The sequence below is a fragment of the Benincasa hispida genome, chromosome 4 (genome assembly GCF_009727055.1).
Source record: "Benincasa hispida cultivar B227 chromosome 4, ASM972705v1, whole genome shotgun sequence".
NCBI lineage: Eukaryota > Viridiplantae > Streptophyta > Magnoliopsida > Cucurbitales > Cucurbitaceae > Benincasa > Benincasa hispida.
Window position 1 is genome coordinate 6,124,632 of NC_052352.1, and position 72,089 is coordinate 6,196,720.

General features: G+C 33.4%; 3 protein-coding genes and 3 non-coding genes across 9 annotated transcripts; 5 read left to right on the forward strand and 1 right to left on the reverse strand.

The window, feature by feature from the left end:
- The first annotated feature begins 23,548 nt into the window (after positions 1-23,548).
- LOC120075800 (uncharacterized protein At1g01500) lies at positions 23,549-26,648 on the forward strand. 2 transcript variants are annotated; one of them, XM_039029475.1, is made up of 3 exons: positions 23,549-24,356; positions 24,823-25,636; positions 26,152-26,648. In XM_039029475.1, the coding sequence occupies exons 2-3, from the start codon at positions 24,932-24,934 to the stop codon at positions 26,392-26,394; spliced, it is 948 nt and encodes a 315-aa protein (XP_038885403.1). In that variant the 5' UTR covers positions 23,549-24,356; positions 24,823-24,931; the 3' UTR covers positions 26,395-26,648. The 2 variants fall into 2 exon arrangements, with proteins under 2 accessions (XP_038885403.1, XP_038885402.1); XM_039029474.1 differs by having other exon boundaries at positions 23,549-24,308.
- A 670-nt stretch (positions 26,649-27,318) lies between these two features.
- On the forward strand, positions 27,319-27,390 carry TRNAE-UUC. Its single transcript has one exon. It is a non-coding gene; the product is annotated as a tRNA-Glu (tRNA).
- Positions 27,391-27,481: 91 nt separating this feature from the next.
- TRNAE-UUC lies at positions 27,482-27,553 on the forward strand. The gene has a single exon. It is a non-coding gene; the product is annotated as a tRNA-Glu (tRNA).
- Positions 27,554-27,667: 114 nt separating this feature from the next.
- On the forward strand, positions 27,668-27,739 carry TRNAE-UUC. The gene has a single exon. It is a non-coding gene; the product is annotated as a tRNA-Glu (tRNA).
- A 3,902-nt stretch (positions 27,740-31,641) lies between these two features.
- Positions 31,642-39,328, forward strand: LOC120075552 (glucose-6-phosphate isomerase, cytosolic). Of its 3 annotated transcripts, none has more exons than XM_039029041.1 (24): positions 31,642-31,781; positions 32,162-32,226; positions 32,301-32,377; positions 32,531-32,612; positions 32,691-32,738; positions 32,991-33,146; positions 33,220-33,316; positions 33,508-33,550; positions 33,792-33,859; positions 33,959-34,043; positions 34,830-34,878; positions 36,118-36,190; positions 36,289-36,349; positions 36,958-37,024; positions 37,243-37,299; positions 37,408-37,461; positions 37,539-37,667; positions 37,823-37,886; positions 37,971-38,044; positions 38,204-38,257; positions 38,332-38,400; positions 38,496-38,585; positions 38,769-38,876; positions 39,013-39,328. In XM_039029041.1, exons 2-24 carry the CDS (start codon positions 32,182-32,184, stop codon positions 39,061-39,063), a joined length of 1,701 nt encoding a protein of 566 aa, XP_038884969.1. In that variant the 5' UTR covers positions 31,642-31,781; positions 32,162-32,181; the 3' UTR covers positions 39,064-39,328. The 3 variants fall into 3 exon arrangements, with proteins under 3 accessions (XP_038884969.1, XP_038884971.1, XP_038884970.1); XM_039029043.1 differs by having other exon boundaries at positions 31,770-31,842; XM_039029042.1 differs by lacking the exon at positions 31,642-31,781 and adding an exon at positions 31,984-32,072.
- Positions 39,297-40,377, reverse strand: LOC120075554 (deoxyuridine 5'-triphosphate nucleotidohydrolase). Its single transcript, XM_039029044.1, has 3 exons — positions 40,025-40,377; positions 39,840-39,931; positions 39,297-39,746 (listed from the first exon to the last, which is right to left on the reverse strand). Exons 1-3 carry the CDS (start codon positions 40,360-40,362, stop codon positions 39,502-39,504), a joined length of 675 nt encoding a protein of 224 aa, XP_038884972.1. The 5' UTR covers positions 40,363-40,377; the 3' UTR covers positions 39,297-39,501.
- Positions 40,378-72,089: the final 31,712 nt, after the last annotated feature.

Consider the following 72,089-nt stretch of genomic DNA (forward strand, 5'->3'; position numbering starts at 1 on the left):
TTTCATAAGATGAAATATTAAAACTATAGGTTATAAATATAGTATGGTAAGTTGATTATCATTTATATTTATAATAATATTAATTATTGGATAATTATCTCTTTTTCTCTAATAACCATTTGAGTGGGAGGTTACTGGTGGTTTCATGGTAACCGTGAGATAAAAGAAAAAATATTTTCCTAATTTTAGTAGTTGTTGATTTGAGATTTCCAATCTTGAAAAGTTCTCACGAAAAGGTTGTCAAATAAATATGATTTACTAAATGACAGCTTGGAGAGACTAGACGATCGTGGAGTGTTTCTATATGATAGACACTCAGCTTACCGATGAGTTAAACGATCGCATAACTTTAGCTAGACGATCGCATAGCTTTTGTTAAACGATTGGGCATCGTCCTATACGATAGGCTTTGACATCTTCCACTTGCTCAATTGTTTACATGATTGTTCTTCCTTTGTTTTCATCCTCTAACCAAGTGCATATAGAACCCACACTATGGATTCTCATACCGAGAATATCGAGGTAACCTTTTTGGTTGTGTCATACTCAACTCGACACTAGTCGAGGTTTTGTGGAGGTCGTTCGTGGTGTTTGGAGTGTTCATGACCTTGGTGATCGCTTTGTTCGAGTTCGCTGTGATAAGTGCAGTGTAGCGGTCGTGCTGTACGAGCGTTCGAGTGTTGTAGTGTTGTTGATTGTCTAAGCATTCGTGATCAAGGGTCTTGAAGATAAGTCTTCAAAGGTATAGTTAATTTTTTTCCCTTGATTTGTAGAAAAGCATGTTGTAATTTCGGTTTATGCATAACCGTATGTTTCCATTTCTTGACTGTAATTGCATTGTTCATATACGAATGAAATTTGGAACGATCCTTCCACTGCTCATGAAAATCCTCATATCCGATTTTCTTCAGTTTCTCCTTTCTGCAACACCATTCTGTTGTGGTGTTTCAGGTGCTGTGAGTTGGGATTGAATTCCATGATCTACCAAATAGTTATGGAATTGTAAATCCATATACATTCAGCTAGACATAGTTCGATCTATGATGAGTTTTGCTTAATTACCTCAATCCTTTTGGGGGTATGCAGTATAGACTACGGTATATATTCTGAACATGGTTCCCTCAAAAAGTGTTTCGAAAACACCGTATGAGTTATGGAAAGGACGTAAAGGTAGTTTACATTACTTTTAGATCTGGGGATGTCTGGCACACGTGGTTTACATAACCCTAAGAAATTGGAACGACATTCGAAGTTATGCCTCTTCGTTGGATACCCAAAAGAAACAAAAGGAGGATTATTTTATGATCTCCAAGAAGATAAAGTATTTGTTTCGACAAACACTACATTCTTGGAAAAAGATCATATTAAAAGTCATTAACCTCGCAGTAAACTAATATGAAATAAATGACCAAAGATACTATAGATAAATCAACAAAAGTTGTTGATAAAGCTGGTTCATCAATAATGGTTGTTGCTCCATCACATTCTTCTCAGGAGTTAAGAATGTCTCGACATAGTGGGAGGATTGTTCATCAATGTGAACGCTACATGGGTTTAACCCAAGACATTATACTTGATGATGGTCTAAAGGATCCATTGACCTTTAAACAGACAATGGAAGATGTTGATAGAGAACAATGGATAAAAGCCATGGACGTAAAAATGGAGTCTATATACTTCAATTTTTTCTGGGTTCTTGTAGATCAACCACATGAGGTTAAACCTATAGGTTATAAATTGATCTACAAGAGGAAAAGAGACCAAACTGGCAAGGTGCAAACCTATAAAGCCAGACTCGTGGCAAAATGTTTTACTTAAAGGGAGGAGGTTGACTATGAAGAAATCTTCTCTCCTATTGCCATGATAAAATTAATAAGAATACTCTTATCCATTACCACATATTATGACTATGAGGTATGGAAAATGGATGTCAAGACAACTTTTTTGAATGAGCATCTTGATGAAAGTATTTTTATGTCTCAACCAGAAGGGTTCATTAAACAGGATCAAGAACAAAAAGTTTGTAAACATAAAAGATCCATTTATGGGTTGAAGCAAGCTTCTAAATCCTAGAACATAATATTTGACACTGCGATCAAATCATATGACTTTGAAAAAAACATTGATGAACCTTGTGTATACAAGAAGATAGTCAACAAAACTGTAGCATTCTTGGTCCTTTATGTTGATAGTGTCTTGCTCATTGGGAATGAGACAAGTTACCTTGATGACGTAAATAGATGGTTAGCATCAAAATTCCAAATGAAATATTTGGAAGATGCTCAATACGTTTTTGGGATTCAGAATTTTCGAAATCGAAAGAACAGAACCTCAACACTATCTCAAACATCTTATATTGACAAAATGTTGTCAAGATATAACGTGCAAAATTCAAAAAAGGGTATGTTACCTTTTAGACATGGAATTCATCTGTCAAAGGAACAGTGTCCCAAAACACCTTAAAAAGTTGAGGAAATGAAAAGAATTCCATATGCATCGGCAGTTGGGAGTCTGATGTATGCTCTATTGTGTACACATCTTACATATGCTATGCAGTTAGAATCGCCAGCAGGTTCCAATCTAACTCAGGCACAGTCATTGAACAGCTGTAAAAAACATCCTCAAGTATCTCAGGAGAACGAGGAACTATACGCTTGTGTATGGTGAAGGTTCTCTTAACGAAGATTTCCATGAGCGCGTTTGGTCGCTCCAATTTCACCATGACTGAAATACATCAATACATTCAAACGCATAGTTATGCAAACAAACAGTAATTAATGGCATGCTTTGAACAAGAAATAACAAGGGAGAGAGTTCCCGTACTAGTTGAAAACGCTCTTTAAAATATGAAACTCAATGCAGCGGAAGACCTCTACTGAACAACCAACGACCAGCTGATGCATCGACAACAGTAGCACGAACAACCGCAAACACACGAACGCAGCGGGGACAACACCACTAGAAAAGAGCCCCAGATATTCTCGGAGTGAGAACCCAAAGCGTGGTCTTTGGTGAGTTTGGTAGAGGTAGGAGGAAGAACTGATCATGTAGACGATAAGCAAGTGGGAGAGAATATGAAGCTATCGCATAGCAAGATGCTTATCACTTAGAAGAATCTACACGATCGTGTAGATTTTATTAAACGATCATTTAGAAAACAATAGGCAATCGTTTAGCAAACACAACACACTATACGATCGTTTAGAACTTAGTGTGCGATCATTTAGGCGTTAGGTAGGCGATCATTTAGGCGCGAGGTATGCGATCGTTTAGGCACTGCGCGACTATCTTATAGGCTCTCGAGTTTAAGCGATCGATTACGTTTTCACACCAACGCTAACCTTCCGATCTTTTTTTTTGAACGATTTAAAATGAAACAAATTTCATTTTTATTCATCAGTTACAATAACCGACGCTATTTCCCACCAATGCATGTCCGAGATAGATTTTAGGTTAATTATCATATAATTAACCAATTAAATAATCAATAAATATAATCATATTATATTTTTACCCTATAGTTTGATATCACATATCTACTATAGTAATTGCTCCTCCACTTGATATAAATCATATTTATATCTAATTTCCTCCAAAATAATGTATCTCATACATTTAGCCAATTATATCATATATAATTAATCGGTCCAATTATATCATATATAATTGAACTTCCTCTTGTTAGTTTGAACATTTCAAATTAACCCAAATACTGATTCTCGACTTTATCCAAGCTACCCAGGGGACCCTAATGGACCTGTGGCTCAAAGCTCCAACAGTTCATAAATAATTGACTAAACTCTTTAGCCACGAGATCCACCATTCGTTAACTGTCAGGCATTCCACTAAAGACCAACAGCCGAACTCTTCTTACCACAAATATATTTCTGTGTCCATCGGATATAACCAATCATGAGTACGATGACCCTTCACATATGCTCGTAAGTACAACTGGGCTAAATTACCGTTTTTCCCCTATAGTTACATCTCACTCCTTAAGTACCACTGGTTCCTCTAATGAACAATACAAAATAGTCCAACTATGTGTGAACACCTCTCGGGCCAAGAGAATGTGTGTGGTGCTACATCGTTCAAGCCCCGGAATTAGCCCTTAAAGGAGCTATCTATCTACTTACCCCTGCCTCGGGGAAGGAGTGAATTCCATCTTGTGTAGCTGAGTTCCCAGCTCCCAAATCAGACGAATCCTCAAAATGGTAGGTTTGAATCGGCGACCTGGCCACTCGCACCCATACAAATCAAAGGCTGTCTCTTATACACATCTAGATGTGTATAAGAGACAGGACCATCTGTGACAAGTCACAACACTTATGGTCATTCCACAAAGCGGGCCGTATTCATAGTGTTACAAGGGTAAGATTTCCCTCCTATATCCATATACTACAGACCATTTTGGTTATCACTCAAGACATGATCCACTTGTATGTCACCACATACATGCTTGAGTTACATACAAATAACCAGGGATTTTAAGTTTATTGGTTTGTGGTAAAGAAAATAAAACATGCAACTCAGCAAAATACAAGATGTGAAGTAAAATATCATATATTATACAACACAAGCGTTCGTACAAACTGTTTACAAACTACAGGACACGAGATTTAGGGCATCAACCCTAACATATGGATTTAAGGATTTGATCCTTATAGGATACACTGATTATGATTTTTCATAATGACGTAGATTTCAAGAAATCTACCTCATTATTAGTTTTCACTCTTAACGGAGGAGTTATAAGATGGAGAAGCATAAAACAAAGTTGTATAGTTGACTCCGTGATGGAAGTGGAATATGTAGCTGCATGCGAAGCAGCTAAAAAAGCAGTGTGGTTGCGTAAGTTCCTGACAGATTTGGAAGTCGTTCCAAATATACACTTGCCCATTACTCTGTATTCTGACAATAGCGTGCAGATGCTAATTCTAAGGAATCTTGAGGTCACAAATGGTGGAAAACATATCGAAAGAAAGTACAATCTCATCAGAGAGATAGTACACCGAGGAGACGTGATAGTCACGCAGATAGCCTTAGAAGACAACCTTGCTGATCCGTTTACGAAGGCCCTCTCGGCTAAAGTGTTCGAAGGCCACCTGGTTAGACTAGGACTACGAGCAACATAATCTAGGGCAAGTGGGAGAATGTCAAAGGGTATTTTGGATGCCCAAGTTTAATGTATTTTTCTCTCTTTATTTCTCAGCATTGTGAACAAATGTTAGTCCAAGTGGGAGATTGTTGGGAATGGCCTAAACTCACGGTTCGTAAATGTTGTTAACATATTCATCAATAAAAATGTTGTTGAGTTTTTTATTCAATAAATTACTATTGATATTGCATCCTTCTATGAAAATCCAAAAAATGAATCCATGGCTATAACATGAATACTTTAACTTTAACTGGTGACACAAAAAAAAACGAATCAAGTTATAGTATATAGCCAAAATGGTCTACAAGTATACAAATGAGATTTGGTACCTCATCCTGGTGACACTATAGGATGCGACCCATTTTGTGTACTGATACAAATGATGTGATCCAAAAATCATTCATGTAGAGACATGTGAGTGGATACATCCTGTTCAATGAGTTTGCATAAAACCGTACCTCGAAATAGTCACTTTTCTTTATAACAATCTTTTATTGTTAAAACTGACTATCTCAAACTCAATGACCTAAGGTAACTCGATCTTATTCCTGAGCTAACTATGAACTCCTGTTTATTCGAGATTATCCTTTGATCTGCATAGGTGAGAGTAGTCCAATAGCACTGCTCAATAAGCCTCCCATTTTGGGGATAAGACCGGATAGGTAGCTGGGGACATAACTTTGCAATATGAAATTCACTCCTACCCGATTTAGAGTTAGCAGATGGGATGTTCTCCTAAGCGCCGATGCCTTATCTTGACCAACGAGGTCCTACCCTCTCATGGAAAATAGGGTTATGATTTATAAGTTAGACTATAACTCAATTGTTCAATAGAGGATCAGTAGAAGCTTAAGAAGCAAGATTTAAAGGGTAAAATGATAATCTTTGACCCAGCTGTAAATACGAACGACCTGTGAAGGATTAACTTACCGATTATGGTTAAAATGGACAGAAATATATCTATAGTGAGAAGAGTGCAACTATCGAGCTATAGTGTAATGTCTTGGTAGTTAACGAATAGTGATTAATTCGGTTTAAAGAGTTCGACCAATTAATTACAAGTCATTGGAGCTCATTATCTGTAGGTTCATAAGGTCCCTCTACTAGCTCGTAATTTGGGTTAGTAAATTGAGTAATCTTGATCAGATTTGAAATTAGGGTTTAGAATTTGAAATGTTTAAGTTCAATCAGGATTTCTACTTATTGTATTCGATACAATTAAAATGTTTAATTTCATCAAAATTAAACGAAATTGGAGAAATGATTAATGTTTAAAATATGATTTAAATATTAATTATATAATATTAATTTTATTATGATGGAATTATTTTTTAGTAATTTACTATTAGATATTAAATTAACAAAATTAATTAAAAGATTTAATTAATTAGTTTTATCTAAAAATTAATTGATTGAATTAATTTTTATAAAACTAATAAATCAGTTTAAATAAGTTTAATTTAGAAAATGATTTTGAAAATCATCTTTGAAAATTCATTTTGAAAATCAAAATCAAAGTGGAGATTTCCAAAAGTTGGAAATCTCCACTTTGAAATAAACCACCTTATTCACTCAATTCTATTTCTCCTTGAAGAAGGAGTTGGCCTTCATGCAAGCTATAAATTTGCATGATAAAAGCTCTATAAATTGAAGTGTTGAGCTGAATATTTGATTCGTGCTTATAAGAACTTCTTGAAGAACTCTGCAGAAACCTCCAACCCTTTTCATATCTTATATACATCCAGCTCAATTTAATGTTTCTACCACACAATCCTTGCAAGATAATAGTAGATAAGACCTTCATGGTGGTCTACTTGAATATTGAAGCTCTTTCACGTGGAACTCAGTTGAACTTGAAGAGGATTCTTCAAAGGTATTGTGTTCAGCAAACTTTCTTCTATAAAAAGTTACTTTGAAGCATGTTTTAAGCTCAAATTAAGTATAATCAGAGTGCTTATTGATTCTGTTTTTCTCTGTTGCACATTAATTTACTCTAATAATTTTATCTTTCAAAAATGAGAATAAATATTCAAAATTATCTTTAATTTTATTTGCAAAGATTCAAGATATTAAAGATTATTTATTAAAGTGAATTTGTTTTAATAAGATTAACAATGCACTTAGATTTGTTAATCTATTAATTATCTCTTCATTAAAAGATCAATGAATTAAAAATAAAAATTGACTAAGAGAACTCTGTCTAAGGATAATTCTAGCTAAGCTGAGGTATTTAAACTGACCGTAAGGGAACACCTCTACCTGAGAACTAACCTAAGAGTTGAATTAGTCAATTTTTGTTTGTTGTGCTAAAATTGAAATTTACTTGATTTCTTAATATTTAAATTATTCTCATATGGATAAATTCGTGAGTTTTTGAACTTTATATGTCGTGATATATATCTATATCTATGTCTATATATATTTGACTTAATTCCTTTATAGTAAAGTTTGAAAGTTATGCATAATAGCTAATTGCTCTTCCTAACGCTAATTTCGATTTAACACACCTAAAGTTGCTTAAATTAATTAGTGCTCATTATTTTTGTCTTATGCCTATAGTTGCACATATTTTAAATTAATAAATACTTATAAACTAATAAGTATATATTAACATATTATGCTCTTGCATTAGCAGTTTGAGAAAGAAAGTTTGAAACATTGCAATGAATGTTTATCTAGTATCTTTTGAGATTGAATAAAATATACGAGTAGATGTTTCTATGAAAAATAATGAATTTTGACCAAATAATATAATATCAAAAATGAATGTTCCAATATTTAATCATTGAGGTCTAAATCATGTTAATAAAAAAATAATTAATTATTCTATTAAAACCACACATATATAATGTTTTGAAGGAAAATTTTATTTTTTAAATGTGATGCAAAAGAGACAATAATCTTGTACCTGTCATACAATAAGAATTGAAATCCTTATTAATGAAAAAGAAACAATGTGTGGGAACAAAAGTTGAGAATTTATTTGAATCTCTGGAATAGATCATAACTTATTTTTTAACCCCTAAATATGATATTATATTACAAATTTCTTAGAATCTTCTGGATAGATTATTATTGTTTTTTAAAACTTGTATACGAGATATTTGGATTTCTTTTGAATCCCAGGAAGAGAATAAGAATAAATAACATTTATGTTTTGCATATAATATATCTATGCATATTATACTTAAAAGTAGACAATATGTTTTAAAGAATTCAAATGCTTGAAGTGAAAAATCAAATATGATATTAAGTCTTGTAGACTTGATTAAAGATTTTGAAAAAGAAAACAATATTTTGCCAGAGGAGCAAAATTGACAATTGATATACTTTATTCTCTTATAAATCAAAGAGAAGTTTAGTAAATTTGGAAGGTATATGTACTAATAGATATCATCTACAAATAGTGATAATAAGAATAATATATGGTATTTATATACTATATTTATTGTCTTCTATGGGAAGTGCATATAGAAAAGTTGTGTTTTTCTTCTAAATTGTATTCACACATATTTATGTAGTTAAAATATATGCAACAATGAACCTGAAGTTCATTGATCCAAAAATATTTTTCTTTTACAGGATGAGTCATTTTGGGTCAATAGTAAAAATAATTATTGAAAATATACATTGACAATCCATTGAAGAACTAGAAGGTTCTTCCACCTAATAAATTGCCATAGTGTCGTGTTCTCAAGAGATTAATTATCAAACTCTCACTAGTTAAAACTGAAATTGAACATTTCCTACTTTTGGAACAGATTGATGGTTTTATGTTTTTTTTTTTTTTTTTTTTGCGCATCCAGTTGATGGTCACATATATACTTATTATTTTGTTTTGATAATGCTAGTGAGTTCGCATCCCAAACATTTGATAATNGCGCATCCAGTTGATGGTCACATATATACTTATTATTTTGTTTTGATAATGCTAGTGAGTTCGCATCCCAAACATTTGATAATTGATTGAGATAAGTGTTGAACATCCTATAGCTTATGTTCAAATAGCAAAACTTGTAGATCTATATATGAGATCATGTTATTATGTATGCTTGACCAACGACTGATGAGCTTATGACCAGAAGCCAAATATATTTCATATGCAAGATATGCAGTAAATGTTTAAATTGTTCCACAACAACAATTAAGATGATTGAGCAATTAGAATCTATTTTGAAATTGATTTTACATCAATTAATTACTTGAACCCCTAATGGGTGGATTATTTACCATACAATTTAATTGTTATTAATGAGACAAATTTTTCAACATTAGGGAGAAGAGTTAAGGAAAAGTTTGAAAAATAAATTGAATAAAATACATAAGTATTGTCTCATTTTGATCATCATACAGATCACTTTGAACCAGAAGTTCAAAAGATATTCATTTGTAAAATATTGTAAATTAATGCTAGATGTCTTTATAAAACATTTACAGTTGCAAGAAAGTGACTAAGTTATATATAATGGTTGCAAATATATCATCTAAAATTGATATTCCAATGCAATAAGTTGTTAATATTAATGAGTCTGTAACATATCTGTTGTGTGATAGACACTTGGGTTTCAAAGATAAAGATCCTCGAAAAAGGTACTCAATGATCAAAATGACTCAGTTAAGAATATGGATATTCTAGCAGAAATCTTAAATACGAGCATTCATAAGAATCTTGAAGTAAATGAGGATAATAAAGAGATCTTGATAAATTATATGTCATGACAAGAAAAAGATGGAACCATACTTAAATAATTGACAACATTTTTGCATACAATGTTGCTCATGATATTATTTATGAAAATGAGTATTATATTCTCAGGTATATTGAGAGAGAAAATGTCGCGGCGTAGAAATGATTGACTTATGTAGAAAGAAACAATCAAATAGAAATAAACTTATTTTTCAAATCGTGAGAACTAATAGTTCAAACATTAAAGAATGTCAAACATGTGGGATACAAGTGAATATTTGTAAGAAAAACAAATAGAATGAGATCACATTATATAACGCGAGACAAGTTCCACAATAATTCTCGCAAAGAAATGGTATTGATTATAATGAGACATATTCTCCTAGGGAGGATACAATACCATAAGATATCAAGTGTGTTTGGTTGTCTATGAAAAGCTTAACATATATTTTATGGATGAAGTCATTATACATTTATTTGAATCTCTTCAATAACTATATCCCTAAAGGATTAGAGGTACCAAATTCATATCATTCAAATATTAAAAAAATGTATATAAAACATTCCTGAAGAATGTGATATAATTATTTTGTTAAATATTTGTTGTTATGAGTGTATAAAAATAACCTTTATTTGTCCATATGCATTTATTAAGAAATCACATCTTGAGATTTATGATATATAAATATATTGATAATTTAAGCATAAATTCCTGAAGAGATTTCAAAGGCAAATAAATTTTTTTAAGAAATAAATTGAGATGATAAGGTTTACCTTAGCTTGAAAATAAGGCATAATGCAAATGGAATTGCATCAATATATATACATATAAGATCTTATATGGACTATTCCACCATTAAATATTTCTATGATTGTTCATTCATTTGGTGTGAAAAGTTTATATCATTTGATGTCAGAAAGATAATGAAGAACTTTGGGTCCTGAAAAACCATAATTTTTTTTAAAATAAGTGTACTTATATCTTTACTTTATACATTACCTATCGTAGCATATATATAATATTCTTCCAAGAAAAGATATTAGAATAGAGTTAAAAATATGTTATGTTTTTATTTGAGAATTAGTTTACATGGATTTATTTTATTCTCATAAATTTATTTATGATCTAGTTGATTGTGAAGTTACAAGTTACTTATCTAACTCATAAGAACTAGATCTTAAAACAAGTTACTTAGTACATATAGTAGAATTTTTGTATTATGGTAGTTTATGAAATAGATCATAACAACTACTTTAATTATGATAAAAACCTTAATGATGTACGAGCTAGCTAATAGTGTTATTATATAAAGATGATAAAGCATAAAGTACCAACATCACTATTCCACAAATTTCTTCAAATGATGACTTCGGAGACTTATTGACGAAAGTATTACCTGGAACAACATTTAAGAAGTTAATACACAACACTTGTATATGACAACCAAGAGTATTAAATGATGTTTTCATGAAGCGGAATAAATGTGTTGCACTCTTTTTCCCTTGACTATCCAATCCTATAACCCCCCCTATTAAGTTACTCCCCCTCATGAAAACATCATTTGATACTCTTGGTTGTCATATACAAGTGTTGTGTATTAACTTCTCAAATGTTGTTCCAGGTAACACCTTCGTCAATAAGTCTCACAAGTCGTCATTTGAAGAAATTCGTGGAATAGTGATGTTGGTACTTTATGCTTTATCATCTTTATATAATAACACTATTGGCTAGCCTCATACATCATTAAGGTTTTCAAAAGTAAATGTTTTCATGGGGAGGAGTAATAGGGGAGGTTATAGGACTGGATAGCCGATGAAGTTTATAGGGGGAGTAAACCTATAAAATTCATCGGCTATCCAATCCTATAACCTCCCCTATTAAGTTTTACCTTGTAACATATACTCCACCATGCCCATAAATATGGTTGTAAGGTGTCTTCGTAGAGGACACCACAGTTGAGTTCAATATTAGCTCTCTACTTCTTTATTTCTACTTTTCTCTCTTGTCATGCTTTCATTGTTATTTTGTTGTTCATATTCTTCTTATTTCATTACAAAAAGAACCTTTTAACATATTGTAAGTATATGAACAAAAACAGTTCGTTTTACTTCTCTATTTTCCTCTTTTTTCTCCTATCTCTTCTTCATTATCCTCTAACTATATTGTAACTAAAAAAATAATACTAAATACCATGTTTTATAAAAAATTTTAGCGTAATTAATTACAACTATACCATGTGAATTAATTTATAATTGATTAACTTGGATGACAACTTATTTATTTATTTATTTATTCATTCTTCCATTTTGACCACAAACTAATTACAGTATGGACCATAGACCAAACAATAAAATGGTTATACCTCATTTGATAATCTTAATCTTTTGTAGTATTTGAAAATTAAGTCTACAAATGCCTTTTTTTATCTCTAAATTTATTACTTTGTTATAGAGATGTCCACGGGACGGGGCCGGGGATTCCATTCTCCATCCCCGTCCCCATTTCCTATTTCATTCCTCATCCCCATGAAATTCCCCGCAGGGATCGGGACGGGATTCTCCGTGGGGAATTCGCAGGGATCGGGTTCCCCGCAGGAAATTTTTTCCGTTACTTTTTTTTATAAAAAAGTCAATAAATTTAAATCACCAATATGAGCAAATTTTAATTAAATAATTAATTTTATCACTAAATTGTTTATTATGGTTAGTTTTGAATGAAAATTTGAATTTAAAGATAAATTACTCAAATTTTGGCCTAAAAAAACTAATTAATTTTTTTAGTAGAAAGAAATAAATATAAATCAAATTATTCACATATATAATCTAAATTTAAATATTCAATTTAAACATATTCATTATCTTTCCCAATAAATAATCAAATTTGAAATTTAAATACAATATTAATATAATAATAATAATAACATATCATTAGATTACTATACTAAATAAATATGTAAAAACTAATCAAGGCAGGGGTGGAGAACGGGGCGGGGCCGGGGTCGAGGAAGGGGACGGGAACAGAAAATGCATTCACCGCCCCCGTCCCTTATTTAGCTCATGGGGAATTTTTTTTTCCCCACTCCCTCTCCCATTCCCTACCTAATCGGGAAATCCCCGCTACGTTGCGGGCAGGGCCCTGTGGGACCCATGGACCTCATCCCCGTGGGAAAATTAGACGTCTCTACTTTGTTATCTATTTTTACCAATATTTCCAAAAAAAAAAAAAAAAAAAAACTAAGTTTTGATAATTTAAAAGAAATGTTTATTATTATTATTATTATTTTGAAGTTGGTTAAAAATCCAACTATTTTATTTAGACCCTGTTTAGTAACTATTTAATTTTTTATTTTTTGCTTTTGAAAATTAACCATGTTTCCTCTCTAATATCTTACCATGATTTTTATATTTCTTAAATGAAGTTGAATGTTTAGCTAAATTTTTGAAACAAAAACAAATTTTTTAAAACTACTTTTTTTAGTTTTAAAAAATTAGTTGGTTTTTAAAAACTTAGGTAGAAAGTAAGGATGTATTTGGTTTAGTTTTTCGAGCGTTTAATTTTGAAATATCATTTTGGAAAAAAGTTGAATTGTTTGACAACTACTCAAAATAACTTTTTAAAGTGTATTTTAAACCGTTTTTATTTTAAAAATAAAAATAAAAATATCTTTTTTGGAAAAATATCTTTTTTCTCTAGTCATTTCAAATAGACTCTAAACGACAAATTATTAAATTTAGAGGTAGAGATGACGTTTATATACTTAGTTTTCAAAAATTATAAATTCAAATTCAAATGGTTGCCAAATAGGGCCTTGGAAAATGCAAACCATACTAAGAATTTGAGAGAAAATATGTGTGGTTTTGAATTTTTTTTTTTTTTTTAAAAAAAAAGAAAAAACTGAATGAACGAAACCTTTGATTTTTTACCCCATATATATTTGAACTAAAGAAATAATAAAAGGTGGTTAAATTATAAATTTAGTCCATATGATTTAGATGAAGTTATAATTTACTCTCTATGATTTTATAATATAGAATTTACTCTTAAGGGTCGTTTGTTTCGCGGGCATCCTAGATTTCCATGAAGTGGGCATCTGGATTACTGTAACACCCAAGCCTTGTAAGATTCATTAGATGGAAGAGGAGAACTCAGAGGTAAAGCCTTATAAGGAAAAGGTTTGGCTAAGTCCTTAAACTATGCCTTAGAACAAGAAAAAAGTTCTAAGTATTGGAGGTATAGTAGTTGGAGTCAAAAATTTTATAAGTGTTCAAACTATGTTGTGAACATAGTGTGGCCACATGGGGCGGTGAAAGAGGAAAATTGGCTAAGTGTTGAGCAACATAGAACACAACTAGTGGAGGAAACCCTAAAGAATAGGGTGATGGATGCATAGGTGAGAGTACTAGAGCATAAGAAGGAATTTGGACGTATGAGGGACCTTGTGAATTTCATCTTGGACTAATTAGGAGCAAAGTGGGAGCATAAGATAAACCTTTAGAAAGAGATACATCAAAAAGGCTAAAAAAAAAACCTAGGTAAACACATACCAAAATAAGTTGGACGCATGTCTTGGATGCATACCCTAATTTTGAGACTATGGGATGAGTTAGGGGACAAATTGATGATCCAATAAGGGGACCATGCATTAATCACATCATCTGGACACATTGAGAGAGATAATGGACACATATGAGGTGGTTGGGAGGCAACCATGCGTCTAGAAGATGGTACCTTGCGTTGGTCTTGGAAACTTAGGGAGTAAGGTTAGATTGACAACAAGAAGGGGTACGTGGCTCAACCAAGTGAAACCTTGGCCAAGCCAAGGAGAAGGTGGACGCATATTGGAGCACGCTAAAGGATGAAATGACACCTTAGGGAGAAGCTATGCATTGGACACCTCTAGAAGAAGACACCTCAAAATCTCATGCAAGTAGGAGGTGGCACTAGTTATGTGTTGACTTAGCATGAAAGATACACTTGGATTCCCTCAAGTAGAAGGTGGCATGCGTTGGAGGCCTGAGGGATGATGACAATAAATTGAGTTTGCCTATAAATACCTCCAAAGGGGTCATTTCTCACTATCTAACTCTCAAACCTTGCTAGAGGACTAAAAAAAAGAATGATTGGAGAGATTTAAGGGAGACCATACGTTGGAGGAGGAAGCCATGCATCCAAGATTGGTGACCATGCATTGGTCAGGGTAGTGAAAGAACTTTAACTGAGGAGAGATCCTTGAGCGGAAGCAAGATCAACCCAATTTTTATTTTTCATTGAATTTAAGTTTTACAATAAAACAAGAACAAGATATGCATTTACATAAATTATAGCATGCAATAATAAAGAAAAACTCAAGATCTTCCCTACTATCATCTTGATGCTCTAGATTGAGTTGTGGAACTCAAAATAAGCTGGAATCAAAAGGAATATGGAGAAAACTCACTGGACAGAACCCATTGAAGAACACCTTCTTCATCTGAATTTTTCAGCAAAAATTCAGTCGGTTTACCTTTCTTTACTCCAATATCTTCAATATATTGCAGATTATCATGCAAAGAGATGTGCTGCATGGGATACAGCTCGTGCTTGGAGTAAACCAAAGGAGAAAGTAGGTTCCTTGTAAGTTACTTTGAAGATGAACATGAAAACCTATTTTCAAGTTTTGTGTGATTTTCCAATTTCCAAAAATTCATTTTGAATTTAAAATCATATTTTATTTCTAAAATCAAAATTTATTAATTTCACAAATTAATTTCAAAAATTAATTTTCTAATAAAATTAATAAATAATTATTTAAACAATTTAAATAATTCTAATTAATTTAATATCTAATATTAAATTAATCTTTACACAAATTCATCTTCATATATTTAAATATATATTTTCTCCAATTCCATTTGATTCTAATTTGAACGCTTCAAATTAATTTATCACGCTACTCTAGAGCTATCCATTTTCGAGCTAGTAGGAGGACCTCATGGACCTACAGATCATGGGCTCCAACGATCTGAGATTAATCGACTAAACTCATTAGACCGATCTAACCCTCATTCGTTAACTAATGGGTCACTCCACTAAAGCCCATAGTTGAACTCCCCTCACTGTAGATATATTATGTCCATTCGATATAACCATGATTAGTAAGTTATCCCTTCACAGGTTGTTCGCAATAACGGCTGGGTCAAATCTCTATTTTACCCCCAAAATTACCTCTTGTTCCTTAAGTCCCCATTGATCCCCTAATGAACAATTGTTTTGTGATCCAATCACAAAACTGAATCCCTATCATGCCAAATGAGAGGGTGGGATCCCTTGCTCAAGCCTCAGAATCAGCACTTACGGGAACAACCTCTTGACTATCCCTAAAGCGAGTAGGAGTGAATTCCCTCTTGCACCCTATATCCCCAGCTATCTATCCAGTCTTACCCCTGAAATGGCAGTCATATTGAGTCGGCACTGTTGAGCCAACCCTCACCTAGGAAAATCTAAGGGTAATCCCGAATAAATAGGAGTTCATAGTTAGCTCAAGATTAAGGTCAAGTTACCTAGATCATCGCTTTGAAATAGTCAGTCTTAAATAGCAAACAACGTTATAAAGTAAGAGTGATTTATTTCGTGGTCCGATCTTGTACAAACTCTTTTGCACAAGGACACCCCCACTTCTCATGTCCAACATGAACGAATTAGGATCACTTCGTTTGTAGCACTTTACAACTCCTTGTAACAACTACAGAGCAGGTCGTATCTAATAGTGTTACCAGAATAAGGTATCCAACCTTATCCATGTACTATAGATCATTTTGACTATTTACTCGAACCTGATCTACCTTTATGTCTCCACATAAAGTTCAAGTACTCATCCAATAGTCAAGGAACTTTTAGGTTTATTGGATTTCTATTCAAGTAATAGATCTATTCAATAACATCTTTATTGAATTTTCAGAATAAACTCCATTGTTTACATACCACGAGTTTTAGGACATAAAACCCAACAAACTCCCACTTGGACTAAAACTCCAGTGGTAACTTATACATCCGATATATAAGACTGAGTTTCTGAGTTTTATAGAGAAATACAATAAACTAGGGCATCCCATACCCATCTTTTACCATTCAGTATCTGTATACCCAATATTTCTCTCACTTGCCCTAGGTTATCTGGTATTCCTAGTCCTATTAGGTAATTCTCAAATACTTTAGCCGAGAGAATTATTGTAAACATTTTAGTATACAAAAGGTTTTAGATAAAACTATAAGGGGATTGCATCTTAATCTCAATAATGGCCAGGAAGCACACTTTCCTCCCACTACATTGAGGTACTCTCAACTCTTTGAGCAAGATGCATCTAACCTGTCTCAACAACCCTTTTTTAACAGTCAGATCTAGAAATCTTTAAACTTTCTATACTTTGATCTAGCCATTTAGATATCTGAATATCTACAAATGGCATTTAATAATTTGTTTCTTAACAAAGGTTGCTAGAACAAACATAATTTTGAAAATGAACATTTCATTTAACACAAAAATATACACAATTTGTTCTTTACAAGTTTTAACAATTAAAAACAAGTAGCAACTTCTCCCACTAGATGAGCTAAGTAGATGGTCCCAGGGTCAAGTTAGTCTGGTTACCTTTTCTCTGCTCTCTTCTCGATTAGATATTGAGGACAGTGTCTCCTCCAGTGCCCTTCATCGTTGCAATGGAAACATTTCCCTTTGCAACGCTATCCTTGCCTTTCAATTCAGTAGGCTTATTCTTCCCTTTCCCTTTGCCTTTCTTCACAAGAATACTCTTACTCTTTGAAGAGGAAGCAACTTCAGGCTTAGAGGACATTCCTCACTTCTCGGCAGTAGTAGCATTTACTTTTGGCACCAAACCCTTTGTTCTCAACATTGTCTAGTAAGCCTGTAACTCATTCAGCAAAGTAGTCAAATTTTATTCATTAATGCATTCAAAATTGTAAATAACTCTTCAGAAGAGATTCTAGAATAAAACCAACTTGACTTCTCTTGTTCATGACACCGTCGTTTACTTTTTCATATTAAAGTGGACCATCATGTCCAAGACATGTTCACAAACATTGGTCCCCACTTTAATGTGACTGTTTTAAACATGCTTAATGGCATCCCTCGCAGAGATTCCATAATCTCTTTGGCAGTATTTATATCCTCATGCTTCTTTTGTCAACACATCAGATAAGTTGGCGAGGATATAAGCACAAGCTATATCATTAGCCTTGACCCATCTGTCACATACATTACCTTCCAAGAACACTTTCTTCAAGAATCCCCCGAACAAGTCACGAACAGATCTCCTTCTCCAAACAAGACACCACCACTTAAGAACCCTCTGTATTCTCTTGGGACAAAAGATTCAAGCAAGAGTTGTGGGCTTTTCTTAAATCCTTGGAAGAGGGAAGGGAGATGGAGAGGAGGAGAGGAATTTTTAGAGAACTATTCTCTTCTATGTGATTCTTTTTCTTTTTCGAGAGAACGTTTTTCTCAGTCATCCATAGAGAAAAGATGAATCCAACACCATCTATCTCTCTAACTCTACGTACTTGGTTGAGAGAAATTAGGAGGAGGGAGTTGTAACTCTCTCCCTTTATTAATTAATATTAAGTTAATAAAATTAGTTAATAATAATTATACATATAATAACAACCTTATTATTATATATATATATATATATATATATATATTATATCCCATATAACACAAAATCTATAGTTACATATTTGTATCAAATACAATATAACCTATAGATATATTTTCTCTCAACCATACATGGCATTTAATATAAATCATATTTATATTAATTTCACTTATATGAATCTTATTCATGTAATTAATATTTGAATCATATTCAAATATTTAATTCCTCTCAACTTATTTATGGTATTTAATATAAATTATATTAATTACATGAGTCTCATTCATATAATTAGTATTTGAATCATATTCAAATTCCTTTCAAATTACTTTATATTATAATGTATCAAATACATTATATTAATTATTTCAAATATATAATTAAATTAATTAATTATATCATATATAATTAATTCTCTCAATTAATGAACACTTAAAATTAATCCAATGATTCTCAATTAAATCCATGTTGAGCTACAAAGGGGACCTTATGGACCTGTAGATTGAAGCTCCAACGGTACTCTGATAATTAATTAAACTCTTCAATTAAATTATCCAACATTCGTTAATTGTCAATCATTCCACTAATAACCAACAACTTCACTCTTCGCACTACAAATATTTTTTGTGTCAATTGGATAAAAATAATCAACAGTGCGATGACTCTTCACAAATTGCTCGTAAGTACAGCTGGACCAAAAATACCGTTTTGCCCCTGTAGTTACATCTAACTTCTTAATACTAATGATCCCTCTAATGAACAATAAGTCATAGTCTAACATGACCAAGTCCCTCTCGGGCCAAGAGAGGGTGTGGCCACTATGTTCAAGCCTCGGAATTAGCCCTAAGGGAGCAATTTATCTACTTGCCCCTACATAGGAGAAGGAGTGAATTCTGTCTCATGTAGTTGTGTTCCCACCTACCCAATCAGATGAATCCCCAAAATGGTAGGCTTGTTGAGTTGGCAATCTGACCACTCTCACCCATAAAAATCAAAATGACCATCTCCATGAGCAGAGTTCACAACTCACTCAGGATTCAAGTCATGTCACCTATGGTCATCCTAATGAAATGTAAGTCTCTATTATTAACGGCATTATATAAAGAGACTAATCATTTCACGGTCCGGTCTTATACAAACTCTTTGTATAGGATACCCCTGCTCACATGTCTCCACATGAATGATCAAGATCAGATCATTTGTAACACTTTACAACACTTGTAACACCTACAAAGCGGGTCGTATCCGTAGTGTCACCAGGATAAAGTACCCAAACTTATCCATCTAATACAGACTGTTTAGGTTATTATTTAAATAAGATATATTTGTATGTCTTTACATACTTATTTAAATTACATGAAATAACCTCGGATCTTAGTTTATTGGATTGAGTATATGCTTAAAAAGTAACACTTATTTTATTAACAACAATATGTTTATACAAAGTTTACAAACTACGAGATTATAAAAGATCGAGGACACCAATCCCAACAGGTAGTTCATGAGCCCAGATTGTGCTGAGGAAGACTGTTATGCACCCAACAACTATCCTGAGTTAGTTTGAAACATGCTTACTGCATTGGTAAGTAAGGTTTAGGGCCTTGGAGGTGTTTTAAAGTTAATTTAGCCCTAAACACGAGATCCTAAAGTTATTCTAACTCAGTACAGGATCGAGATTCGAGGGAGAACTTGGGAAATTAAGCAAGAACCTAGGGGAAAGAGCTACTGCCGATTAAGAGTGAGTGACATGTTTTTTCAAATAAATTAATGATTTTGTAATTTTTACTTATTTACGGGTTTTCCCAAGCATGTTATTCTCATTGTTTAAAATGAGTTTTAAGTATGCTTTTCTGAATAAATTTCTTAAGCATACTTAGTTTTAAATGCTTAGAAGCATATTTTATAAAGCATTCCTTGAGTATAGATGCTCCTCAGTAACTCTATTTTTATGATGTTTATGTTACTGGAATGTTTGATCGCTTAAAACTGAGTACTTAAATAAATTTGACGATTGAATGAGAAAACTCAATACTGAAGGACTAGGATAAGGTATCTAGGTCATTTACTGAGAAAACCCAATACTGAAGGACTAGGATAAGGTATTTGGGTCAGCTATTGAGGAAACCCAATATTGAAGGACTATGAGAAGGTATTTGGGTCCCTTGGTACTTAAGGTATGACGGTATTTAAAAATTAACCTTGTGCACTTAGGTATTATTCGACGTTGGTTATGTTAAGATTACTCCACACCAACTAAGGACTCGACATCGAGCGATTGAGCAAATGGGCTCTCCCTCAACCAAGACTGGTGAATGATAATTTCCACACTAACGAATGTTATTCGATGTTTCCAACATTTTTATAACATTATCTTGAATGTTATATTTGATGTTCCGGGTTAAAACCCTGAGGTTTACAAAAAGGATGATTGAATGTGATTATGTTTGGAAACATGTTTTATTTGTCACTCATTGGCCGTTAGTTCATTCTTTTCCATGTTTACGTTTTCTTCCCAGGTAGTGGTTTATACCCTGGAGCCTAGTTGATCTGTCAATCTGCTACTCAAAGATTCAGAACTATAAGGGCATCCAGAGTTTGATAGTTAGGTGAATGACTTTGTATAACAACATCTGCATATTAGGGATGAGGGTAAACTTTAGAGGGGGAACTTGTAATATGAACTCTTTTGGCTTGTGTATATAAATAAATGTTGCTTTAAGATCGTTGCATGAATTGTTGAAAAATATTGTCTATTCTATCACTGATTTATTCAAGAGTACCGGTATTTAAGAGCTAAGGGACAGTGGATGTCATAAGAGGTTTGGCACCTACTATTGTTCCATCTCCTCCTAGGTTGAGGAGGTAATCTGGAAGGGGATGTGATAATTACCGTGTTTTTTTACAGTATTGTTAAATGCCCCAATATCTAAATATTTCTTAGCATCCTAAGGTGTTCAGACGGAAGGCATCTGGAGAGCTTTGGATGTCTTCTTGAAACATGGATTTTCCAGATTTATGAGTTAGAAGCATCCTCGTTTTACTTTTTGTCCTTCCTTTTTTTCTATTTTACATATATATATTAATCTTAATTTTCATTATATAATTAAAATAAATATTTTCAATCATCTATATCATATATTTTTAGTTATATCATTATTCCTATTATTTTTTAGCAATATATTCAAATTTAACTTTAAATTAATATTTATTTTATAAAAATCTTAAATTATGATATATTATTATATTGAGAAAAATAACATATACAAATAATATAAATTGTATAATTTTGGAAGAAATTAAAATTGATAAAAACGAATATGTTAGATAAGTACAAATCATATCAAATTAATTATAAAGTAATAAATAGTCATGAGGCCATTCTTTGAACTTTATATAAATTTAAGACAATTCCAAGTAGAAATCTTACAAAACAAACATAGTTATCAGAATATTTTCAGATATCTGCAAAAATATTCCTACAAAATAAACATGGTAGTCTAAAAATGTCAGTCATCTATAATTTCTAATATATATATAATTTCGAGCATCTAAGATTTTGGTTATCTACATTCCCCAAAAAACAAACGGCCTCTTAGGGATCCTTTGTTTCATGAAACTCCAGATTTCTAAGAATGAGCATTTGGATTATATGTCTATTTTTAGGTAATGTAAGATGTTGGACATTGAAGATTCCTAGATGCCATCGGAAACATGGGCTTTTAGGATTTCCATGTTGAAAGCATCCACATTTTACCTTTTTAACACACTCTCTCTATATATATATATAATCAACCTTCTTTGTTTTCATTTTATAATTAAAATAAATACCGCCAACTATGTATCTCATTATATTATATTTGTTTCTATTGTTTTTTAGAAAGATGTTCATATTTAAATTTAAATTAATATTTCTTACTAGAAACATTCTTAAATTAATATATATTATTTTGTTAAAAATAATAATAATGAAAATATATCAATTTTGTAAAAAAAAATCAAATCAATAAAAACAAATGTGTTATATAACTTCAAATTAAATCAAATTAATTATATATTAATGAATAGTTGTATGGGCATTTTTTTAAATATTATAAATCTATTACACGGTTATCCAATTATTCCTAGATATCTTAAAAAATATTCTTACAAAATAGATATGATTATCTAAGGATGTTAAATAGTTCTTAAAATATTCTTACGACCATTTGCATTCTCAAAAAACAAACAACCCCTTATAGTTTGATAAGATCTCATAAATAGTTCTTATGAGACTAAATTCAAATAATAAAACCCAACGAATAAATTATAACTTTCTCCGAATTCTGTGACCAAATTTGTAATATAATCTTAAAACAGATTTATTGATAAAATTATAGTTTTACATTCCAAAAAAGTCGAGAAGCATCAACAAATGCAAGCAGATATTCACCAATTTTTTAAATATTAAAGCCTCGTTTGATAACTATTTTATTTTTAGTTTTTGTTTTTTAAAAATAAATATGTGGACATTACTTCCACCTCTAAATTTCTTCATTTGTTATCTACTTTTCACCAATGGTCAAAAAAATCAAACCAAATTTTGAGAACTAAAAAAATAAACTTTTAAAAAATTGTTTTTGTTTTTGGAATTTGCTTGAGAATTTTGTACTTAAAAAAGATGCAATTCATTGTAAGAAATGTGGATAAAATATGATTAATTTTCAAAAACAAAAATAAAAATAATCAAATGGTTACCAAACGAGACCTAAATAACGTTTTTCTCAAAAAAGAAAAAGAAAAAATATTAATAAGAAGAGAAATTATTTCAAATGATAAAACTGTTAAAAATATTTACAAATATAGTAAAGTTTCATAATCTATGAATGATAGATATTATTAGACACTGGTAGACTTCTATCGATGTCTAGATTATAAAATTTTTACTATATTTATTTGGATTCGATGGGTTGTATTTTAGAAAACAGCCTGATAATGTTAAACGGTAAAAGACGGCCCATGGGCTTTCTTATATTACAAGCTTTACTAAGACGTGGCCATAAGAATGGACAACGGTCCTAACGCAATGCCACTAGCCGCGCTATGGTTCCGGTCATCGTCACCAATCTTTGAGCGTCAACGCTCTGCCCTTGCGCCAATCCGTACTCCTTGCTAATGGATAAGATCGATCTCTCCCATATTTTCCCCCATCTTCTCTTCTTTTCTTTTCTTTTCTTCAGATTTACTTCTTCTTCTCGAGTAATTTCCCATCACTTTCTTGAGGAAAACGGGTGGTTTTCGTTCTTGCTCCCACAAGCTTCTGGATTTTGTTCCCATTTTCATCATTTTCATACTTTTTCCTGTAGACCCACCTCAATGCTTTAGCTCAATTTGGATTAATAATCGTTTCTTACCGTCAGATTTCAATTGGGTGACGAGGGACCCGGTAATTTGTTTGTGTGGAGGGTACTGCCCACTTTCTCTTGGCTTGGAATCAAAAGCTTTAATCGTGTAGCTTGAAAGCGATTTGAGGACACTCTTAGCACAAGCAGAGGGATAACTATAGATATTAGTCTTTATCGAGAATTTGATTGCTGGATTTGACGTGTGAGTTTATTTTATACGTATTTATCCAACTGTGAAAAGGGGTTTTGATTTCTCTCTGTTTTTTCTTTTTATTTTATTTGTGGGTTCGATGTAATTCTGAAACAATACAGACCAAGGGTTTCTTGGCTGCTTCTATCTCGTGTGATGTGGGTTTGTTCAATTTGCTGGAGGCTGGCAGGTTCTTGGAGGAGGCGCTCAGTATAGAACTATTGTTCCAAGACGTTTTATCAGGTGAGTCAGAAGTTCAATTTGATCAAATTTTGCCAAAAAGAGATCTGGGTATTTTCTTTTTCATCAGAACTATTTGGATTTGTGACTTTGCAAGCTTTAATTCGTGGTTGGGGTGGATTCTCTTTCTGCTAACGGCTTCTGTGTATTCAAATCTGAGGAGTTTCATTTGTATTTTCTTAGTTAATCTCTCTTTCAATTAAGTGTTTGTATGTCTTTCATTAACATCCACAGATTATACGTATGCAACTGATGGAGTTCATTGCATAGTCTGCTTCTTATCCTCTTTGTTTGGATACTTGGATCTCATTCAACTTGTGTGGCCGGTTGGGTTTGCCATGTGATTTGAATTGGCCTGAATTGGAACTTCTTTTATTTTGTTTTTCACTCCCCTTAATTTAAGGGTTTCTATTGCTGGAAATTAGTTTTCTATTTATGAACTTGATTACCTGTCATTTTGGTTGGGTTTGTCAGTTTGTTTTTTATTTTAATGATCTTAGCAATGTGTATATTTCAGGGTTGAATTGAGAGACAACCTAGATTTGCCTTTTGATCTACTCTTGGATGATTCCTCCCATGTTATTGCCATTTCGATAAGTTGGGGTAGGAATTGAGCTCCTTTAACCATGGAAGGTGCTGTTGAGACACTACCAAAAGTTGAATCGATCGATAATGAACTTCAACTTGCAAGATTCTCACGTCACCAGCCTCGTGTTAAAGCGTATTCATCATCTTGGCTTGATTTGAGAGTCTTCTATGTTAGGATCAGTAATTTCCAAGTGGACAACTTGACACCCGAGTTCCTCACACTCAACCATATCCCTCTCAGCCCCGACACCCTTTTTGAGGTCAATGGTGTTAGATGTAGTAGTCACTCTGAGGGCGTCTCTTCCTCCCTGAGGAGAGATAGGGCTGATAAGAAATCAGAAGAAGTTACTTTTGTGACTACTGATAATATAAGGTTGAGTGGAAGTGTAAAGTTTGAAGTATATGACAAGGAAGATTTGATTCTTTCTGGGATTCTAGAGATGGCAAATCGTAATGGTTTATTAGGGGAATCTAAAGGCAATGCGAAGAAGTGGAACATGAGCTGCGAGTCGAAGTTAGGTGTTGGCTTCTTGAAGGGAAAGCATATGAATGGAGCTGAAACTGCTTCCCTGATAATCGAGGTTTATGTAGCTGGTAGCTTCTCTGGAAATCCTATCATCTTGACCAAAACTTTGCAGCTAAGTTCTCGGAAGAAGCAAAGTTGGAAATCCATGTTGGATGCCATACCAGAATCTGAGACACCTGAATCTAATGAAGATCGATTCTCAGAATATGATTTACAGGTACATCACTGATACTCCGGGGTTCGCCACTTGAGATTTCTGGACCCTGTGAGTTTGTTTACACAAATATTGCAAGTTCCATTAACCTTCTCCTGGTTAGATTGATTTGTTTATAGCCAAGTTAAATTTATTGTCAATCTCTATATGTATATAAACCCCATACAAAAATATCTTAATTATATCAAATGCTTGATGATATCATCCAAATCAAATTCAAGGGTATGCACCTACTTGTTGAGAAAGAAAATTTAATCCTAATTTTCATCCTGATCCAGTGTAGTTGTTAGCCTTTTCATTTTGGATTAATCATCATTTTCTGCCTACTATAATGCTATGTTGTTTGGATTTCAATCCATATTCTTCTCTACTAGCTAAATCTTTCTTGAGTTCAACTGCCTTCTTAATTTGTAATGGCAGCCCAAGTCCCGAATCGGCTAAGCTTATTTGATTATAGGGTGGTTGTGCTAATGCACTTTTGGCCTTCATATCCTCAAATATCCGTTTACTTCTTGTAGGCCACTGAATATGTAAGATACAAACGGGACATCGACAACAGTGACGACGACTACTACAACATGTACTGGAAGAGGAGAGAATATTTAGACAATGAAGATGGTGAACTCTCCTGGTTTAATGCAGGTGTGAGAGTTGGTGTTGGTATAGGGCTTGGTGTTTGTTTAGGAATTGGTGTGGGGGTTGGCTTGCTTGTCCGTACCTATCGAGCAACTACTCGAAACTTCACGAGGCGGTTCGTTTGACAAAGCCCACAGTCATTGAAGTCTCTTTTTTACCCTTATTTTTTTTTTTTTAGACTTATGTAGCTGAAATTTTGATTGTGGAAAACTTGGATGTTTAAAGAGAGTGATGGAACATTACTTGTTTATCCATTGAGAGGAACAATGTGATGATTTGATCATTTTAAGCTTTGTAATAATGTCTGTCTGCATGTGTATAGTTAGTGTGATTCTGTTGTATGGAAGCAGCAAAATGATAATTGAACTTTCTATTTCAATTCTTTTGGTGTTTCTTAGTCAACTTATAAGGACTATTCAACTTTGATTTTTCTTTTGTCATATTGAAGGGGGAATTTCAATCGTTCAACCTTTATGAAGATAAAAATTTTAAGAAATTGTATAAATAGATAGATAAGTTTACCTTTTTCTTTCTTGCATGAGAAAGATTTGCATATATAACACTAAAATATATTATAAAGCTACAATACATGTAAGTAGCATAAAAATTTAGCTGTAGAACCATTAGAAATTCTTGTAGTTGGTTTTACTCAAAACAAATATTACGTCAATTAGTGCTAGCATAAAAATTAACTGTAGAACCATTAGTTATATATATATATATATATTGCTTGAGATTTGATAGAGTTAAGCTCAATTTTAACACTAGAAAGACTTGAAACTAAAGCACTAATTGAAGAGAGAGAGAATGTGACAAGAAAAAATAAAGCATTAATAGGACTGTTTGGGATTTTAACATGAGATGGTATATTTTTACATCCTATTATCTCACCGATTTTAATTATTTGTGGGCTCATTTTCGAAACTTATTTTGTATCTCACCGTCATTTTCCTTCTTTGTTTCTTTTAAAGATTTTGCAATTACTTTTTTTTAAAAAAAATCAATTTATCTTGTTTCTTTTTGTTATATAAAGAGAACTAGCATCAACATCCGTTGTCGTCCAGCGGTTAGGATATCTGGCTTTCACCCAGGAGACCCGGGTTCGATTCCCGGCAACGGAAAAAAGTTTTTCTCCCCGTTCTTTTTTAAATATCGCATTATGCTTTAGAAGTACTTTATAAAATAATAAAATGCCGCCTTTTCTTCAAATCATCCGTTGTCGTCCAGCGGTTAGGATATCTGGCTTTCACCCAGGAGACCCGGGTTCGATTCCCGGCAACGGAAAAAATCTTTTTTCTCGTTTTTTAAATATCGCATTATACTTTAGAAGTATTTTATAAAAGAATAAAATGCCGCCTTTTCTTCTATAAAATAAAATGAAGCCCTTTCTTTCAACCATCCGTTGTCGTCCAGCGGTTAGGATATCTGGCTTTCACCCAGGAGACCCGGGTTCGATTCCCGGCAACGGAATCTTAAATTTCCTTCTTTATATTTCATTTATTTTTGTGTATTGTGTTTTTTTCTAAAAATGGACCAAGTGTATCAACATCAACGAAGTCTCAATCTTATGATATATCGCTAAAATATTTTAAAAATTAATATTAGATATGGATAATTCATCATTTGAAAACATCTTCTTTTTTTTCAAAGAAGGTTACACGAGTTGTCAATTATATGTAAAAATGTAATTTTTCAATATAGATCAACATATGTCAATTGAGTTACACGAGTTGTCAATTATACATGAAAACATGATTTTTCAATATATGTGAATGAGAGAATTTGAACGACCAATTTATTAATTACTAACATATGTCAATTGAGTTATATTCAATTTAGCTTGTGTTATATTTAATTTAGCTTAAAAAATGTTATAATAGTCCATCTGTATAAAACGATGTTATGAATATTATTATAAATGATGTGGTACGATATAAATGATAATGATTATATGTAACCTGAATTGCATCTCTCCAGATACATTCTTACATAATCAACATCTAATTATTGTTAATATTATTAATGTTCAAAAAGTGTCTAAGTTCCTAATATTTTATTTTATTTTGTCTAATAGGTCTTTAAACTTTAAAATTTATTTAGTTATTTATAAATTTAATTTAAAAATAATAATTTATCTATTAGATATGATTTAAAATGTATGTTCAATGAGAATCTAAGTTTTCAATTTCAACAGTCAAACATTATCATAAGGCTATAATACTACAGTAAACTCTATTTCAAAATCCCATTTTTCTACCGTATTTACTATTTGTTACAGTTTTTACTATTTTACCTTCATTATTTTTTTTTTTGTTACAGTATTTACTATTTATTTATCCAATTGAAATAGTTTTACACATCAAACGCATATTATTATAATCCAAACAAAAATAATCTACACCATAAAGACAAACTATTATAACTCGACTACAATAACCTAAGAGTATAATAACCAACTCTTTGCCCCAAACACCCCTAAAAAGTTTAGGTCTTGTTTTTTTTTTTTTGTTCTTTTTTTTTTCAATGTGTGCCGACTTTCTCACAATATTTTATGCATGGTTTTCATATTCCCATATAAAAAGTAGAGTTATTAGCCAACTTTTAAGAATTTTGAAATATAATATATTATAATATATATATATATATATAGTTAACAAAAGGTAGAGAAAGTAATATATGAATGTGGTATTTATAGATTTACTTTTTAAAAATAAAAGAATTAAGACCTCGTTTAGTAATCATTTGGATTTTTGTTTTTGTTTTTGTTTTTTAAAACTAAGATTATTTCATCTACATTTCTTACAACGATTTGTAATTTTCTTAAGTATAATAATTGAATTCTTAGCCAAATTAAAAAATAATAATAAATAAATAAATAAATAAATTGAAAGCTACTTTTTCTAGTTCTCAAAATTTGGCTTGGTTTTTTAAACCATTGGTGAAAAATAGATAACAAATGAAAAATTTTGGAAGTGAAAGCAATGTCCATAGACTTAATTTTTAAAAACAAAATATGTACCAAACGAGACATAAATAGTTACCAAACAACACCTCAAGGCGTGAGATGTCATCAAACAAGTAATTAAATGCATATGTTAAAAAAAAAAAACTTAGAGTGTGTTTGGGGCATGGACTATCCTAAGGTTATAATAACCACATCTTGCGTAAATACTATATTGTTTTTCTCAATTAGCTACAGTCAACACTATTTTTAAAACCCTCATTTGTTACCGTATTTGTTGTTTTTCTACAATTTTTACTATTTTATATTATCATTTTTGTATTTTTCGCTACAATGATAATTATTTCATTCTCAAACTAAAATAGTTTACACCTTGAGCACATACTATTATTATCCAAACTAAAATAATCTACACTCCAAACACAACTAGTATAACCAAACTATAATAACATAGGAATATAATAACTAATTCCTTGCCCCAAACGTCCTCTACGATGTGTTTGGGACAAGGATCATCCTAAGATTATAATAACCACCTCTCGATACAATAATACTATTTTTTAATCCCCAATTAGCTACAGTTAACACTATTTCAAAGCCTCCATTTGTTACAGTTTTTACTATTTTACCTTCATTTTTTTTATTCTCTTTTACGGTGTTTACTATTTCTTTGTCAAACTAAAATAGTTTACACCTCAAACACCTACTATTATAACCCAAATTAAAACAATCTACACTCCAAAGACAAATTATCATAACCCAACTATAATAACAAATTCCTTGCCCCAAATGCTCCATTGATTACCCAATTTTCATTAAAAGAATGTTATTTGTTTCAACCAATGGTCTTCAGATGAAAGAGACATTTATCTTGGAGCTGGAAGCGATGGTCGAAGCTTACTTGGGTTAGTCTCTCCTTTTCTATTTTGATCCCAATCGTGGGAGAGGTGGTTGGAAAGCCCCTAATGAGGGCCTTTGGAAGTTAAATGTCGATGCGATGTGGTCGGACTCTAGGCAATATGGGGGGTTTCGGCCGAATTTGCGGGTTACCTTGGATTCCTAAATTTGGGTGGTTGTAAGCATATCGATCATAATTAGGGGTCAAGGTGCTGGAGGCTAGGGGTGTACATGGGTTTGATTGGGTTGGGTTAAAGGTGTTTTTAAGATTAACCCATAATTCCGGGTTGGTTGGGTTGATAACCAAATGATCCAAATAAAAGTCTCCAACCCAACTCAACCCAATCCTTAAATTTTGGAATGGGTTGTCGGATTATAACTTTTTTTTTTTATTTTTTAATTAAAAATATGTAAATTAATATCTAACACATGACTAATAACTAAAGTCTCAAAATTCAAATGTTAAATACCAAACATATATGATATTTCAAGACAAATATCATGACAATTTTTTTTTAAAAAAATAAAAGGTCACACATTAATCCGTACAAAGTAATCAAACTTTAAATATATATATATATATATTGGGTTGGGTTGAGTTGAGTCAACCCAAAATTTTGTTTAACCAACCCACGATCAAACCCAATAAAAATAGAAAAAGTTTAACTCAACACAAACTTTATATTTTGTGTTGGGTAATCTGGATTGTTTGGCTTGTTGGGTTATTTGAACACCCCTACTGAAAACGAAAGCAATGGTAGAAGGCTTGTTCGAGGTTTGTAGGCATTGGAAGGGACAAAATCTTTCGATGGTGGTTGAATCTGATTCTTTTGATGTGGTTAATTTGCTGAACCATCAAGACAGTGATTTGTCTGAGGTTGATCATTTTATGGGGGAGAATCTTAATCTTGCTGAATCTGTCAATATATGTAATTTTTGTAAGGTTTCTAGAGAGGAGAACAAAGTGACTCACTAATTTTGCTTACTCGGCATCTTCTTTGGTCTAGAAAGACTCTTTTCTAACATCTATTCTTTCTCTTATTCTTGAATGAGAGTGATTGGTTTATGTTGTTTGCTTTAAAAAAAAAAAAAAAAAAATCAATGACCCAAAGACCGAATCTTTATATCTCTTTTAACAATTTAAAAAAAATAGAATAGCACGAAAAAAAAAAAATTTTAAAAAAAAAAAAGAAAAAAAGAAAAAAAAAGAAAGATATCATCGGTAACATAAAATATAATCTTCACTCTTCTTCCAAAATTCAATCAAGCATTTTTGCAAGATGACTAATAATCTAAGCATTTCTCAACATCGAGTACTTTTTGTAGGTATTTCTTATAATTTGCGAAACTTAATTTGAATTGGTTCATAGGTTCATAATATTAAGCAAGCTCACTATTTGCTTCAAACGTGTTTTAAGATGGTATTGGATTCGGATCCGCATCAAATTGATGCCCTGGCTCATAGCGAAAACTAGCACCGGCCACGCGCTCCTCCTCACGTGACCTCACAACGCCGATCTCACGTGGCACTTCCGACCCGAAGCCCACAGACCTCCACTCATCACTTCCCATGGTTTTCGCTCAAAATTTCTGCCTTTTCAATTCGCATCACCGTAATCTCCGAATACAACATTTTCTTCTTCTCTCGCACAGGTGATTTCAACTTTCTTCATCTCTTTCAATCTCGGATTTCCAGCTCGGAATCGAACCTAATGTTTGTTTCCTCTTTTTCTGTTATCGTCGTATATCTTTACATATTCCAATCCTCTTTTCTTCTTTTTCTTTTCCGAATAAGAATCTCTCCCTATCTATGCTACATCAATGTCTCGATTCCTCTACTTGCTATTTCATCCCGGATTTTTTATGAATAAGTTTGGTTTTCTGAATCCTATGCTCTACTTTGGGTGGTTTTGGGATTTGAATGCTCTGTAGTTGTCAAATCTTGTGAGAACTGTCAACAGAAGGGGAAAAAAATCTTGAATTTTCTATTTTCTGTAGCTAGGTTTACTACTGAAATTACGAATCTGTTGCAGGTGATTTCTGATTGTTTGAAATGGCTTCTCTAATCTCTGACACCGAGGCATGGAAGAATCTGAAGGTATTTGGATTGGAGTGAAGTTGAATTTAGCTTCTTATGTGGTATCATAATGCTGAAGGTTATCTTGGCTGCAGGCTCATGTTGGGGACATTAACAAGACCCATCTGCGTGATTTGATGAGCGATGCTGCCAGATGCAATTCCTTGATGGTGTATGATGCTCTTAGTTTTTTTTTTCTTTTTTTTCTTTTTGTTTCCTTGAGTCTTTTGTTCATATTCATGCCATCTCTTGGTTCTACCTAATTGTGCTTGACATGCTTTAATTTGATAACACCGTTTCATTGATGATGCTAATTTTTTGTTAGTGAGTATGATGGCATATTGTTGGATTATTCACGACAACGTGCCACCTTTGAAACCATTGGAAAACTCTTCAAATTGGCAGAGGTGGGTTTTGTTCGCTGTTATTACTATGTAGTGGAAATTGTTGTTTTCTGATATCTTTTTCCCTTTTGTCCAATTTAGGCGGCAAATCTCAAGGAAAAAATTAATCGGATGTACAATGGGGAACATGTAAGTGCAGGTTTTCTATGCTTGACCAGTTCGTGTGAAAATTTTTGTGCAATCAAAAGTAATGATCTCGTCCAGTAATCTTCTTTTCTTCAGGAAGGAAATGTTGGCATTTTATATATTTATTTCTGAATGAAAAAGTAGTTAAGCTCTTCTCTGCCTTGTTGAAGAGTGTAAAATCTGTATCATCAAGAATTTGACACTGCAAAAATAGAAGATAACTGTTCTTTCCATCCTCATTTTTGTGGCCCATAGATAAACAGCACAGAAAATAGGGCAGTCCTGCATGTTGCTCTTCGTGCTTCAAGAGATGCAACAATACAGAGTAACGGAAAAAATGTTGTGCCTGATGTTTGGAACGTTCTTGATAAGATTCAGGATTTCTCTGAGAAAGTTCGCAATGGTTCTTGGGTAAATCTCTGCTCCTTATTATTCATTGGCTCTAATACCCTTTGCACTTCTAATACTTCGCAAGTTTTGGTAGGTTGGAGCCACAGGAAAACCTCTGAAGGATGTTGTCGCTATTGGCATTGGTGGCAGCTTCTTGGGGCCTCTGTTTGTGCACACTGCACTTCAAACAGGTTGAGAAAATATTTATTCTTCTTATCTATATGTATTATTGTAGTCCATTGAGTAGAGTTATCTCTAAAGTCAAGACTCATTCAATTAGTTTCTTTGAGTAGAATCATCTCCTAAGGCTTTACTCATTCAATTGGTTCCTTTCACTCATTTTCAACATGAGCCTGTAGCTTATTTTCAATGGTATTTTCAGATCCAGAGGCTATTAAGTCTGCAGAAGGACGTCAATTGCGTTTGTAAGTACTCTGTGACACTTCCTCCGTCAATGAAACAATGAAGCAATCTACTTTAGAAAACCTGGAATTTCATCTTATTGGAAAAGTTGTAAAAGGAGTAGGAATATTCAGAAACTATAAGAGTTCAACTATTCAATAGATGAATGATTAGATTTAAGATTTGTGGTTGTGGATTTTCACCATTTTGTGCTACTGGGAATCAGACTGAAAGAGTTCATCATTTTCTATGCTTTGTTTGCAGTCTTGCTAATGTGGATCCCATTGATGTCGCGAGAAATATCACCGGTTTAAACCCTGAAACTACTTTGGGTAGGCTGTTTATTTTTTGTCAAGAGCATTTTCATTCAAACTTCTTCTCTTCATAGGTACCTTCTTTTTTTTGTTTTTACTTATTGAATATGCTTGCAGTTGTGGTGGTTTCAAAGACTTTTACCACTGCTGAAACTATGTTAAATGCCCGAACACTTAGGGAATGGATTTCTGCGGCTCTTGGGTTAGTAATCATCTACAATATTATTGTTAAGGTTGTTTTGGCATCTCTACTTCATACAGGCATTGAATGGTATTCGCTTTGCAAATAGATTTGTGAGGTTGACATAGCAAAGAGATAAGCTAACTTTATAGAAGGTTGACTAACTTGAGCAAACAATTAATTACCTAAGATAGTTAATAAATTAAGCCATGTGACTTACAAGTTACAAATGTAAGCCAAGAGTCATAGAGGAAAAAACAAAAGAATGTAAAAATACTAAGGTACATTGAGATGAGTTCATCCAGGAATTTGAGTTTATTGGGATGCTCATTCATTCTTTCTTACCGCAGTTTTAAGATGTAAAATGTTGGAGAGCTTTTTTTGTGCTTGTTCTTTGAGTCTCCTTCTAAATTGTGTGTCGACTGTTGAGTCATGTTTTTGTGCTTGCTTCAGTCCACATAATTGTTTGTGGAGTTTTCATATTGTTGAGTCAAGTATTTTTGTGTTTCTTCAAGTCTAGTGCTAAACTGTTTGGGGATTTGTCATATTGTTGAGTCTCGTGCATATAATTTGCTATAATTTGCATCAGTTATTGGGTATATTAAAGATGAAAATTGATAATTTTTTATGTTTTTTATCGGTCAGTTATTCACAAATCACCTATCTATTTTGGTGTATTTTTAAATGGTTTTGAACATTTGACAAATTGAGACAAAATTTCTTTTCCCCGATTTCACGGGGATAGAGTATCATTTTGTTATTTCTCATGGATAAAAGCTAGAATATGACAAATTTCTTCAATCCCAGGCCTTCAGCTGTTGCAAAGCATATGGTAGCAGTTAGCACAAACCTCCCGGTATTATCATCTTTTTTATCCTTCGTATTTTTGATGTGGCCTCCATGCCTGATAACTTGAATGTTTATTCTTCTCAGACATTTTTTTAGTCGAAGCACTACAGCTTTTGGGGATAAATGTTCATGTTGTCCCATTTTTGTGCATATCCATACATGCAGTCTTTACATTAAAATAAATTTAAGTTGGCAGCTTAGCTAACCTCAATTTGTGGAAATTTTATATTCATACTTTCAGCCTCCAAGCTTGATTAAAGGACTCCTTCCCCCTCAGCTACTTGGTTAGCATCCTAGGGAGTACATGTTTTAGTTTTAGTTAGAGGTTGTTTGGGAGGCTGGAATGTAATTTGGATTACTGAGAATCTAAGGGGTGTTGGAATGAGGGCTGTTGGAATGAGTGAGGAATCGAGAGCGGAACGGAAATGAGATTGTGAAGTGTGAAAACGGTAGGAAAGAGGGTTGAGTTGAAAACTGTGAAACGAAATGAGTTTGGTATTACAAATTGAGCCCAAGATGCTCAATCCAAACATGGGCGTTGTATTGCATTACATTACAAACTCATTTCATTACAGCCCCTCAAACAGCCCCTTACATGGGCTTTGGATTACATTACATTACAAACTCATTTCATTACAGCCCCTCAAACAGCCCCTTACATGGGCTTTGGATTACATTACATTACAAACTCATTTCATTACAGCCCCTCAAACAGCCCCTTACATGGGCTTTGGATTACATTACATTACAAACTCATTTCATTACAGCTCCCTCAAACAACCCCTTAATATTTTGTCAAGTGAGAAATGTATTCTTTTGGAGCTTAAGCTTGATGTGAAAATTAAGTGTGGGCTTCAGTGAGGTGAGCCATAATATCTAAAATATATGTAAGAAAAGACTAATAGCTCAAGAATGAGTTAGAGAAAATTGCTAAAGATGTGAGCTTTATATAAGACATTGTGTTTAAAATATTCACCTCAACCAACAATCTAAGCATAGCTCAGTGGATAAGAAATCAATTATCATCTCAAAAGTCGATGGTTTGATCCCTGCCTAGCAATTATTAAACTGGAAAAATATTCACCTCAGCAGCTTTCTTTCAAATTTTAGAAAAGGAGTGGAAAGAAAGAAAGCAAAAAAAAAAACAAAAAAAAACAGGGCATTTGTGGAATTGGTTTGGTTCCATGGATAAACATTTGTGGCTTTGCCACTTGCAGTATACTAACCAGTAGATTTGTTGATGCAGCTTGTGGAGAAGTTTGGAATTGATCCTAATAATGCTTTTGCATTCTGGGACTGGGTTGGTGGACGGTATAGTGGTAAACATTTCTTGCTCATTTGAAATTCTTCTGTGGCTTTATGTTGGCTATCCCATAAGTCACAATGAAACAGTTGAAAATGTGAAGTTCAATTGCAGTTTGCAGTGCTGTAGGAGTGTTGCCTTTGTCCCTTCAATATGGCTTCGCAGTTGTTGAGAAGTATGGTTCCTTGTTATTCTAACATGTAGTTTTACTTTTTGTTAACTCAACATGGATAATATTGTGTGTAAGGTGGAAACCAACCATACATCCTTCAAGTTGTTTCTGTGTTTGTTTAGTAAATGTACACAGTTAGAATTAGATGGAAAATGTGTTAGTTATAACAAAAATGGACGGAAAATAGTTTAGATCTATGTTCATAATGAAGAGTTTCATTGCTATATTTCCAACAAGTGTTGCCCATGTTTTATTTTTCAGATGTTGACTCGACTGAATTCCTAATTTGGTATACTTGAAAGAAGTATAAGTCAATCATAATTAATTTGATTTGGATTTTTTCCCTAAAGTCAATCAATCTGCAGTGTCAGTACCTTTATTAAGATCAAACACTTCAATCAAGTTTAGCTTACAACAGTTGGATCTATAATGAAAGACAACAAAAGAAAGAATGAAATCTTTTGAACTTGTTCTGAAATTTAGTATACTGGTTGCTAAAGTCCTGTAATAAGTACAAGAACATATATTGTTTTCTGATCTAAAAAGAAAATATATTCTATTAATCTTTTTCAAGTTTGAGATGTCTAAGATGATGCATTTCTTGCCTACAGATTCTTGAAGGGAGCTTCAAGCATTGACCAGCATTTCTACTCCTCTCCTTTTGAGAAAAACATTCCAGTAAGTTTGGGTGAAGCTAAACAAAGTTGTTAACATTTTGCCATCGATAAATTCCCTCTGCTTTCCTCATTCTTCTCTCTTTCTATGCTGTGGTTTCTATTTCTTTTAGTTTTGGATGTATTTATTTCTGTATGTATTTGGTCAGAAGCTGTACATTTTCTTGTCTACACTATAGTCATGCATTTCCTAACATTTTAACAATATCATAATTTCTTCAGGTGCTTTTGGGATTGTTGAGTGTATGGAACGTTTCTTTTCTTGGGCATGCTGCGAGAGTAAGTTCTTGTGATCTTGTTTGTAGGGTTTGGGAGAATATCTCTGTTTTGAAGTTTTAGTTCTCTCTTGTTCTTTTCTCAATTCTAATAACATCTATTACTTCCCAGGCCATCTTACCTTATTCCCAGGCTTTGGAGAAGTTTGCTCCACACATTCAACAGGCATGCAGCTAAAACTCTTCTTTGTGTAACTTTTTCCGCACCACTAAATTCTAAATGCTCATTCCACTGTACTCTAGGTTAGCATGGAGAGTAATGGCAAGGGCGTTTCAATTGATGGGGTTCCACTCCCTTTTGAGGCTGGAGAAATAGACTTTGGGGAACCTGGAACCAACGGCCAACACAGTTTTTACCAATTAATTCACCAAGTATGTATGACTATTTAATTATGCCCCAAGTACACATATGGATCTTGTTTAACGGTAAATGCTACTTTATGACCAGGGAGATTGTTAGTTCTGTCAGTTATTGCTATAAATTGATTGCTAGTTTTTCTGAACTATTTCTTTTTCTAAAATTCCAGGGACGTGTTATTCCTTGTGATTTTATTGGTGTTGTAAAGAGCCAGCAACCCGTTTACTTAAAAGGTATTTTATTCGTCAACCTATGATCATAAGAAAGCCAGAGTGTGTGTTTTTTCTTGCATATCTAATTTTCCATTTGTCACACAGGTGAGGTTGTGAGTAATCATGATGAACTCATGTCTAACTTCTTTGCACAGCCAGATGCCTTAGCCTATGGGAAGGTCAGTTTTTACACAATTCAATGAAAACTCTGAAAAAGAACCATCTTCTATCATTACAATGATATGCATTGAAAACACTATGATCGTATTGTTTTTCTCCCTCCCCCGTTTTTGGGAAATTGAGTGATAACATATCGTGTTCATCCTGTGAACTAATAGACACCAGAGCAATTGCACAAGGAGAATGTTCCAGAGCATCTTATTTCCCACAAGGTTACACATTGATCTTTACTGCTATCTATTCTTTTGGATGGATTCAACAACCTAACTTTATTCTTTCCCCTCAGACATTTTCTGGCAATCGGCCTTCTCTCAGTATTCTTCTTCCATCATTAAATGCTTACAACATTGGTCAGGTGTGTAATCTGTTTCAAAATACCCTCTTTTTGAAGTTTCTTCGTTCAACCTATTTGCACTTATGATGCCATGACTAATTATATTTAATCCACAGTTGTTAGCAATTTATGAACATAGAATTGCTGTAGAAGGTTTTGTTTGGGGCATCAATTCTTTTGACCAGTGGGGTGTTGAACTGGGCAAGGTATGCTTTTCTAGGATCATTCCCCTCCACCCTCACAATAAACATGAAAAGTACTGAATGATTCAGCTTCGACATGTTTTTCCCTTTCCTTTTTTGTTCCATTTCTTGAGTTGCCATTTAGCGATGCTTCAGTGGGTTTGGTTTTATCGATACTGATATACATTATGTCATATGTGAATGCAGTCACTTGCAACCCAGGTTCGAAAACAACTCAATGCATCTAGAACAAAGGGAGAACCAATTGAAGGCTTTAACCACAGTACAACAACATTGTTGAAAAGATATCTAGGGGTATGTTTGATTGTTCACAATTATCAAGAATTTAGGGTTATGATTTTTTTTAGTGGTGAAGATGGCGTCTCTTGAATGCTCATTATTAGGATTGCCCTTACTGCCTATCTTATGATTTTGTTGGTGTCTTTTGCAGGCAAGTTCGGATGTCCCAGCTGATCTTCCTACTCTTCTACCCAGAATTTAACTATTGCTGATGGCCAAGAATTTTGATATCAAATAACATAAACCATCTCATATATTTTCCTCCCCTCTTGCTCTTTTTTTAACTACTTTAATTGTGTATTTTTATGCTGAGTGGCTTATCTTTAAATTATGCCCCAACTTCTAATAAGCAAAATTTTTCTACATTATGCAATATGTACTATTCCAGAGCCCACCATGATGGGGAACAGTTGAATCTGCAGCCAGGCTTTCAAATGAAATAAATTGTCGAACATTTGATTGCTTCACTTCAATTATAATGGCCTTCCCCCCCTTGTATCTGAAATTTTGATAATTCGTTGATTGAAGTAGCGGGATACAAAACAAAGTTCTCGTTCCTAATAACATATGTTCAACAAAAAGTCTGATATAGTTTTGAGATGCAACAAAATGGGGAAAAGAACTAAAAATCCGCCATTTTTCAAACACCTGTAGATCCAAAGCCAGCTTCACCTCGCAGAGTGGAATCCAAATCCTCGACTTCCCTCACCTCCGGCGTCACTATTTTCTCAAGAATTAGCTGCGCAATCCTGTCGCCCGCTTTCACCTCAAAATCCACATCGGAGTGATTGAACAATATCACTCCCACGGGGCCTCTATAATCAGCATCTATCACACCCGCACCAACGTCGATCGCATGCTTCAAAGCCAGGCCCGATCGTGGTGCTGCAAAAGAGCCAAAATGTTTCAATATCAACTCCAGAAAACGGCAAACATGCAAGATGGAAGGTACGTAAATAGATTAGATGAAAGAAATACCAATCCGAGCGTAGGTTCCTTCCGGAATCGCGATGCTCAAATCAGTCGGCACCAAAACTCTTCCTCGAGCAGGGACCTTCATCTCTATTGCACTGAATTATTAACTTGCAAAAGTATGATAAGTAACTAGAACTGAAATTTCCTGCATTAGTTCATGGAGATTAACAGAATCTCAGAGGACTCACCTGGAAAGATCGTAACCAGCAGAGAGAGCGGAGGCTCGCAATGGCAAAATGGCTTTCTCGGACAACTTCTTGACTCTGAGAAGCGTCGATGAATGGCTAACATTTTCAGATTCACCGTTCTCGTGAGTAAGCTTTTGTACCTTGGGCGACCGCAGTGATTCATTAACTTCTGAGGTGCCGTTCTGCGCCATTTTTAGGGTTTGAGATAAATTGGAATTATTAACCCTGAAATAGATGTAGTTCGGTGTAAGGATAGAGGTAGATGAATCGAGTTTATATAGAGGAAGACTGGAGAGAAATGTTCCACTGTCGATAATGGCGCCAAATTTTCCCGCCATTTTCCTGCACCATATGTAGTGTTACTGCAACCATACGGCGACTATGTCGGGTGCAAACGGATCGGGTTAGCGGCTAGAAGTCGACCCGACTCAACGGTGTTTCGGGTCTGTGTTATTATTATTAGTATTATTTTAAAAAAAATAACACCCCGTTTATAATTTCTAGGTTAAAAATCATTTTTAGTCCATAAACTTTCATATAGGTAATAATTTAGTCTCTAAATTTTTGTTTGTAATGATATAAATTGGGGGTGTATATGGGTCGAGTTGAGGGGGTTTTTTGGACCAATCCGAAAATTCAGATTGGTTGGATTGGCAACTCAAAAAACCCAAATAAAGTTTCTAACCCACCCCAACTCTTAATATTCAAGTTGGTTTGGGTTGTCGGATTATAACTTTTTTTTTTTATCTTTTTAATTAAAAGTATGTAACTTTATATACAACACATGACTAATAACTAAAATCTTATAAAATTCAATTCCTAAATACCAAATATGTAAGATATTTATTATAAACTTTAAATAAAGATAAATTATTACTTAAATAAAAGTTGAGTGGTTAAAAGTGATTTTTAATCTCAAAATTGTGAACAGAGTAAACAAATACTAATAATAATAACACGACCCGAAACACCGTTGAGTTGGGTCGATTTCTGGCCACTAACTCGATCCGTTTGCACCCTGCATAGTCGCCGTATGATTGCAGTAGCACTAGATATGGTGCAGCGAAATGGCGGGAAAATTTGGCGCCATTATCGACAATGGAACATTTCTCTCCATTCTTAGCCTTCCTCTATATAAACTTGATTCATCTACCTCTATCCTTACACCGAACTACATCTATTTCAAGTTTATTCTCAAACCCTTGCATCTAATTCTTTTTTAAGTTAAGGGATAAAATTGTTACGGTAAAGATTAAATTGTTATATAAGTGAAAGTTTAGAGATTAAATTGTTATGAACTAAATTGTTATTTTTACGAAAATTTATGGACCAAAAGTGTTTTTTAGTCTAATTTTTACTAATTTGGAGAAGCATTGTTATTATTATGTTTAGATACTAATTTGGCCTATGTACTTTAAAATGTTCATTTTTATTCCTATACTTTTGAATTTTGATCATTTTGGTTTTGTACTTTCAAAAATTGATCATTTTTGTCCCTTAATTTTCATTTTTATTTCATTTTTAAAGGATCAGATGGATACTTTTTTAAAAAAAAAAAAAAATCAAGAACTAAAATGAATCAAAATTGAAAGTAGAAATACCAAAATGAACATTTGAAAGTACGGAGACTAGAATGTTTAGAGTTTGTCTGTCGAGTTTATATATTTGTAGAGTTCATATGTGAGTATAGAATTATTTAGTATGAGTTCATATATTTGTGTTTATGGTACAAAGTTGAATTCGTATGTCTGAGTATCTGATGCGATTTCTTTAACTTTAAATAATATATTTTTATGATTACTATTTTTGTTTTAAAATTTTCTTATTCAATAATTCTACCAATTTTTGAGTTGAATAAAATATGAATTACAATTTTTTTTTTTAATTTTTAAAATCCTTCTTTATTTATTTATTTCTTTCTTTATTTTTTGGGCAATGAATAACAATTAACCCATTAAATTTTTTTGTAGAGATATTGTTAAATTAAATGAGAAACTAAAGTGAAATAAAAAAATTTTATTCTAGCTAATTTTTCTCCATGAATTACATTATCATCATCTTCTTTTTCTACTTCTTCCTATTGTTACTCTATATTTTGACTATGTCATGATTTTTTTAAATTAAATCTCCCTCATCGTCGTAATAACCAATAAAATGTCATCAAACTTCTTCAACAGTTTCACTCTCACTTCCTTTAATTTGGAGAATCATCAGAGAACGAATCTCTATTTTCACTAATTCTCGCTGGAAAATGTTTTATGAAAAAAAATTCATTTTATAGTTTTTTTTTGTTATATATTACGTACTTTTCGACTACATACATATTTTTCGTCTAAATATTCCTAACACTCATTTGATATGTGAATTCATTACGTATAAATATTGTACTTAATATAGATAAAATAATATTTTTTATATAATCAACAACCTTACAACATACGTTAACAGTCATTAGTCTTATAGTAGTCGGAAGTGGTTGTCAAAATTGATTATTGAATGTGGTTTTTGTTAGAGTTTGTAGTTGAAGGTGGTTGTTGGAGCTTAGAGTTTGTCACATGGAGGTGTATTGAAGTTGGTTGTCGAAGTTTGTCATCGGATGTGGTTTTTGAATCCAGAGTTGGTCGGGCGAAAGTGGTCATTAAAGTTGATCATTGAAGATGATTTTCACTGGAGACTGTAGTCGGAGGTGACTGTTGGAGTTCGAAGTTAGCCGCATGAAGGTGGTATTAGAGTTGATTGTCAGAGTTTGTCGTCGAAGGTGGTTGTCGAAGTCTCGAGTTGGTTGTCGGAGTTGCTCGCTCAAAGGTGATTTTCATCGAAGTTTGTAGTCGGAGCCTACGAAGATGGTTGTCGAAGTTGGTCATCAGAGTTTGTTGTTAGAGCCAATTGGTCGTTGGATTAGTAGTGCGAAGGTTGGAGTTAGGTCACTGAAGGTAGTTGTCGGAGTTGGTCACATGAAGGTTGTTGAAGCTCGGAGTTGTCGGAGTCCAGATTTCGTCGCTGGAATTCTCATCAGAGGTGGTTGTTAGAGCCCAGAGTTGGTTGCCAGAGTTGTCATCGGAGGTGATTGTCGAAGATCGGAGTTAGTTCTCGAAGTGTGACAATGGTCGATAGGTGAAGCCACTGAAAACATGGGAATAAGGGAGAGTTGGGGTGAGTTGGTAAAATATACCAACTCAACTCTACCAACATCTAAAGTTGATGGTGTTGGGATTGATGTCCTAAATCTCCTTGTAATCTTGCAGTTTGTAAACTTTGTATAAACATATTGTTGTTAATAAAATAAGTGTTATTTTATATGCATATATTCAATCCAACCAACTAAGATCTGAGGTTATTTCATGTCATTTAAACAAGTAGGTAGAGACATACAAGTGGATCTTATTTAAATAATAACCTAAAGGGTCTTAATTGTTTGAAGTGTTATGTGTTATGTATATACGTGATATAATTAATATAATGTACTTGATACATTATAATATAAGGTAATATGAGAGGAATTTGAATATGATTTAAATCCTAATTATACGAGTGAGATTCATGTAATTAATTTTAATATAAATATGATTTATACTAGATACCATGAATAAGTCGAGAGAAATTCAATATTTGAATATGATTCAAATATTAATTATACGAATAAGATTCATATGAGTTAATTTAATATAAATGTGAATTATATTAAATGTCATGTATTGTTGAGATAAGATACATCTATAGGTTATATTGTATTTGATACAATATGTAACTATAGATTATGTGTTATATGGGCTATAACATATAGTTTATATACATATAATAAGGTTGTCATTATATGTATAATTATTATTAATTTAATTTTATTAAATTAATATTAATTAATTAAAGGGAGAGAGTTACAATTTATTCCTCTAATTTCTCTTAGCCAAGTACGTGATGAGAGGGGTTAGAGAGATAGATAATGTTAGATTCATCTTCTTCCTCAATTATCTCTGAGAAGAGTTCTCACTGGGAAAAATGAAAAGAGAAGAAAAGTTATCTCCACCCTATCACCCTCTCCATCTCATCCCCTATTCCAAAATTCTAAGGCAAAGCCCACACCTTTTGTCATTCTTAATCCCTAAGGAGAATACAGAAGGCTCTGTTTGGTAATGTCCGTTTTGGAGAAGGAGATCCGTCCGTGACTTGTTTGAGGGATTCTTGAAGATTAATTTTCAAATGTAAGGGTTTCTAAAACCCTAAGATTTCCTTTATTAACGCATGCTATAATTTATGTAAATGCATATCTTGTTTTTCATTTACTGTAAAACTTACATTCAAGAAAAAAATGGATTTGGGACAATCTTTCATCCGCTCACGGTCCTCTCCTTATAGAGTTCCTTCAGATGGGCCAAACAATGAGTTGGCATGTTATACTAATTCAACTCAACTCATGTTGGTCAGCCAAACACCCATTTATAACTTTCTCTTGACTTTCATATTTTAACCCAAAGTCACTTCCCTATTGGTATTTACAGTCTAAAAAAATTAAGTACAAAATAGCATCGACAAAGAAAGAATAGGATGGAGAGAAAAGAAAAAGATGGAATTGCTCGGTCTAAAATAACCAAAAACAAGTAAAATCCAGCTGCAGAATAAAAAATTAGTCACAAAAATCATTCGATAGCTTAGAGAAAGAAGAAGATGAACGATCGAGATCCAACGTAACCGAAGTTCAACGACAAACGACCAATGCGAAACCCAACTTCAACGACGAACGGTGACCTCGAACGATGATGGGGATAAATCGATGAGAACGACAGGTGAGAGAGATAAGCGCGAATGAGACGACAACTAAGAGACACGAGCAGACGACGACTGAGGGAGAGAGACGGTGAGGGATGCGATCATGTGAATGATAATGAATAACAGGGTTACTGTGGGTTGGCCGAATAACTGGTTTGAATCAGTTCAGTTCGATTTTTCATTTGGTTGATGTGCGATTTTGGTTGTTTTTCAATGAACCAAAAAAAAAAAAAAAATCAAACGATTGATTCATTGATTTCATTCAGTTGGTTTGATTTTATGATTTTTCGGTTTTCTTATGGATTTTCTTATCTTTCTTTTAAGGATATCTATCACCTCTTTAAAGTATTTGTAAATATATAAGTGTTAACCAATTAACCTTTAAATTTATTCTAATTTCTAATTTCACTCTCCCCTGTCTTGTCTTGTTGCACATCTTTTTTTTTTCTTTTTTTTTTTTTGTGGTTTTTGTTTCAAGTCTTTATTTTTTATTTTTTTTTTTTTTTTAATTTTAATCTTTCCTTTCCTTTTTATTTTCTTTCCTTCCGTTTTTTCTTCTTTCTTTATATTTTTTTTATCTCCTTTCCTTTCTTCGATTTTTGTTTATAATTTTCTTAACTTTCTCTATTTTTTGCTTCCTCCTTTTCTTTTTTTAGTTTTATTTTCTTTCTCCGGCGGTTGCTTCTTCTCTTTCTTTCTTTCTTTCCTTTTCTTTTATTTTTTTTAAAAAATATTTCCTTTACTCGACTTTTACTTCTTCTTTTTTCATAAGACTTTTGAGACTGAGTTTTGTACCCAAGACTTGAAAGTTTCCAATTCATCGATGACTTAATACCAACAAGTCAATCATCAAATTTGATTATTATAACGAAACATTAAATATAAATAACAAATGAAAACGGATTTGAAATAAACTATTTTTTGTAGTCCACAAATTTGCACCACTTTTAGAAATATTTCTTAAAAGTTTGAAATAAGAAACATGAATAGTGATAAACAAGTTTATTTCTTTAAAAAAAGAGGATATGTGAACGACATCAAACTGACTAATAGTTTTTTTTTTTTTTTTTTTTTCCTTTTTCATAAGACTTTAAGATTATGATGTCTATCAAATATAAAGTTGAAAAAATGGCATAGATTGCCCAAAAAGGGCACAAGTTGAAATATTTGGGTATTTGTGTATTTATGTATTGTAATACTTATAAATTGATAATAACAATTATTAATGATATTAGTAATAGAACTTAGATAGATATCATTCATATTCATGTATAAGTGATATCGAATTTAGGTAGATATCAGTGGTAGAAGTCTATTATTGATTATCATGATAAAAGTTTGACAATACTAGTCACTTATAGCTTTGAGTGTCAATTTTTCAAAAATTGATAGTCACTAATGAAAGTCCATCGGTGATAGTAACTAATATTTTCTATCATTGATAGGTTACTCTTTGATGGTTTTTTCCACAACTAATATTCACTCATAGAAGTTTATCATCGATAGCCAACTTAGTGAATTTAATTAATAAAGTTGAATCTCAAACTAAAGTGTAAATGGAATACCTATAAGTTATCAGTAGTAGCATGTTATCAGTGATATAAGCTATCAATGATGACATGTTATTTGATGGTAAAAAGAAATTACAAAAGTTATCTATGATAGCATGTTATCAATGATAAAAGCTATCACCGATAACTACGATATAAGAGATATTAGTGATATCGGTGATAGAACTTAGGTGATATCCATATATTGATGATGTCAATGATATAAAAGTCAATTCCATTCGATGAACGTCTATCATTGATAACCACTGCTAAAAGTTATCAATGATAGCCACTAATTGAAGTTATCAATGATAACCATAGCTATTAGTGATATCCGTACATCAGTGATATGACTTAGGTATATATCAATAAAATGAATGATATTAATGATATTGGTGATATGACTTCGGTAAATGTTAGAAATAGTCGTTTATAGACCTCTTATTGATAGACGTCTATCACTTATAACTTTAAATGTTAATATTTGAAATATGATAGTTTCCTTTCAAAAGTTGATAACTACTTGTAAAAGTATATCATTATTATCCACCGATAGCCTTAGATGTTAATATTTCAAGTTTGATTATAATTGATAAAAGTGTATCAATGATAGCCATTGAAAATTGATTGCAAATTGAAATGTGATATTTCAAGTGTTATTATTTTAAGGTTGTATTAATATTTATCCAATTAAAAGCTTTCACCGATAGCAGCTATCAATGATAGCAACTAATAGCAGTTTTTAGTGGCTATCATTGATAGCTGCTATCAGATATAGTTTTCAATATGAGAAAACTGGAAGAAGAAGCATGAAATGGTGGGCTGCATTTTTAGTCATTTACCTATATATATATCACTGATAACTGTTAATAGTAATATCTAGCGCTAATTTTGTGTCGTGTCCTAAAATGTTTAGCCTTTTTCTACATTTTTTAAAAAATCATTTTGGGTCGGGTTGTTATTTATGTAACCAACTTTTTTTTTTTTTTTTTTTTGGGGGGGGGGGGGGGGGTTAGGAAATCTCGTGGACTCCCTTTAATGGACAGGGAAGAACTAAGGGTTGACAAGAGAAATAACAAATTTTAAAGTTTATTTTGAAAAAAATGACAAAAGGGTTTTAAGATTATAAAAATAGCAAAACGAATTTATGTAATAGAAAATACTAATTCGTAAATAACAAAACTATCATAAAACAACAAAATTAAGTACAAACGAGAATGCAAAAATAACTGCTTCAAAAACAACTCGAATACCACAAATACACTCTACCTTAACATTTTAGGACTACAGATACACAGTATCTGAACATTAGAAGCAAAAATTAAAAATCACCCAATATGGTCCTTAACGCTTCTAGTTGTCTATAGAATACACGTGTGCAAGGGGAAGATAACAACCAGGCGGTGGGGGTCATTAGAAACTTATGAATGTCTACAACAATGGACTTCCTCCAAGGTGAGAAAGAGAAAAGTTGATTATACCAGTGAAGTTATTGTTGGCGAGTGAATATTTGAAAGAATTCCAACTTCAGGAAGATGTGACTATTGGAAATATGATTGCATTTGACATCAAACTAGTTGTAGGAAGTTTCATCGTCTTCATTCCGTATGACCATTTTGCTCATAAGATCTTGAAAACCAACTTTAAACACTATATCAATTCCATCATGTCATTGTTGAAAGCGAAGTTTAAAGTATAAACAAAAGTAGAAAACATGTGTGGGAGCAAAAAAGGTCGATGACCTGATGAGGGTGGTCATCAATGTTGGATTTTTGGTCCTTAATCTCAAATTAATCAATTTTAGTCAATTAATTCATTAATATTTTATGATAACATACTTACTTTTATCTTACTTTTATCTATTAATAATTTGAGTGTTTCGAAGTGTCCATTACATAGAGCTTGGAAAAACGGTTCCAACACAATTTGAATCACCTAAATCGGACCTCAAACGAAGAAGACATGACCAAAACAATCTTAAAAGAAAAATCTTGAGCTGATGACGTGAGATAATTTTTCTCGTCAAAGTAGATCAATTGAAATGTACCACTTGAAGCAATGAAGGAATGACACGTGGTGAGCTTTTGATTTTTAGATTGGTTTCAAAAAAAGAATTTAAAAATAAAATGAATTTAATATTGTTGTATGTATGTTTGTGTCTAACTACTAGTTTTGGACACATGGTAGATATTTATTTTTTGTTTGATTAAAAAAAATGAATTTTAAAAGGAAAGGAATTTAATATTATATTTTGTGTGTGTCTAAGAGCTAGTTTAATTTAAAATCTCTATCATTGATTTTTCTTTTCCAAGATCGAATGGTCCAAATTAAATATGGCCTCCTTATTTAAACTCATCTTCAAAATCACAACAACAATTTTTATTATTTTCAATCATCCATAACTCATTAAGCCACCATTGTTGCTCTCGGTCCAACCTTCAATTTTATTCGTTTCATTTTATTTTCTAGAGAGATATTTTATGTTGCAAGGATTGATTCATTTAGTGCTAAATTTGTAAATCTGTTTTTTGAGAGAGTTCGTCGAGTATGATGTTTATTTTTCTAAATTATTATAAGGGTTGCTCTTATTCTTGGAAAAAGAGTTGTTGTACTGGTTTAATCATCAACCCTGGAAATGATTGAGTTTTTTCTTGTGCTCGAAAAAATAACATTGTACGGTTCGACTCTAAGTCGTGGAAAGAGTCAAGTTTGTAGTGACATATCTAAGAGGAGCTTGGGAAGTGAATATAGGTCGGTTGTGCCGAACTGCTATAAAATTCTTGGTGTCAATTTCTCTATCCTTCTCCTATTTAATTTTGCAATTAATTTTTTATTATATTTTATTTCTTTAAATTAATTGTAATTTTTGTTCTTGAAATTAATTGCTCATATTGGATTATTTTGATTGGTTCTTCTTGAATTTCTATATCCATTACCAACCTTGTTATTAAAATCGAATTGAGTACTTTAAAGTAGTACTATTAACTTATCGATTATTATGGGTTGAATTTATTTGTATGAATTTATTGTTTAAATTACTTATTAGCAAAAAACAAATGTTAATTTATTTATCTGGTTCACATTAGGAAACACTTTTAATTACTTTGATTAAACCCCATTCACTCCTCTACGATTGTCCTATCGATCCAACGGTCAAAAGCTAGCCAAGATGATGGAACTCAAGAAAGAGTTGTTGAACTAACGATCGCACACATGAGATTCAGAGGAAGAAAAAGAGATTTTGGGGCGACTAAGTGAAAAGATGAATAATATGAGATTTAGGGTTTTTTTGTTATCTTGTTTTGATAATAACAATGATCATAATGATGATAATAATATAAAAATTAATATTAATAATAAACAGAAGATTATAGGTGTGTGTATATATATACATTGATATCAGTATTAATATTAATAATAAACGGAAGAATATATATATGCATGTGTATATATATACATACATACATATATATATATATATATATTATATGTATACATTATATTTTAAACATTTAAAGTTTAATTATTTTCTTTTTAAATACAACAAGCCATTTTTACATGTTTCTATATGAAAAATTGAAAACATCGAAAATATGAAAGAAAAAAAATAAAATTAATTTGATAACAATATGTATAAAATAATGAAAAAAATATTTAGATATAGTTGAGTACGTAACAAACATGTAAACAAATGGAAAGTTAGTTAGTTAAAATCAAATTTGATAGTAAAAGATAAATTTAAATATAAATTGAAGAGAAAAATCAGGAAACTTTTGTTTATTGTGATTAATTTAATAAGTAGTTAGATAATAAAATTTAAAATTAAATATAATCCGGGGGAAGAAAAATAAAAAAGGGAGCTTGTTTATTTATAATTACACTGTATTCATAATTTCATTTTCATTTAAGCTTCAAGAATTATTGTAAAACCCTAAACTCAATTTACTAGTTAATTACGTTGAATTCCTCTTAATTATACATTTAATGTCATTGTAAATCTATGTTTATGATAATTATAATGTTTGTAAAATATGAAGTATTTTGAGATGTTAATGGAGAAGAAAATTTCTAAGTGTTAAAGGATGACACTCGACCGTTTTGAAGGTAAAAAATATTCTAAATATGAATTGTGAGCTTTCGGGTGAATTGAAGAGGGGTTCACACTTACAAGGAAAACGGAAGGTCCATACGACAAAGTCATGTCAATGTATATGGTCATCCCTTCCAAAACGCCACGTGGCCAAGTATTTAAGGAAGGGAAACTATGCCAAAGTATAAGTCATGAAGTACGTGAAAGGTCGTGAAAGAAGTTAAGTTAGCTGTCAAGTTTGATGTCTAGCCGAGGCTTATGAGAGAAGTATGTGACCAACTTCACCTAAGATGGAGAAGGTTAGTATAGGCAGTATGCAAATAGCTAAGTTGCCTAGACAAGCACTCCAAGGAGGATGTTGAGGCATAATATTGGGATGGTCATAAAAGAATCAGCGACCGTGGAGTTTAGAAGTTGGCAGGCAAGACTGCCATGGACAAATGTTATGATGAGTTACTCAGTTGATATGAAAAGATGTGTTAAGGAGGTAAGGATTAACTACATAAGGTGTACTAAGAACACTTAAGACGAGGCAATGCAATTACGACTAAGAGTATGCGATGACCAGGGATGGGACCTAAGTGATTGCAAGCTCCGTGCAAGGAAAATTAAGCTAAACATTTAGCTTAATCATCAGTTAGTAGACTAAGTAGAAACCTTAGAGATGTTAAGTCAAGGATTAGCATGTTAGGTGGTGATTAGTTGAGATTGCTCACATCCAAACTCAAGTATAAATATGGTTTGCAAGAAAAAAAAAATAGTTTTATCAACTTTTGCTTACACCTAAGAAGAACTGTGAGTACCTATAGGGCTTCGAAGGTGCTAAGGAATTGTTGAACAAGCTTGAAGGAACTTGAAGTTGTCCAGCCAAATCCAAAGGATTTAATGCTCGAATTTTAAGGTAAGCACGTTAATAAGTATTTTAGCACATTAATGGGAAGAAATCTAATTAATTGAGGGTTGAAATTAGAATTGCAAGGTTTAAAAGATTGGAATATGAAATGATGCTATGGATGAATGAGCAAGCAGTTACATACGAAGAGCAAGCAAACAACTAACTTGCTAAGGTATGCAACAACACACATAGGCATGAAGTAAGGCATACAAATGTTGACTGACGTATAGACACATAAGTGTGTCCTCGTGACCATTGAGCACCCAATAGAGAGAGTAGTCAGTCTTTAGCCAATAGAAAGGTAAAATGGCTAATTATAAGTGATGTGATGAACTCATTAATGATGCGATGATATTTATGTATGCAATGATGATAATTAAGCTCGAAAGGAAGCTAATGATATTAATCAAGGGACCTCTTCTTATTACAAGGTATATGCAAGTGGGAGAGGCTTACAGACCCCTTGGATAAGTAGCTTAAGACGGTAAGTGACATAGTTTTATACTGTTTTCCAATGCTAGTTATTATGAATGAAATTCAATGCACAGGCAGTTCACACGAAGGTTTATATCATGATTTTCTCAATACATGCCTTAAAATGAATGTTATCACATAATCCATGTTTTTTAACGATGAAGTCATTTATGAGCTCAACATGCGTTTTTTGTAAGCATATGCCAATGTTCTATAAGCATACTTGATCTTATAAGGCACTATGCGATGATATACAATTTATGAAGTATGATCAGCTCAAATGGGTATTCAATTTTATGTTTATTAAATGTTTTTTTATGTTTGCGCCTTGTATGAATCCTACTCCAATATTGGTACCGAATGTACTGTAAGGTACCCAGATTTCAGTTATGTCAGGGATCCTTGACACTGAAGGTATCGTAAGGTGATCAGGACCCAATCTAACTCAGTGTGCACGTATGACTTATGTTATCGAAGTTGATGGGGTCTAGAAAAAGAGCTCTCTCTCAACTCAGGCAGGGAGATGATTGAGCAAAAGGGCTCTCACTTCAATCTAGGCTAGCTGGTAGGGATTGAGCAAAAAGGCTCTCTCCCATGTTCAAACAGTGAAGTAGTGACATTTTACGATATGATACTGATAAGTTTTCTTTCAGGGTTTTTATTTGATTTGATTTTATGTTCTCTAGTTATATTTTCTAGACCCTGATCACGATCATACGAATGTTTATGTTATCTATGAACGAAAGTATGTTTTCCTAAATAGTAGAGTATTTTAAGCTTACGTTTTTAAATGTTTTCCTCCCCAGGTAGCAGTCAGCCTCTCGAAGTCGAGTAGATCTGCTAGCCAGTCTCAGGAAGTTGAAGCTTAGGTGGTTCATCATGTCTATTTAACTTTTAGTTTGTTTGTACGTGTCATAGGGTCCAGGGTAGAATTTTGAGTTAAGGGTTGTAAATATAAATGTTTAATATCATTGTGGCTATTATGTAAATACATGTAAATTTCTTTGCATGGTAGCACCTGAGTCAATAAGTTGGTATAAAAGTTATGCATATATTGAGTGAGATATGAACTGTATATTAGGTGAACATGTGCTCAAGAAACAGGATTACAAAAGTATGTTGGGCAGTAGTTGTCATAAGATGGTTGAAAATTGTTGTCTTCACATCTATTCTCGGATCAAGAGGGTAATATGGGAAGGGGTGTGACAATTATATTGTATTTATAACTCCATCAACCACAAAACCTACAAAAGAAGCATGACTCTTTATAGAGACATAACAAAAATAGCAAGACTGCAATAATGAATACTTACTTGTTTGTCAGAAAGTCAAGTTAATGGTATGATAACATAATAAGATGATAATGAATAAAAGATGATTAAAAAAATACAAAAAAATGATAACATTTAAATGAACCATATAGTTTGTTATATGATAATATGTATAAAATATTATGTAAAGTTATATTCAGGATAAAAGAAATTTCAATTCGAATTTAAAATCATGAAAAATGAATAAAATAATATAAAATCTATAGATATGTTATAAATTAAAATCAAAATGGGGATAAACAAATTAAACATTGATTAATTCTGAATATTTTCAGCGGTTAAATAAAATCAAAACAGATAACTAATTTGAATCAAAATATAAAAAAGAGTAAAAAATATGGAATGACACTCATTTTCAGTTTTGAAATTGGATCTTTAGATTATAATGTGATTAATTTGGTTATTGATAAAACTCTCCAATTACATTGTATTTATATCTCAGTTATTAATCAAGCTTTCCACCTACTCTGTATTTATATATTGGTTATTAATGAAGTTCTACACTTACACTTTATTTAATATTTCAGATATATGCCAATTAAAGGCATGTCAGGTATTATCAAAATGTCAGCTAAAATAGTGATTAAATATGAAATATGTAAAATTGAATACATAACTATGCAAAACAATTTAAACATTAAAAAGTATGGAAATATATTTGATTAATCTATTAAGATTATGTATAAAATAATGAAAAACAATTCAAACATTTGAATAAATTTGAATTTTGATTAGATAAATGAAATTTGATAATGTATGGATATTTAAAGTATAATTTTAGTAGAAAGTATGGATATTAATTAAAGTAAGATTAATTTGAAAAGTGGTTAATCTGAATCTAATTAATAATAAAATCTCCATCGAAACTTAACTGCGTAAGGAAAATCAGGAAGACAGTTATTTTGAGGAATGCAGTTATTTTTAGTTTTTTCAAATGGACCGATTAGAAGGAAGGTGAGAAACTAAGACATCAACAATTACCACAAAACCCCGTCATTGTTAATGATTCTACCCTCACCATTTATTCGTAGTTCATCAATAACAAAAGCTACAAACTAGACGAGGGTAAAACAAGGATTTGAAAAATCGTGGCCATGTGCATGTCATGTGAGTTGTCATAAATTTTATTATTTATTAATTTTGTCATTTTTCAAAACTAAATCCTAAAATCTTTCATACACTCCAATTTCCCCGGAAGCAAAGGGAGTGGTTTGGGCCTCAAAATGGAGTTAGATTCATGGTCCACTGAGTTGGGCCGCTACTTGCGTCTTTTGGGTTTACTTTGGGCCTGGCGATTTTCATGGCCTTTGAATTTTGCCGTAGGACTGTTTTATAATGTCTATTTTGTATATTTTTCGTTGGTCTTTATTAAAGACATTAATTAAGGGGTCTTTTCAAAAATAAAAAATATTTAAAAATATTTACATTTTATAGCAAAAAGTTTTAAAAAATACAAAGTACTTTTAGAACTTTTGCTATAAAATGTAAATATTTTTGGGATTTTTCTATTGATAAGAATTTTCCATTAATTAGCCTAATAAAAAACTAACATTCTTTTATCTAATCAATTTCTTAATTATGCTTTATGATTCGAGTGTTTACTCGATTCTCGTAATTGTTAGATTAATAATAATAATAATAATAATAATAATAAATCTTCAAGAGTGACTAATATAGTGTCCAAATCGCTCTTATCCAAAATCCCAATAATTATTTTAAATTTGTACTTTGTATGATATTATTAACGGTATGAGATAGATATAATATAAATTTAGACATGATAAACACTTTTTCAAAAAAAATTTAGTACAATAATCGTGAGATGGGAATCGAACTTTCTACCCCTGAGATGGAAGGTTGTGCTAATTATGTTATTTTAAAAAAAAATATGTTGAGTATGGCTAAGCTCACCTTGTCACACTTTTTTAAAGTTAAGTCATGGTGGATGCAATTTTCAATTTACAGGACAATATATATATTTCAACCCAACAATTGAGACATAACAACAATTCACAAACTTTGCGAAATGAGTAAGACAACAATTTCATGTTCTTACGACGTCAGCTTAGATAAATATCTAAGATGGAACTATGGAAACTCTAGCTTTAAAAAAAAATGTCTACCGAGCCTCAAAATTTAACTTTGATAATCCAAGATATGTATGTATTTTATTAAAAGAAAATTATCTACTTTCGAAATGCATAAAAGAAACAATGTAAAATAAAGGGGGAAAACAACAAAATTTTATCCAAAAATAAATTTCTTTGAAAGGACAATTTCATAGTCTATTCTACTAATTAAAAACAAAATAATGTGTTAACTTGATTGTACACATAAGAGAGATTTTAAACAAATATAGCTCATTCATAGTGCAATTTATTTGGTACAATTTGCTAGGTTCCAAAAAAATATTTTCATCATATCCTACAAATAAACATTCTCCAAGTCCAAATATAATTCTAATTTCAACTCCAACCCCAAGTTCAACTTCATGCTCTTCAAATGACGATAATTTGTATGTTGATGATTGTGTTATTCGTGAGGATATTGAGAAGGGATCAGGAAGCTGCAAAAAGAGCATTAGCTAGGATGATAATCAAACATGGATATCCTCTCTTAATATTTGAGCATGAATGTTTTAGGGAATTTTGTAATGTCATCCAACTGTTATTCAGGATGGTGTCGCGAAACACAATAAAGAAGGAAAACCTGAAAAATTTATGAGGCCGAAAAGTCAAAAATCATGACATTGTTGGATGAGATCAATGGAAAAATTGCCCTTATAGTGGACATGTGGACTTCCAACCACCAGACAAAAGGTTATATGGCTATCACATCACATTTTGTTGATGATAATTGGGCTTTACAAAACAAAATAATATGGTATATCTATCTAACATTCTATAATATTTCATTTCTAATTTTTTGTCGATAGATTGATGATTGTTATTCATATATGTGTTATGTTAGGTTTATATATGTCCCTTCTCCACACACTTCTGAGATGCTTTACGAATAAGTAATAGAATGTTTGTTGGACTGGAATATTGATCAGAAATTGTCATCCTGTGTATAACTGTAATACAAATGATTACATGGTCAATATGTTTGTTGATAATTTGTCTTGAAACTTAATCTTGAAATGAGAGTTTATTTCATATGCGGTGTTGTGCTCATATTTTTAATTTAATTGTGAAAGATGGGTTGGCAGTGATAGGAGATGGATTGAAAGAGTTCATAGTAGTATGAGTTTTTGGGTACATACACAAAAAATGGAGAAATTTGAGAGAACTGCTTGTTAGTTGAATATTTATGATGGTAGGATGTTAAGTCTTGATTGTTATATTAGGTGGAATTCTACACATTTTATGTTAGCTATCGCATTGAAGTTCAAAGCTGTTTTTTATCGATTAAAACAATGTGAACCAAAGTACAAGTATTTGCCCTTAGATCAAGATTGAGTATTAGCAAAAGAGATATGTGAGAAACTGGAAATATTTCATCACATAACTGAAATATTTTTGGGATCCAAATATCCTACTGCTAATCTTTTTTTCTAAAAAAATTGTAACCTAAAATTGAGTATTTCTGAATTGACGAATTCTAGTTATCAATAGGTAAGAGACATGACTTCAAATATGATTTCAAAGTTTGATAAATATTGGAAGAAAATCATGGTCTAATGGCCATTGCTGCAGTTTTAGATCCACGTTACAAGTTGAGGTTGATTGAGTTTTACTTCCCTATAATTTATGGAGATACTTTTTTTCTTGAGGTGGAAAGGACTAAAAAAATTTGTTCAAATTTGAAGGAAAAATATCAGTTGAAACATGAAAGTGAAGGTGCTCTCGATTTAAAAATTTAGATGGAGCATACAAAATATAGAATTTTATGATTTTAACGATTATGACTTGTTTGTATCAAATTCCAATAAGATGAAGATGAACCTATCTTATCCTGATCATCAGATATTGACATTCTAAGTTGGTGAAAATTGAATGAGGTTAAGTATCCTATTTTACAAAAAATTACTAGAGACATATTAGCCATCCTGTTATCTAGTATTACATCAGAGTCTACTTTTAGTACCTGTGGTAGGATTATAAGACTTGATGAGTTGATCCGCCAAAGTTGTTTTTTTTTTTTTTTCTTGAAATCCAAAGAAATTTTCTTACTTTATACATAACATAGGACGTTCTTTTTTTATTTGAAGTTTAAGATACTTTTAGTACCTGTGGTAGGATTATAAGCCCACATCGTAACAAACTTCATCCATAAACAATAGAGGTTTTGATGTGCACTCAAAATTGGATTGCAACTGAAGTTTTAACAAGTTTGTTAGTTTGTTTATGTTGTTTAACTTATCTTTGACATTTAATATATTAACAAATATTCTTTTGTATTATAACAATGTAAAAACATAAGGTGAAGGAACTCTAAATCTAGAGAATCAGTGAGCAGAAGAAGATCGTTCCAAATCCTATTGTGAAAGAACATGAACATTTACAATCAATCAGAACAGTTATGCATCAAGTCTAAATTACAACATGCTTCAAAGTTAAAAACAAGAAAAGGATCGAGTAAACATAACTTTGAAGAATCCTTTCTTCTAGTATTTCCTCGATCAAACTCGACTGCGTCCAACAGCACGAACGCAGTGAGCATCTGGAAAAACCTTGATCACAATTGAGTAAAACTCGATCCTTGACCCTCGAATGGAAACTCGATACCACCACTCGGTTACCTTGGTATTCTCGGTGTGAGAATCCAAGAGTTGTGGGCTTTGTATGAATTTGGAAGAGTGAAGGAGGAACTAGGCGATCGAGTAAGTGGAAGAAGGAAGAAGTCTATCGTATAGACTTGAGTACTCAACCGTTTAGTAGCGAGTAACTATTGTATAGTAAAACTCGATCGATCGTTTACTCTCTCAAATTGTAATCTAATTACTTGGTCATTTTTCGTGTGGAATGACAAAATTAAAATGATTTTCACTTTATCCATTTGATCACCATAAACTAACTGAAACCACCCACTAAGGTGGTTATTGGAGAAAAACTAACAACAATTAACTCATAATTAATTTGTTATAAATAAATATAACAACTAATTTATCATATTATATTTATAACCTATAGTTTTAATATCACATCATATGCAACATATAAACCATAGTTCTTTTTCTCCTTTATGGCATTTAATATAAATCAAATTTATATTAATTCCTTCAATCAAACAATAATGTATCAAATACATTAAATCAATTATATCACATATAATTGAATCAATTTAATTATATCATATATAATCAAATTATCTCTTGTTAATTTGAACACTTCAAACTAACCCAAAAACTGATTCTCAACACGAATCCATTGAGCTACGGAGGGGACCTTATGGACCTATAGCTTGAAACTCCAACGGTATGTGAATAACTGACTAAACACTTTAATCACGATATCCACCATCCGTTAACTACAGACATTCCACTAAAGACCGACAGTTGCACTCTTCGCACTATAGATATATTTTTGTGTTTGTCAGATATACCCAATCAACAGTATGATGACCCTTCACAAATCGCTCGTAAGTACAGGTGAACTAATTTACCATTTTTACCCTGTAGTTACATTTAACTCCTTAAGTATCATTGATCCCTCGAATGAACAATACATCATAATCCCACTATGACTAAACCTTTATCGGGCCAAGAGAAGGTGTGGTGCCACATTGTTTAAGCACCGGAATCAGCCCTTAAGAGCAATTTATCTACTTACCACTGGTTCGGAGAATGAGTGAATTTTGTCTTGTGTAGCTGAGTTCCCAACTCCCCAAGCAGACAAATCCCCAAAGTGGTAGGTTTGAGTTGACGATCTGGCCACTCGCATCCATGCAAATCAAAGAACCGCCCTCATAGGCAGGAGTTCACAACTCACTCAGGATTAAGGCATGTTACCTATGGTCATCCTAGTGAAATGAAAGTCTCTGTCATGAATGACGAGACTAAACATTTCGTGGTTCGATCTTATACAAACTCATTTGTGTAGAGCATCCCCGCTTGCATGTTTAATACACGAATGATCAGGATCAAACCATTTGTAGCACCTTACAACATTTATAACACCTATAAAGCAGGCCACACTCGTAGTGTCATTAAGATAAGGTTTCCCTCCTTTATCCATATACTACAGACCATTTAGGTTATCACTTAAAGCACGATCCACTTGTATGTCTCCACATACATGCTTAAGTTACAACGATAACTAGGGATCTTAGTTTATTGGTTTGTGGTTAATGCAAGTAAAATATCTCATATTTCATAAACAGAAGTGAATAAATCATCTCATATTATAAATCACCAAATGTTTGTTCATACGTATGTTTACAAACTACAGAACCATACGAGATTTAGGGCATCAACCCCAACATAAGGTACTAGCATGGAAAAAGAAATGGTTAAACATTTAACAACTGTTTTAGAAGATGTAGATGACTCTGATGAAGATGGAGTGGGGACTGAGGTATGCTCAAGAATTAACATCAATTTTTTTATGACAATTTGTTAAGTGATTTTGTTGTCTACTTATTTTTTATGACATTATTTGTAAAATATATTTTAAATATAGGAATAATACTCACAACTAAGGACAAGATGACGTCGAGAAAGGAGAAAAAGTTAAACATAAAATGATCGGTGAAGAGAGAAGAACAAACGAGTTTATGATTGTGGTCGTTGTACAAGACATTTGACCTAATTTTACTTCAAACTTTTATTCAAAATTTTTTTAGTATAAGTTGTAAACTTATTTCATGGATTTATGAGGTTGTGAATTGTGTTTATTTTATGGATTAACGTCTATTAAATTTTGTTTATTTTATATAGACTAGGGCAATTTTAAATAAAATAACTCAAACTAAAAAAAATGTTATTACATAAATAAAAAAAGTGAAATATATAAAACTTCAAAGGAAAAAATACAACAATTTAAATGGGGAATCTCCGCCCCCGTCCCCACCTTTAAATGGCAGGGAGAGGGGCGAGGATGTGGGTAAATCCCCCCCATGGGAATGGGGATAGGGAACCCCTCCCCGCTCCGCTAGGGCCCCGTTACCAACCCTAACAATGTCTGCATACAAGGGCAAGAATTCATCGAGTTTTAATATTGTTTCATCGGGAAAGGAAGCGTTCATTTCTGGTTGGCGATGATCACACTCAACATTCTCAAGCCTTGACAGATGCTCTGGAACTTTATTTTCTGATCCTTTGCGATCAATGATCTCAGTATCGAATTCTTCCAAGAGAAATACCCATATGATTAATCGTGGCTTGGGATCCTTTTTTGACATAAGATATTTGATTACTGAGTGATCCGTATGAATAATTATCTTTGATCCTAACAAATGTGGTCTGAATTTTTCCACAACAAATATTACTGCAAGTAATTCCTTCTCGGTTGTTGTATAATTCTCTTGTGCACTATTGAGGGTTTTTCTTGCATAAGCGATTGGATGAAGAATTTTGTCCATGCGTTGGGCTAAGGCCATACCCATAGCATAATCGCTCGTATTACACATTAATTCAAATGGTCCTGACCAATCAGGTGCGATTTGAATTGATGTTGTGACCAGCACTTCTTTTAACGTTTCAAATGCTCTTAAGCAGTTTGAATCAAATTCAAATGGTTTACCAACTTCCAACAGAAAATTCAACAATCTTGCACTTTGAAAAATCCTTAACAAATCTACGGTAGAATCCAACATGACCGAGGAAGCTTTGCAGTGTTTTCACATTGGTAGACGGTGACAATTTTTCTATGGCGTCAATTTTTGCCTTGTCAATTTCTAATCCTGATTTGGACACCTTATGTCCGAGCACAATCCCTTCAGTTACCATAAAATGACATTTCTCCCAATTTAGAACCAGATTGGTGACCTCACATCTCTTCAAAATCTTTTCAAGATTTGCTAGACATATTTTATATGTCTTGCCATATACTGAGAAATCATCCATGAAAATTTTCACTGACTCTTCAAGATAATCATAAAAGATGACCATCATACACCACTAAAAGGTGCTTGGGGTGTTACATAGCTCGAAGGGCATGCTTCGAAAAGCGAATGTCCCATAGGGGCAAGTGAAAGTCGTATTTTCTTGATCCTTTGGTGCGATCATGATTTAATTATATCCCACATAGCCATCTAGGAAACAAAAAAAGTTGTTCCCTACTAATTTGTCCAACATTTGATTAATGAATGGCAAGGGAAAGTAATCCTTCTTGGTAGCTGCGTTAAGTTTCCTATAATCCATACATATTCTCCAACATATAACCGTACGCATCGGGATTAGCTCGTTGTTCTGGTTGGGAACTACAACCATTCCGTCTTTGTTTGGGATGCATTGTGCGAGACTAACCCACGTGTTGTCTGAGATGGGAAAAATAATCCCTACGTCCAACCATTCAATGATTTTTTTTATTACAACTTTCTTCATCTCAGGGTTGAGCCCGTGCTAATGTTCAATAGATTCTTGTTTTCCTTCCTCAAGTATGATTTTATACATGCAATAGGATGAATCAATTCCCTTTATATCAGCGAAGGTCCATCCTATTGCTTTGATGTATTTTTTCAAAACCTCCAAGAGAGCATCTTCTTTTTCTTCTGATAACATAGCTGAGATAATGACTAGTAAGGTATCATTCTGACCAAGAAACGCATATTTTAGGTGGGTGGGAAGTGCTTTCAATTCCAAAACTGGTGACTGTTCAAGTGAAGGCTTGATTTTGCCTTTTCGATCTTCCAAACCTAAGGGTTCAAAAATCTTTTGTATCTACTTCACCACATGGCAAGATTCAAATGTTGCATTTGTTTCATCCTTTAATTCCATCTATTCATTCATTTCAAATTCTAGCCTACAAGGTCAAACCTCTTCGAAGTCAGCTCCTTCACGTGCGTTGATCTCATTAGGGTATTCCATCGCCTTAAGAATGTTGAACTTCATCTTATGGCCATTGACTTGTATGGTTATTTCACCCTTGTGCACATCAATTTGGATTCTTCCTGTTGATAAGAAGGGTATTCCCAAAATGATGGGCACATTTTTATTTGCTCTATAGTCTAAAATAATGAATTCAGTTGGCAAGATGAACTTATTTACTTTCACGAGCACATCTTATATTTTTCCTTCTGGGTGTACCAAAGAACGATCAGTCAATTGCAAGGTAACCATGGTCAGTACAAGTTCTCCTATTCAATGAGATGAATGCCAAATGATGGTTTATAACACACAGTTTCATCTAGTTAAACCCATGTATAAGCTCAGCTAGCGTCCTGGTGAGTCGGTCGAACTCAGGGATTGCGCTGTATGTATGTGTTGAAAACTATTGTTTCGATCTTGACGTGATTTGTTTACTAAGTAGGTGATGAGTTTTAATGCTATATTGATACTAAAGGCTACTATAATGATGAATGCAATGGAAATCAGAACTTTAAGTAAAACAGTCTGTGTGATAAGTATGAAATTCGAATGAATGAAAGTAGAGTTGAGAAGATTATTCACTAACATTCCTAAGTAAATGCACAAATCATGCGTTCAAGCAGACCACTCAAACTACAACTTACACTTTTCAGTATACAAAGCCACAATATTCTATCTATAGGATACATGCGATGGTGTTTGTTGCAAAAGATATTTCTTTATTTCTAAAGAAGCTCTCTTATTGTTTTGAGATCTAAATCTTTAGTCATTTGAAACCTAGATTTAATATACTCAGAATAATCTTTCGACTTATTCAATTCGATAAGCATGCATAAAACAAGTTAAACGCGTGGTTAAGTTTTACTTAGTTCATGTTAGTTGTAATGCTTCTCAACCCATATAAAAATTAGTTGCTCATGCTGAAAGTGAGAGGGATGGATAAAATATAAACTGAAGGTGCATTCATATTGGGAAAAGATGTCTTTCAACGTTTACACAATACAAACACAACTAGGAAAGATAAGAAATAGAGAATAGGTATTTTCCCATTAGGTTAATCTACAAGATCCTATACTGAGTTGAAGTACATCAACTCCATCTTGAGATCCATGACTTTGACCCATTCATCTCGGTCTATATCCTCCATTGCCTTTTGATAAGACAATGGATCCTCAATGTCGCTATCTGCTACCATAGCTAGGATTTTCGTGAAACCCAGATAGTGAATGGGCGGGTTCACAACCCTCCCACTCCGTTGAGGTTCCCTCAACTCTTGAGGTGGAATCGACCTAATAGATGAACTATCATCAACGACTCTTGCTGATGAAGCAGGCCCTTCAACAACTCTTGTTGAAGCCAGTAGTTTCATTGGAAAGCTCACGTAACACGACTTTACTACGTGGACTGTGCTCCCTAATATGATCCTCTTCCAGGAAAGTAGCATTTATGAAAACAAACACCCTATTTTCCAATGGATCATAAAAATAACCCCCTCGTGAAGCTTTGGGGTACCCTACAAAGAGGCATAACCTCGACCATGGTTCCAACGTCTTAGGATTAGCCCCAAGAACATGTGTCGGGCAACCCCATATGCGGGAGTGACGTAAAATAGCTTTACGCTCATTTCACAACTCCAAAGGTGTTCTCGCAACACTCTTGGAAGGAACACAATTGAGTATGTATATTGCAGTCTCCACTGTGAAACCCCAAAACGAGTCTGACAAAAAAGCGTAACTCAACATCGAATGAACCATGTCCAACAAGGTTCCGTTTCTCCTCCCTGCTACACAATTCTGCTGAGGTGTACCTGGTGTTGAGAGTTGAGAAAAAATTCCATGTTCTATCAAATAGTCCTGGAACCCCGAATCCAAAAACTCTCATCTGATCGAAGTATTTTAATTCGTCTATCCAATGCATTTTAAACTTCAACTTGAACTCTTTGAACTTTTCAAAGGATTCAGACTTCCGTTGCACCGGATAAACATACTCATACCTAGAGTAATCATCAGTAAAACTGATAAAATACTCATAGCCACCTCGGGCTTACACATTCATAAGACCATAGAGGTCAGAATGTACTAACTCAAGAGGCTCTTTGGCTCGATAAACTTTTCTAGTAAAAGGTTTTTTAGTCATCTTACCCTCTAGGCAAGGCTCGTACACTAGTAAAAAATTTTCTTCTAACTCACTTAGAAGGTCATTCTTCACCGATCTCTCAATCCTATTGAGATTGATGTGCCCTAATTGAAGGTGCCGGATTTAGGCATTTTCTTTTTTCAAAAGTTCATTGACGTTTAGATTGAGTTACAACAGATTTAAACATCTCTATGTTATGGAGGGAACTTAAGGCTAACGGTCTTAGCACATACAAGTTATTTTCCAATTTAGCTGTACAAATCTCAACACCATCTTTATGAATAAACACTTTATCCACATTAAAAAAAATAGTATATTTACATTGTAACAGGCACTTTACAGAAATTAAGTTCCTTTTTAAATCAGGAACTACAAAAATATCTTTTTAAATAAGAAACCTATTTTGTAAAGTTAACTATATGTCTTCCACTACCACAGCTGAGACGATGTGCCCGATATCTACTCGCATCATTATCTCACCAGTCTCTAGCTGTCTCCAGGATCTAATCCCTTGAAAATAAGAATAAACGTGATTAGTGGTGCCCGAATCAATTATCCAGGATGAATCATCATTCTCCACTAAGCAAGTTTCTAGCACAAGTAAATCATATTAACCTTTGTCTGTCTTGGCCTTAGCCTTGGCTGCCTTCCTTTCCTTTAGCCAGCAAGGAAAATTCCTCTTCCAGTATCCATCCTGGTTGCAGTAGAAACATTTTCCTAATGCCTCCTTGGGGCGACAGGTGGTCGGTTAGCAGACACTTTCTCTTTCCCCTTACCACACTTCTTCTTCTTCCCCTTTGCAAAGTTAGACGTAGAAGGTGCAGACTTCGTCCCTGAGGTCGAACCTCGATGGAACGTCCTAGAAGATGAACCAAAATTTACCTAACCTCTTTTCTTCTACTTACTTTTCAGTAAAGATTGGTATGTTTGCAACTCGTTGAAGAGAGTTGTAAAGGTATATTCCACTTTGTTAAGAATTGCATTGCTAACAAAGTGGAGGAAGATCTCTGGAAAATAATGTAGGATTATGCTAACCTGATTGCCTTCGTCGATTTTAGACCAATTCATCTCCGCCATATTAATGTGGAGATGTTAAGCACATGTTCACGAATAGAGGAGCCTTCCTTCATTTTGGAGTTGAAGATGTATTTCAGAGCCTTGTGCTTGAGCTGTCCAGACGGCTGTTCGAACATCCTCCGCTGGGACTCCATGATCTTACACGCTGAGACCATAGGCTCATGCTTCTTGGCCAATATATCACTTAGATTGGCCAAGATATAGGCTCGAGCCTTCTTGTTTACTCATGTCCATCGCTCGTAAGCCTCTCAAATATTTTGAGTGGTGTTTGAAGTTGGAATAGGACAGACCTCCGTAAGGGCAAACATCAGATCCTTGATGATGAGTATCGTCGTGATCATATCTTTCCAACTTGAATAGTTGTCACCAATAAGTTTTTTGGCGCTTAAAAAGGAATCATGGTTGTAGCCATTTTTAAAATTCGTTGCTGAAAAAACGAACAAAATTTTATAAGACTTTGCTAAACCACATTTTAACCAATTAGTTTTAGCAAAACAGTTTCCAAGTACCCTAAGTGATTAAAACTTTTATTTTGCAATGATGCCCTAGCAAAGCAGGAGAAACATCACCGGTAGGGTGATCAGATGCCCCTTCACTAAGATGAGACATTCTCAACCATCAGGTAAAATCAACTTTTGGAACTGAACCTAACAGCCACCATTTATTTGGTCCAGAACTATTAACCCTTAACAATTTCGCGTAAGTGTGACCCCTCATTTTCGGCCCCAGAGTCCCGCCCTAATGAGCCCACGTAGAGAAGAAGCAGATTAGGACAAGAGACTAAGTAGTCTTATCCTCTTACAAGAGATCAAATAAAGAAATGCGCAAAACTGCCATCCAATAGGGGGACACTTTTAGGGTGCCTCAAGGCGATGCACGGAAACTTTATTCAACCTAACGAGAAAGATTGTGGGATATGTTGTCGCATTTTCCGCTCCCACTTACCATGAATATTCTCTCCATCCTCCTTGATATTGACCTACCCAAACACCATCCTTTAGGGGAACACTCCCAAGGTGCTACGAGGTTGAGGGTAGATCTCACGGTGTAGACTATAAAGGAGAAACGCAAGAAGTTTAAATGAAGCATCAAATGCCCCAAGTACCTCCCACTGAATGTTCTACTTAGGGGTTCATTAACCTAGACAATCCGACTACTGATTTTAGTCTAAGTCATTTATTAAGTCTGCTAAAAAACAACTTTTGTCTTTGAAATAAAACAAATTCAACTAGTCCCATTAAACGTTTTAATGGACTGTCCTTAACTTGCATGCATCAAATCTATCTAATTCACCTTTCCAGGCAGGTTCCAGGGTAGAGGTATTATGTTTCCGTCACCTTAAATACCCAAGCCTAGAATTAACCCGCCTTAGACAAAAGGTCTCTTATAGATAGATTTTCTAAACTTTAACCTTTTATTAGTCAATTTAATCCTATTAAACTGATTAAAAGATTAAAGCCTAAGGTTGCTAATCATATTAGAACTATGATCTTAGGTCTATCTCATTCAAGTTTTAAACACTTTAGGACCATGAATTAAACCTAAGTGAGCATGCATATCTTTCTTATTGGTTTTAGTTCTAATTTCTTTTTATAATCTTTATAAAAGAAACAACTAAAACATACATTGCCACACAATAAGGTATTTATAACACTTATAAATTAACCTATGTGTCATGCTTCATGCAATGTCCGGTCATTACTATACATAACTTCTATATACAAGTAACAACCAAGCACACATGCTTTCCATCACTCTTATAATATAATATTTATAATATAAAGATGATGTATGTCAATGCTTTATGCATGCATAAATATAACTATAACTCTTATATTGTATGATGCATGAAGGAAATTGATTCTTGAAATTCCTTGTTAACATAACAGATGGGTATAAGCTTCCGAAAAAGCGGTTAAACTATGAACAACTTCTTTATTAAACGAAATGAGTCAACAAGACCAAAGGTCACTTACAATATTACTTGATTGCTTACAAAATACTAAACGAACGGCCAGTATTATTAAACGATCGCTCACCAAATCTTCTGCGATCGTTCACTAATTACATGATCACCTACAAACTATTACACAATCGCTTTCTCAATTACTATATGATCGCCCACCAGTTTCTATACGATTTCCTATCAAATGCTACATGATCGCTTAGTTCTGCTACCCGATCGCCTAGTAGAAGTAGACGATAGCTGCACACTGCGATGGCTTCTCCACGACAGTGTCTTCCAAACTCCCACTCTCAAGAGCTCATCTTCCTCACTCCTCAATATATAGAAATTCCCCTCTCCCTTCTGTTTCCTTCTTTCTTTTTAAACCTCAACTTCTCCCAACAACCTTGACAATAACTCTTAATCAATTCAACCGCCGATTTCCCCCTTTCTCTTTTATTCTCTTTGTTTTGATATTGCCACATAATTGGAGTCCTATCATCATGCTTCTCTAAATCATAAACCTTATAATAAAGAGATGATGCATGACCAATGCATAACCTAAGGTGGGATTTTTCTATATGTGCATACCATATGACATATAAATAAAACATACATCTCATGCAAAATCTCATATATTAATGGACCAGGATGAACCACCTTTAAAATCAAAATGAAAACTTCTATCTATTACATTTTCCACCAAGCAAACCGGTTCACAGGCGAAGTGGGTCTTAAACCGTCGAACGAAGCTCCCATCAATTAGTAAACACCTTCAAGTAAACGATCGTGTAGCGCACAAGACGAAAACACGTGGATACTAAACGATCGTTTAGACGACAACGAAGCTGCGAAGCCCGATCGTCTAGACAATCGCTTAACATGCGAAAGGTAAACGATTTACTCCGCGATCGTATAGTTAGTAACTAAGCGATGAGGCTTGCTAAGCTATATGATTGTCTAGTACGCGCGTGAAAAATAGCACGCGAGTCGATCGTCTACCCCATCATCTACACGACCCGACAACCACTTGGTCGTCTTCATCCTTAAAAAACTGCAACCCTTGCTATGAAGCCTCTTCACGAACTACTCACGGACTCAAACTAACTTTGAATACAATCTCGATAGCTAGGGGTAGTAATTCAAGCCACAAAAACTGAACCGTTTCTAAAAATCGAACCAAAAACTCAATGAAACCAAAAAATGCAGTTCAATTCGGTTTCACTTTCGAAAACTGGATTTGAAATCGAACCGAACCGTTTTTAACCAATATATATTTATTAATTTATATATTTTAAAAAATGAGTAAAACCGAATTTAAAACTGAATCGAACCGAACTGTTTTTAATTAATATATATATATATATTTTAATTAAATGCCAAAATCAAATTTGAAACCAAACCAAACCGCATAAATCAGTTTGATCCAATAAATCGGTTCGGTTCAGTTTCACATATTAAAAAATTCAGTTCGGTTTGGTTTGGCAACCAAACCGAACCGTTTCCACCCCTATCGATAACAGTTGATAATGCCAAAAAACGCAGGGGCCTTTACAATTAACTTGAAATGTAAAAGAATTTAACAAACCGAAGTTTCATCCCAGAAACTCCATTAATCCACACATCCACAAACGAGTTAACGCTTAAAACTGAGAGTAGACATGCTTTTACCCATAGAGAATGTAAATGCAATTCTTTGCATCAATTAATTTGGAATATTGGAAACCTGACTCTGATACCAATTGAAGGAGCTCACAAGATTAACTTTGAGCGGAAACGGATCTTTCCGCATCGTGACAGAATTACCATATTTATATTCACACATACAGATATGCATCAAACTACTAAATTATTGGCATGCTTATAGATAAATAAACACGAGAATAAGAGAACTTACTAGCTGAAGACTATTTTCAGCAAAGCTCGTTCTCTCCAAGTGAACAGATTTCTCGCGCTTTCGCTAGAACATCAAGCTTTCATTTAGCAACACAAGATCGTCTACCATGAACGGAATCCACACGAACAGCAGGAAGATGAGGACAACACTACCATTTGGAACCTTAGTATTCTCGGAGTGAGAATCCAAAGAGTGGGCTTTGTTCGGATTTGGTAGAGGGGATGAGGAAAAGATATCGTATATAACGATCAAACAAGTTGGAGAAAGCAGCGTCTATCGTATAGACAATATGCTCAATCGTTTAGGTGAAGTACATGATCGTGTAAGAAAAGGTAAGCGATCGTCTATACGAAAACTAAATGAAACTTCCCACTAACGCACGGTTACGGAGAAAACGATGGCCAATTATCCCATAATTGCCAAATTAAATAAAAAAATAATAATAAATGTAATCATATTATATTTATTAACCTATAGTTTAATATCATATATCCACCATATTGTTTTCTCCTGCACTAGATATAAATCATATTTATATCCATTTTCCTCCAATTAATGTATCTCATATATAAAGTCAATTATATCATATATAATTAATTAGTACAATCATATTATATATAATCGAACACCCACTTGTCAATTTGAACATTTCAAATTAACCCAAAAACTGATTCTCAACTTGTATCCAAGCTACCAAGGGGACCTTATGGACCTATGGCTCAAAGCTCCAACGGTACATGAATAACTGACTAAACTCTTTAGCCACGAGATCCACCATCCGTTAACTGCCAGGCATTCCACTAAAGACCGACAGCTGAACTCTGCTTACCACAGATATATTCTGTATCCATCAGATATAATTAACCATTAGTATGATAACCCTTCATAGATGCTCGTAAGTACAGCTGGGCCAATTTACTGTTTTGCCCCTATAGTTACATCTTACTCCTTAAGTACCACTAATCCCTCTAATGAACAATACAACATAGACCTACTATGTGTGGACACCTCTCGAGCCATGAGAAGGTGTGTGGACCCACATCGTTTAAGCCCTGGGATTAACCCTTAAGGGAGCAATCTATCTACTTACCCCTACTTCGGGGTAGGAGTGAATTTGATAACTTGTAGAAATACAAGTTATTGTGACTCAGAAGTTGGAACAATTAGGGTCTTTAATGATAAAATCTCATCATTCTTAGAGAAAACGCATGGAATTACTCAAACACTATCAAACTCATGCAAAAGAGCGTTTATTGTTAAAATACTGCTGCGCTAACGCATAATATTGCAGAATTTCAACAAAGATTCTAAGTGTCGCAGGCAATGTCAACGCATAGGCATGGATCAAAGGGATTCAACGCAAGGAAGATTCATTGATTCAGGTTGTTTGTGTCAAATCACCACTTGCAAATGGGGATAATCAAGTCATCTCGTCCACATCATATTCTTGTTCGTGTGCATCTAACTTAGATCGACGCATATCACTACACTAAACTCCATTTTCACACGACCCCCAGTTTTCTACTTGACCCTTTTGTATCTTTTTGCATGCACACAGCAGCTTAGTGTAAATAACTCATTTCTGCATTCACTTAGGATATTTCTACAATAGCTACAATGCAAGCTCTGCGTTAGCTTTAATCTGAATCCTTGAGTTCGACCCTGGACTTACCAGGAACCTGAGTGGGATTTATACTTGGATCTGATTTAGGAAAACTTGAACGCCTATAGAGGAGTGTCACGCGTCCCATTGCACATCACTAATGCATCACTAACGCATCAACGAATCATTCACATTTGCACTTATTTTTCCAATTACTTTATACAATACACTCCTAAGCTCACATCACGAATTCAACGAACAAGTTTTTGGCGCCGTTGTCGGGGATTCAGCAACAAAACTAACCAGAAATTTTGCTTGTATCTTTTGTAGGAAAACTACAGCTGAGGGAGTATTACAAGCTAAGCCAAATCTTGTAAACATTTATGAGTAGGTAAAGCACTTTTGAACTCGTACAAAACCCCGAAGTTGAAAGGACCTTCCGACGAAGAAATCGATCCAATCGTCGTCGTAGGTTAAGGCAACAACTACTCAGACAGCAAACAAGGCAACAACAAATGGCAGACGAACAAGCAAATCATAACTTAGCTCAACAGCTAGCCCATGCTGCGCAAGATCCTATCATAATGGCAAACAGTAGTACGCATCCCATGCGGGAGTATGCGTCTCCTGTGTTATATGATTTCTCACCAAGGATCATATATCCAACGCTAGATGGGACAAGATTTGAGATGAAATCTGTGATGTTACAAATGCTTCAAACAGCTTGACAATTTGGGGGTGCTCGGGGAGAAGACCCTCACGTCCACTTGAAACGTTTCCTGGAGACGTGCAACTCGTTTGTGATTCCTGGATCACTCCAGTAGCTATAAGACTATCTTTATTCCCATATTCTCTACGTGACGACACAAAGCAATAGGTAAGTTTTTTGGAGCCTGAGGAGATCACGACCTAGGAAAAGAATTCATGCAGAAATATTTCCCACCCACATAAACGCAAGAAGATGGCGAGAGATAATGAATTTCGAGCAAGAAGAATTCGAAACCTTGAGTGCTGTATGAGAGCACTTTAAAGGACTAGTCAAGAATTGCCCCAATCATGGATTACCGTTAACCATCCACATGGAGACCTTTTATGTTGGATTAAATAGAGCATCTTAAATGGTAGTTGATGCAGCTGCAGCTAGCGGTATCATGGACAAATCTTATAATGAAGCTAAGGAAATACTAGACCGCATAGCCAAGCATAATATGGAATAGGTAGATGACACTTACGACACAAGAGCAAATAGGAGGAGACGATCTCAGAATGTGAAATTTATTGATTCTAACGCAATAACCACGCTCTCTATACAAGTGGCTACCATGAAAAACC

Bases quoted from the DNA above. Each gene is read 5' to 3' on its own strand.
- LOC120075552 (XM_039029041.1), top strand. From the start codon at position 32,182: ATGGCTTCTCTAATCTCTGACACCGAGGCATGGAAGAATCTGAAG. The intron at 38,045-38,203 runs GTCAGTTTTTAC...GTGAACTAATAG, and splicing joins ATGCCTTAGCCTATGGGAAG to ACACCAGAGCAATTGCACAA. The intron at 38,401-38,495 runs GTGTGTAATCTG...TTTAATCCACAG, and splicing joins ATGCTTACAACATTGGTCAG to TTGTTAGCAATTTATGAACA.
- LOC120075800 (XM_039029475.1), top strand. From the start codon at position 24,932: ATGGAAGGTGCTGTTGAGACACTACCAAAAGTTGAATCGATCGATAAT. The intron at 25,637-26,151 runs GTACATCACTGA...TACTTCTTGTAG, and splicing joins TCTCAGAATATGATTTACAG to GCCACTGAATATGTAAGATA.
- LOC120075554 (XM_039029044.1), bottom strand. From the start codon at position 40,362: ATGGCGGGAAAATTTGGCGCCATTATCGACAGTGGAACATTTCTCTCC. The intron at 39,932-40,024 runs GTGAGTCCTCTG...TTAATAATTCAG, and splicing joins GCTGGTTACGATCTTTCCAG to TGCAATAGAGATGAAGGTCC. The intron at 39,747-39,839 runs GTATTTCTTTCA...GCTCTTTTGCAG, and splicing joins AGGAACCTACGCTCGGATTG to CACCACGATCGGGCCTGGCT.